We start from the raw sequence: 63,544 nt of genomic DNA on the forward strand, positions 1-63,544 counted from the left end.
TATTTCTTATAATCTTGGTAATGTCACTAATATGGTATATCATTCAAGCAAGCTAAGTTGTGCTTCTATAACAAACATCCCAAAATCTCAATGGCTTTATGCAACAAAGATTTATTTATTGCTCCTGCAATAAATGGTGGGTTAGCTAAGGCTTAGCTCTAAGCCATCATTGTCCTAACTCCAGGACTCAGGTTGACGGAGCAGCCACTATCTAGAACATTAACATAGGAGGAGAAGGGAATGTGGAAAAGCACACACTGACTTTTCAAACTTCCACATGGAAGGGACACATTTTAATTGGCCAAAGTAAGCCACCTGGCTGTGCTTGGGTTCACTGGTAAGAGTTAAATGGGGTGGCCAAGCACAATCTTCCCTAGGTAACTGGAGAAAGTGACTCAAAAGTTTGTGAACAGGCCTGATAACCACAATGGCTTATTACTGTTCCCACTTAACAGATGAGGCGGCTCAGGCTCAAAAAGGTTATAGTTTGTTCAAGGACATACAGTAAATTTCAAGGTAGGGGTGTGTGGAACCCAGATCCTTTGGTTCTGGAACAGAACTTTTTGGTTCCAGAATCCTTCCCACAGTACTAAATTTTTGGGGGTACCTAGATGTTTTCTGCCATTTTCTACCAAGGTTTTGTATCCTGGAATGAAGCCTGGCTTGCAGTTATGCCAGGAGCAAGATGATAAGAAGTCCAACTTTGCTCACCACCCTCTGCATTGCATCTGGTAAGGGGCAACAGACTCTCCAAGGTAGCGTTTTTAGAGACTTCCAATTTCCAAGACAAAATCAAGTAGGTCACAAAACTTCAAGTACAGTCATTAGAAACCTTCAAGGCAAAACTGATCTATGGTGATTGAAGCCAAAATAGCAGCTGTTTCAGAAGCGGGTAGGTAAGGGGGTGCTGCCTATTGACTGGACAGGGGCTTAAGGGAACCTTCTGGACTGATGCTATCTTGATCCAGATGGAGGTGAAATAAGTGAATACAAATATAAAACTTAATCAAGCTGTACACTTCAGATTTGTACACTTCGCTGAATATCAGATTTATCTCAGTAAAAATAAGTAATAAAAAATATTCTTCACCAAAATAATAAAATATTTACTGTACCAAAGATCCTGTCAAGAGAATAAGAAGACAAGGTAATGAGTAGAAGAAAATATTTGCAAATCACATATCCAACAATGGATGTGTATCCAGAATATATAAAGAACTTTAGTCAATAGCAAGAAAACAGACAACCCTATTTAAAAATAGGCAAAAGACTTGGATAGATATTTCACTATATAGGATATAATGGAAGGCAACTAAGCACATAATATGAGTTCAATATTTTGGCCATTAGGAAAATGCAAATTAAAACCTTATTATTACTAAAGATCTACTTAAATAGCTAAAATAAAAAATGTTGATGGCACTATCAAGTATTAACAAGAATGCAGAGCAACAGGAATTCTCATGCATTACTGGTGCAATGTAAAATCATACTCTGGAACATTGTTTGGCAATATCACATAAAAGTTCATACATGTACTGTATAACTCAACACGAGGTATTTACACAAGCAAAATAAATATGTTTGCCTACAAAAACTTGTATACTGAATGTTCATAGCAGTTTCATGTGTGATTACCCTAAACTGGGTTAAAATGTGTAAATGCTATAAGGTCAGTGTAGGTCATTCCTTAGAGTTAGAATTGGGCTCTCCAGGGCTGGAAGAATCCCTTTGCTTTTTTTACTCCCCTTGCAAAGTGGTGTTCAAATGTGCCCAGGAGGGTTACCGGGGCAGCAGCCTGGAAGAGAAATTTCCTTTTACTATTCTGAAAATGTCTGTGTGTGTTCTGATGCCAGAATACATTCTGTAAATTCTCATGCCGTCAAAAGATATTTCATGCAACTAATAGAAAAAAGCAGGAGTTGCGGTACTTGTATCAGATAGAATAGACTTCAAAACAAAGAAAGTCATAAGAGGCAAAGAAGGGCATTACATAATGATAAAGGGGTTAGTACAACAAGAGGATATAACCATTATAAATATCTATGCACCCAACATAGGAGCACCTACATATGTGAAACAACTACTAACAGAACTGAAGGGGGAAACAGAATGTAATGCATTCATTTTAGGAGACTTCAACACTCCACTCCCTCCAAAGGACAGATCAGCCACAGAAAATAAGTAAGGAGACAGAGGCAATGAACAATGCATTAGAATAGATGGACCTAACGGACATCTACAGAACACTTCACCCAAAATCAGCAGGATACACATTCTTCTCAAGTGCACATGGAACATTTTCAAGAATAGATCATATGCATGATTAGTGCACATGGTGTGTGTGGGGTCACAGGGAAGACAGTGTAGCACAGAGAAGACAAGTAGGGACTCTGTGGCATCTTACTACACTGATGGACAGTGACTGCAGTGGAGCAGGGCAGCTTGATAATAAGGGTGAATGTAGTAACCACATTGTTTTTCTTGTGAAACCTTCATAAGAGTGTATATCAATGATACCTTAATAAAAAAGAAAGAAAGAAAGAATAGATCATATACCAGGCCACAAAAAGAGCCTCAGTAAATGCAAAAAGATTGAAATTGTACCAACCAGCTTCTCAGGCCACAAAGGTATGAAACTAGAAATAAATTACACAAAGAAAACAAAAAAGCCCAGAAACACATGGAGGCTTAACAACATGCTCCTAAATAACCAATTGATCAATGATCAAATAAAAACAGAGATCAAGCAATATGTGGAGAAAAATGACAATAATAATTCAACACCACAAAATCTGTGGGATGCAGCAAAGGACGTGCTAAGGGGAAGTATATTGCAAGACAGGCCTACCTCAGGAAAGAAAAACAATCCTATATGAACAGTCTAAACTCACAATTAATGAAACAACAAAAGAAGAACAAATGAGGCCCAAAGTCAGTAGAAGGAGGGACATAAAAAAGATTAGAGCAGAAATAAATAAAACTGAGAAGAATAAAACAATATAAAGAATCAATGAAAGCAAGAGCTGGTTCTTTGAGAAAATAAACAAAATAGATAAACCCTTAGCCAGACATATCAAGAAAAAAAAAGAGTCTACACACATAAACAGAATCAGAAATGAGAAAGGAAAAATCACTATGGAAACCACAGAAATACAAAGTATTATTAGACAATACTATGAAAAATTATATGCCAACAAACAGAATAACCTAGAATAAATGGAAAACTTTCTAGAAAAATACAACCTTCCAAGGCTGACCCAGGAAGAACATAGATGAACATCGATGACCCTGATGAACATAGATGCAAAAATACTCTACAAAATATTAACAAACTGAATTCAAAAATACATCAAAAAGATCATCCATCATGATCAAGTAGGATTTATTCCAGGGATGCAAGGATGGTACAATATTAGAAAATCCATCAACATCATCCACAACATCAACAAAAAGAAGGACAAAAAATCACATGATCATCTGCATAGATGCCGAAAAAGCATTTTACAAAATTCAGCATCCATTCATGATAAAAACTCTCAACAAAATGGGTAGAGAGGGCAAGTACCTCAACATAATAAAGGCCATATATGACAAACCCACAGCCAACATCATACTTAGCAGCAAGAAGCTGAAAGCTTTTCTTTTAAGATCTGGAACAAGACAAGGATGCCCACTCACCCCACTTTTATTCAACATAGTTCTGGAGGTCCTAGCCATGGAAATCAGACAACACAAAGAAATAAAAGGCATCCAGACTGGTAAAGAAGAAGTCAAACTGTCACTGTTTGCAGATGACATGATATTCTACATAAAAAACCCTAAAGAATCCACTCCAAAACTACTAGATCTAATATCTGAATTCAGCAAAGTTGCAGGATATAAAATCAATACACAGAAATCTGTGGCATTCCTATACACTAACGATGAACTAGCAGAGAGAGAAATCAGGAAAACAATTCCATTCACAATTGCATCAAAAAGAATAAAATACCTAGGAATAAATCTAACTAAAGAAGTGAAAGACCTATACACTGAAAACTACAAGACACTCATGAGAAAAATTAAAGAAGATACCAATAAATGGAAATATATCCCATGCTCATGGATAGGAAGAATTAATATTGTCAAAATGGACATCCTGCTTAAAGCAATCTACAGATTCAATGCAATCCCTATCAAAATACCAATAGCATTCTTCAGCAAACTAGAACAAATAGTTCTAAAATTCATATGGAACCACAATAGACCCCAAATAGCCAAAGAAATCCTGAGAAGGAAGAATAAAGTGAGGGTATTACACTCCCTAAATTCAAGGTCTACTACAAAGCCACAGTAATCAAGACAATTTGGTACTGGCACAAGAACAGACCCATAGACCAATGGAACAGACTAGAGAGACCAGATATAAACCCCACACATATGTGGTCAATTAATATATGATAAAGGAGCCATGGACATACAATGGAGAAATGACAGCATCTTCACAATTGGTGTTGGTAAAACTGGGCAGCTACATGCAAGAGAATGAAACTGGATTATTGTCTAACCCCATACTCAAAAGTAAACTAAAAATGGATCAAAGACCTGAATGTAAGTCATGAAACCATAAAACTCTTAGAAGACAACATAGGCAAAAATCTCCTGAACATAAACAGAAGCAACTTTTTCTTGAAAGCATCTCCTCGGGCAAGGGAAACAAAATAAAAAATGAACAAGTGGGACTACGTCAAGCTAAAAAGCTTCTGTAAGCAAGGGAGACCATCAGCAGAACAAAAAGGCATCCTACAGTATGGGAGAATATATTTGTAAATGACATATCTAACAAGGGGTTAACATCCAAAATATATAAAGAACTCATACACTTCAACACCCAAAAGGCAAATAATCCTATCAAAAAATGGGTGGAGGATCTGAACAGACAATTCTCCAAAGAAGAAATTCAGATGGCTAACAGGCACATGAAAAGATGCTCCACATCACTAATTATCAGGGAAATGCAAATGAAAACCACAATGAGATATCACCTCCCACAGTTAGGATGGCCAACATCGAAAAGACTAAGAACAACAAATGCTGGCAAGGATGCGGAGAAAGGGGAACCCTCCTACACTGCAAGTGAGAATGTAAACTAGTTCAACCATTGTGGAAAAAAATATGAAGGTTCCTCAAAAAACTAAAAATAGAAATACCATTTGACCCAGGAATTCCACTCCTAGGAATTTACCCAAAGAATACAAGTTCTCAGATTCAAAATGACACATGCACCCCTATGTTTATCGCAGCACTGTTTACAATGGCCAAGAAATGGAAGCAACCTAAGTGTCCATCAGTAGATGAATGGATAAAGAAGATGTGGTACATATACACAATGGAATACTATTCAGCCATAAGAAAGAAACAAATCCTACCATTTGCAACAACATGGATGGAGCTAGAGGGTATTATGCTCAGTGAAATAAGCCAGGCGGAGAAGGACAAGTACCAAATGATTTCCCTCATTTGTGGAGTATAACAATGAAGCATAACTGAAGGAACAAAACAGCAGCAAACTCACAGACTCCAAGAAGGGACTAATGATTACCAAAGAGGAGGGGTGGGGGAGAGCCGGTGGGGAGGGAGGGAGAAGGGGATTGAGGGGTATTGTGATTGGCACACATGGTGTGGCAGGGGGGATCATGGGGAAGACAGTGTAGCATAGAGAAGGCAAATAGTGACTCTGTGGTATCTTACTATACTGATGGGCAGTGACTGCAATGGGGTCTGGGGGGCTTGATAATATGATAATATGAGTGAATGTAATAACCACATTGTTTTTTCATGTGAAACCTTCATAAGAGTGTATATCAATAATACCTTTAAAAAACTGTATAAAAGATAAGTTCTCAAGCCGTCAGGTTACCTGGGGTGGTGGCACTAGAATGGAGATACTTTGTGGGAAAAGTACTTCTTGTCCTCGACCTCTGGGACAGGACCAGCTCCTCCTCCACTTGCCTTGGAGCAGCACCCAGATGCCAGCCTTGTGCAGAAAGCCCCCAGAGTCTCTTTTTAGTCATTTGGATTTCTCTTTATTGAGGTATTTAAAATATGTGAACACTTCTTCTGAGCTTTTTAGATACTCAAAGATTCTATTTAATGAAGCTGATTAACAAAACATGATTCTAAAAGCCTTGTTTCAGACCAAGAGCATATTAAACAATAATGTATGAAAAGAAAAATGGGTAAACACATAACCTGATACTAGCATGGAATACTATCCAGAAACAAATTATTGATACATCCAACAACTTGGATGAATCTCAAAAGCATTAACTGCTCTTAAAAGGTTGTATGGTATATTTTATTTATGTGATATTTTCTAAAAGACAATAGTATAGTGACAGAGAAAAAACACAATAGCAAGGGGTTTGTGGGGGAGAAGGGAGGATGTGACTACAAAGGGACAGCATGAGGGAGTTTTGGGGGGCAATAAAACTGTTCTATATCTTGATCAGGGTAGTAATTAGATGAATTTTTACAAGATAAAATTCATAGACCTGCACACTAAAAAGAAAGGTCCATTTTATTGCATGTTAATTTTCTAAACAAAATTTTAAATTTGAAAATCTTTTTATGTTAAAAAGAAATCTAGCCCCTCAACAACATAGAGGAGGCCCTGAGAGGAGGCACTAAAGAACTAGTTACCCTGGAAGCACACCACCTTCCTCCACCCTGACCCCATACCTGACCATGGGATTCCTCCCAGGCACTCTCTGCTTCTCACTCTCCCTTCCATTCTCCTGCTGGGCCACTCACACATCTCCCCCTTTAGACTCATTCCAAAGGAGCCAAGGAACTCATTCTGCTGTTACTCCTACATCCTGAGTGCCTGAAACCTAGGTATGAGGCAGGTGCCCATTGACAGAGGGAAAGAATGCTCTTGCACCAGCCTTAATTCATCCTGGTACATAGCACAGCCTTGTATATATTTAGCCTCCAGCAGCACTGGACACGCCACAGCTGGAAGGCATCACTGGCCCCTCTCACAGCCCAAGCCTGGTTATAAGCTCACCCCTCCTGGAAAGCTAATGCTCCAGCTGTGCTGTAGTTTGAAATTGGAAAATATAAAAATTAAAATACGATGAGTTTTATTGCTGTCATTTTAACTTCTACAGTATGTTTTTACTATAAAAATAACATCTGTTCAATGGTTTTAAAAAACTCAAATAGTGCGGGGGGTGGGGGTGGGAAAAAAGGTAGATTCAGTCCTACTTCCCAGAAGCCATAATCGTTACTAGTTCATTTTCTATCTAGAAGCATTTATGTAAGCGCGAGTGTCCGTAGGCATGTAACAGGCCTGAATGAAGTGACGTAGAGCTCTTGGGACTCAGGTAATGCCCTGTTTTTTTATGGACTCACTCACATCAAAGCTGGCTTCAGCCCTGACCATCACTGACTGACAGTTTTCAGACTGTCCTGGGCTATGAAGGACACCTAGGCTCATTCAGTCCTGGGGAACAGGAGAGTCTGCTCCTCTGGCCAATGGTCAGCACTGCCTTGCTCCTTACCAGGCCTATGGAGGCCATTAGAAGTCAGGCCACTCAGCTAACCTGGGCAGCTCCTAATTATGCCAGCATGCCATCCACAAAGCCAGAAGGCAGGGCGGGGGGGAAACTTGTGGAATAATTTGCTATTTGAGAAGTGAGAGGAAAAGAAGAAAACGGGGAGAGAGGGGGAGAACATCGATGTAGCTGTGCTCCTAGGAAAAGTCAGAAAGGTACAGCACATCCTCAAAGCTGGTTTTGGTTTCAAACAGTTCTTTAATTTGCAATTAAACTGGGGACGCACCGAACATTTTCAGTGCTTCTAGATAGTCTTGATTTTCTGGGAGCATTTGCTGAGGCTCTGAAAATGCCCTGTGCAGGGCACCTCAGCCCAGTCCTCAGGAGCCTGGCAGACAGTCTGAGATGAGAGGCTACTTTCAAAGAGGCCCAGATCTCCTCAGGCCCTGGAGAAACAACCCTCTCTTCCCTCTGGGTCCCCAGAGGTTCAAAAGTCAACCAAGGGCTGAGCTACCACCTCCATACCCTCCCATCTCAGACCAAACATCCAGCACCTTCCAAAACCAAGACCTACTTAGGGGTAGGTTTACTTTAGAGCCCCACTCAGCCTGATTCGTCCCTTTCCTTGAAAAACACACAAAAAAGCAAAACTCTTCTAGGGTCAGGGAACCCACAGTTTCAAGGAATAAAGTCCTGGCTTATGCAGAGGAGGAAGAGGAGAAAAATACCTTCATTCTTCTTTAATTTTCAATAGATTGTTGTTAGAATAAATTCATAATAAATTGTTCTGCTACATAATATATTTAAAATTTTATTGTTTCATCAAATATAATGCTTATTGGGAAAGTTATTGTGGGTAAATCAATTAATAATCATTCATGAAATGTTTCTTGGATAAAGAAGCCCAGGAGGGCATAGTGTGGGAGAGTTTCTTTAAGGAATAGACAGGATCCTTCTGAGAAATTTCAGTCCAATTTAGACAACAAAATGCTTATACTATCTGGGAAACTATTTGAGGATAACTCAGGCCAATAGGTATTTATGGAGCATCTACTAATAAAAGCTAATATTTACTGACAGCTTTCCAGGAGCCCGACACTGTACTAGCTCCGGGGGTACTGCAACCAGCCAGAGATGCATCCTACATTACAGAGCTCAGAAGGACAGACATGAAACATATGGGAATGAGGTGGTGAGTTTTACAAAAGGGGGCATACAGGCTGCCTTAGGATGTAGAGCCAGAGGACTAAACACAGGATGGAGGATCAGGGAAAGCTTTCCTTAGAAACTGACACTTAAAATAAGACTTGAAAGTGACTAACTAAAATACAGAAACACCAGAACTGGTGGGGCAGGAGCTGAGTTTATTGCTTAATGGGCAAGGGAGAGCCATGTCCCAAAAGAAATGAATTCAATGGGTCTCCCTAAGCAGAAATTGAAAGCACTAGATATAGGTCCCAAAGGAGGAAGCCCACCAGTAAGGCAGGAGTTGAGTGCCCATCTCTAGCTCACAGAGGGGGTTGTACCCTCTACTTTGTAGCTAGTCATCTTCGGGTCTCAAAAGAGCAGGTGTTCTCAAAGAGATTGAAGACAGGTTCTATGATGTCTTGGTGAATTCAGGGCAAAAGAGGGCAAAACTATATATGCTTGCTCTAAGGCTAGATAGACTTTTTCCTTACAAAGACTAAATAGGAGTAAGGCAGGCAGAGGAAGAAGGCAGGCTGATGGGGAGATCAGAGCTGTGAGAGAGCTGAACAAGTTCAAGGAATTAAGAGAAACTCCAGATGCAGAAGCCTAGAGGCCGAAAGGAGAGTGGGGCTTAGAAGAATCTGGTAAGGTGGGCTGGATTGAGAAGAGTCTGGTGGACCACATACTATGAACTGAATTGTGCCCCCACCAAAATTCATATGCTGAAGACTAAATTTCAATGTGACTAGATTTGGAGATACGGTCTTCAGAAGGTCATTAATGTTAAATGCAGTCCTAAGAATGGAGCCCTAATCTGATAGGATTGGTGTCTTTATAAAAGAAGGAGGAGATATAAGAGCTTTCTCTCCAAGTGCACACCAAGAAGAGGCCCTATGAGCACCAGGGAGGATAGCAAGCACCACAACTCAAGTAAAGAGGACTCAGCATTAAGCCTACCTTACCGGCACCTTGACCTTGGACTTAGAGTCTCCAGAGTTGTGAGAAATACATTTCTGTTGTTTAAGCCATCCAATCTGTGGTATCTTGTTACGGCAGCCTGAGCAGACTACTACAACATATTAAGAATTTTGAACATATTCCTAAAAGCTCAGTGGGTTTTAAGCTGGGGATAGACACGCTCACACCTCTGTCTGTGAAGGCTCACTCTGGCTGCAAAGTAAAGAAGGGATCTGAGCGGGGCAAGACCAGAAGCAGAGAGATATGGTAGGAGGTGAGCATAGGTGTCCGGGCTGGAGATGATGGAGGAAGTGAGGAGAAGTGGACAGGCCGAGAGACCTTTATAAGGTAAAATCAACAGGACTTGGTGATTAATAGAATGGGAGGAAGACTGGGAGAACTCCAAAGGCCCCCAAAGTAACAGGAAAGAGCACAGGGCTGAAGCTCAGATTGAGGTTCTAATCCCAGATTTGCCACCAGTAAATTACCAGATGGTTTTGGCCAAGTCCCATCACTTACAGAGAGAGGTGGGGCTGGTGATCTCACAATTCCATCCAATTCAGTCATCCTATTATTATTCTCTAAAGTAAATACATTGACAAGGACACATTAAAACAATAGTGTCACCTCCCCAAGGCTAGCTTAGGGACCCTTCCTCCACGCTTTACTTAACTATTGGTCACCTTATATTTAAGGATATATCAGAATGCTCCGCTTACTCATTGTCACCCTTAAAAGACGTAGGGCTCCTTGAGAACAAGAGCTGGCACCCTGTACATGGAACTAGGTCAGATATATGGCAATTAGTTCACTGTTTTTATTAAATTGACTTTTTTAAAGTATGGAGAGGACAGACACATGGCTCTTCTAGGAAGGTGTTTTAGTGTGAAGTGCTGTGTGTTTTCTGTACACAGGGCACTGTGGTGAATGACTGGGTCAAAGAAAAAACAAGAAAGCCAATCATGGACTTATGTCAAGTTGCTGAGACAGATGTTAAACACTTGAGTACAAAACCAACCGTTTATTTCCAGTTTTGCTACAAGGAAAAGTACTGGGGACTGTGAGTGTCTGACAGGAAGACCTAACCAGGGGGTAGATGAAGGTTTTTTGAAAGAATGACCTTTACGATATTAAGGATGAATTGATTTACTGGCAGAATGAGGGAGGGAAGAGAGAAAGCGGGCGGGGGTGGGGAGGGAAAAGGCAGAGGGAGACATTTGGAGGTAGAAGGAATAATTGGCATGCATGGAGGCCTGAGGCAGGCTGAAGCACAGCCGAGAATACTAGAAGGAAACCCACCAGCATGAAATGTTCCTTTTATTTGGGCTGGAATTACAGGTACTGTTAATTTTCTTTCGTATACCTTTTGTAGTTTACAGATTTTTCCATAACAAACACATATCATTTTACTCATCAGAAGCGGGGAAAACAGCATCGTTAGTTTAAACAAAGTAATAAAGGATGTGTGGTGAATGGGTGTCACGGAGGAGGGGGCACATTCCACTGGGATTGGTGACATAAGCAATGAGTAATTCCTACATGAAGGAGAGCATAATCACATTGGTGGGGCCGGAACAAAGCAGCAAAGCTGACTCACAAATGATACAGTCAAAGCCAGTCCACCAAGGTCTACAAAGGTGAGGCCCAGAAGTCGGGATGATGTGGGAAGTCACAGCAAGCTGCGTTCAGAAGAGAACGTCAGAGCCAGAGAACATGCTAGCAGAGGGGAGCAGGCTGGGGAGAAACCAGAGGGAAGAGATGGCCTAAGAGGTCCCCGGAGGGCTGGTACAGGAGAGTGGAGACCTGGTATGGGCAGGAGTCCCACATGAAGCAGCTGCATTTGGTCCTTCTTGTTACTTCCCAAGCACCAGGGGGTTAGGCTGCCCATGCTTTCTGCCCCCACAGCGGAAGTGGAAACTGTGGTTTCCAAAAGTCCTTCCTGATCTGCAATATCTGAGAAAGAAACTGCTAACCCAGGGACATCTCTAAAGAGATAAAGTCAGTTGGTTTGGGGGGAGGGGGTGGCAGGGCACAAGCCGGATTTGGAAAATGGAGGCCTGATGCAAGTTCTAAGATCTGCTCCCACCCACTCACAATCTTGATAAACACCCCTGCACCCTCACGGGCTACTTTCCCAGGATTTCCCTCTGAGGCTGAGAGCATTTTTAGGGCTGGGAAGTGAATTGAGGAGGCGGTGGAAATTGGATCCCCTCTCCCGTCTGAGCTGGCCCTCCTGGAACTGCCTCAGCCACTTCTGTTCTAGGTTTTCCCCTCTTCCTATGCAGTTACCTCAGATCATCATCTGATTGCTCCACATGAATGCTCCCTGGCGCTTCTTATCTGCTTCATACTCCTGTTGTGGGTGCTGCCTGCTCACTGCCAGCACAGAGATTTGAGGAGCAACTTTATCCTGGCCTTCTACCCATCCTGGAAGCTGAAAGCAGTGTCAGAGTCTGTGTCCAAGCCCTTCATTGAGCCCACAGGAAAAGAGATGCAAAATCATATTAAGACATCATGACAAATGGGTGTATCAGATGCAGGACCAGTATGAACAGCCCTGAGGGAGCTATGTCCATAGCCTGCGATTGGCCCTGTGCTGCTCTGAGGCTAGAGGAGGCAGGGGTGCCAAAACCCTAGGGCGCCAAGTCCCGGACCCTAGGAATTCCATTTGCCCTTTGGAGACATCAAGTTATTAATACAGGTAACATCAACCCAGAAGACCTGGGCTCATGTCACAGCCGAGCTCTTGCTAGCTAAGTCATTGGGGGTAGCCCACTTACTCCTGTAAGCCTCTGTTTCTTCAACTGTGAAATGGTCTCGATGGCTGATTCAGATCAAATGATGCAGTGTATATGAAAAATAGCTGATAGACTTCAAAAGCAGCTCTTCCTTCCACAGGTATCTGTTATGAGCCTATTACTGATCAAATGCTGAGGTTATAAAGATAAAAAGTAACAGGCCTGATCTCTGCCCTCAGGAAGTTCTCCCATTGCTGTTATTATTGACAATTGCTGCATAAAGGGACCACTCCTAAGAAGCAAATGGAGAGTTCTGACAGAGTATGGAAGATTACATTTTCCAAAGATGGATGCCCTTCCTCTCCCCATGCTCTTCTTGTCCAGGGTGACATGTCAGCCTCCAGGGTGGGGACATGTTCCCTCCCCTTGAATCTCGGTGGGACTATGACTGCTCTGACTAGTGGGGTTGGGGGAAAGCAATGTAGGTCATAAAAAGGTGGGGTCATAAAAATACCACTCGGGCCTGGTTCTTTCTCTCAGTAAGCCAGCCACCATGCAAGAAAAGCCCACCCTAGACCATGGAGAGAGGAACTAAGCCCCCAGCCAATAGCCAGCATCCACTGCCAGTCTTGTAAGCAAAAAATCCTGCTGACCATTTCAATCCCCGGCTTTGGAGTCTTCCAGCTGCAAACTCAGGCATCATGGAGCAGAGACGAGCCACCTGTACTGTGCTCCGTCCGGATTCCTGGCCCACATCACCTGCTCACATAACAAACAGAGAGGGTCATGCTACTGTCTTGGGGTGATCTGTCAGGCAGCACTAGATGACCAGAACTAGAGTAGCTTTAGGAGCGACATGCAAATTGAAACTGAAAGTGCCCTAGAGGAGCTAAGAGTCAGAAGGAATGGCAGTACGTGTGGAAAGTTTTAGTGGCCCTCACCTTGTGGTTTCTAACCCCGTCCAGCCATGGAATTGCTCCCTCAAAGGCCAACAACAAATTCCAAACAAACACACACCTCGACATTCTCTCCCAGCTCATCCTCCTCCACCTCTTCCCTGGACCTGCAGTTGTAACATGAGTTCAGCTACCACACTAACATGCTCTACTGGTCTCTGTTTTACTTTCTTCATTGGCTCCTTTTCTCCCGTCCACCTTCCCAGGAGGGTGTAACTGACTTACTTCCCAAAGGTTTGCTCCCCACTCCCTATGGCCCTCAAAGAGCTCATTTCTTCTTGTGGCAATGATCACCTATGTGCCGGGGTCTCTCACTCCAGTATCTATGAAAGCCCTGTTCTTCTGCTTGAACGCCTACCTTGTATCTCCAATTTCCCACTAGTCATGTGCCAGTGCTTGATCTCTTTGCCACCTCAAATTCATCACACCCAGTGGACCCACTGAATGGATGCGGTCTGGGCCTCACTCAGATCCATCCTACAAGCTGGCCCACTCATCTCCCAGCAGCCAGGCATGGCACCTGGTAACCATACACAGCTGTCACCTTTTCTGGATACCTGCCCTGGACCAAATAGGAACCAAGCCAGCCCCCTTACACACCCTTTGGACAGACCTTGGTCAGTGACTGCCTGATGTGGAGCCACCAGCTTCCTTGTGTCAACTTGGAGCAATGCCGGTACAACTTGTACTGAGAGCCTCACTGTGGGCTGGGACTGCCCCTCAGCCCACATCCCTGCTTAGCTTCCTCCTCTTTGTCATTCCTTTGCTTTTTCTCTCCTTCTCCTTGCCAGTCTATCCCCTGAACCCAGGTCCTACTCCCAGCCCTGCTCCTAAGTGACCCTGACGTAAAACACACCAAATCAGGTTTGTGCTCTTTGCCCTGTCGCTGTGAATCATGTCTCTGGGCCACTGCAGCCTGGAGCTGTCTATCACACCAGCCATTAGAGCAAACACTTTTCCTAGAGAATGCCTCTCGGACTGATTTCTGCCTCCTCATTCCCATTGTCCCCACATGATCACCTCACACCTGGATTGTGAAATCAGTCTCCTCTCCTATCTCCCTGCCGCCTTCCTGTTTTTCCTCTCTCCCCTAAGACGTCTAGCATATACATGCCAAATTAAAATTTCTTAAATGTCTCTGATGTACTGCTCTCCTACCCCAAAGTTTAGCGCTTCCCATTTCTAATGGCATTAGATAAAGATTCTTTTGTCCACTTTCCTAGACCCTCACTGAGATTTGGCTTCCACCTTATTTATTTAACCTCATTTTTCAGTATTTCTTATTTTCTATTCCAGTCATCATCTCCAGAGTTCCACAAACCACACTCCATCACACCAGCCCCACTTTCCTAAGTCCTGTCCATTAGTGAGAGGGCCTGCCAGATACTCCCACCACCCACCCTCTCCTTCTTCTCAGTTTCTAGCTGGGCACATGGCTGCCTGGAATAAATAACACATGTCCAAGGCTCCCTTGCAACTAGATATGCTTAAGTGGCTTCATTCACCCTATTTCATATAGTCAGAAATGTTGTGTGTTGTTTCTGTTAATGGCCTTGATAGAAATGGGAGTGTGTCTCTTTGCCCCTCTCTTCCCTACTGGCTGAAATGTGGAGCTTGAGCAGACATCTCAGATCATGAAGTAAAAGCCATGTTTTGAGGACAGGCAGCAACAAAGAAGACCTACTAGGCAAGCCCTAAACTGCCTATCGTGACCTAGAGAATGAACTTATATCTGCTAAGAAACTCTTCTTTTGAGTTTTTTTTTTTTTGGTCACTCACAGCTGAATCTAAGCCTAACTGACACACTATCCTTTCAAGGCTCTGCTCATGTCCTGTGAAGCGAAGAAAGGAATGGATGCACTGGTGTGCTGGCAAATGTTTCATAACTGCCTGGCAGGGTGGGGGGACTGAGACCTGATTTGCAAATTTCCAATTTGCAGGGTATAAGTATTCTCAACAAGGTCAAATGTTCCCTTCAAGCTACCAATGTTATTTCCATTGGTTCACAAAACGTTAACAATCAGCTCTTGTGAGGTGGTATGAGCTGGCTCCAGCCCACCACTGGAGAAGGGCTGGAATGGCAATGACAGTTAATGAAACTTGCTACATGCCAGGCACTGTTATAGGCATTTTGTATACATTATCTTCTTTAATCCTCTTACTCAATGCTGAGGGGTGAGGCCAATCTTCCCCAGGTCAATTAATAATTACATTAACAATAAATAATTTCCCAAACTAATCCCTTTTGGGAAAATTCCAGTACAGATGGATTTGTTTTTATATCTTTCCTACAACCTGGGAAGATATGTTGGTCATTCCTATTATGGATAATTAGAAAAAGTAGGAAATGGGGGTTAAGAAGAGAAACTGGAGTGTAGTGGATAATTTCTGGGATTTGACCATCCAGCATCCACTTTCTACTCCTCTGACAATAGTCATTGGTATTCTCTGGGGGAATTACCTGTATGGTGTCCTAATGAGCTGTCGTTAAGTGTCCTTTCTTCTCCTAGACCCTACCTAAACTGGGCTAACCAGACTCTGTCTGCTGGGGCTGGAATGATGAATGTGAATGGGAGGGATAGGCAAACCAGTTGTCACTCATTCATCTCAGCAGGGGGCAAGGTCAATACTTGATTTTTGCTATCAAATCCCCTGGAGTTGCCTTAGTTCCTATGTTCCTTGAGCCTGGTTCTCTAGCCTTCTTTTGATTCTGTGAGCTGGCCAGTATCTTTACAATACTCACCTTTTCTGTTTGTTAGCCACAGTGAGTTTCTGTGGCTTGGAACCAAAGGAATCTGAATGCTAAGGAAGAAAGGTGGAAGCTTCAGAAAAATTAAAAGAAGCAGAGGCAAAGTGCACATAGCTTTTCAAAGACATTTCTAACCCATTACCACCAGGGAAGTGGCTATGATTATGTAAGCAGAAGACAGGGCTGGACTTTTATGTGTTCTACCCTGCAGGAATTATGGGCAGAGCTGACTTTATATAACACCAAATGTTAAGCAAGATGTTTGAGCTCTACCATTGGATGCTCATCACAGGGTTGATAAAGACAACTCAAATCTTTTTACATCTAGTGTATCCAAGTTGATCTATGATTCTAGAATCACTATGAAGTGCCTGGGAGTTTTTTTGTTTCTTTGATGTTGATCATCTGGGTGGAGGACCAGAGAGAAAACACAGAGGGCTAAGTACTCTTTGTCAGCATTTTAAATTCTAGGAAGTAAAATGAATTTACAGTTATGTCATTAAAAACTGTAGGCCATGATTTCTTTAAAGAACACACATTTGAAGGGAAAATAACAAGTTAAAGAACTAAAAAGTTGGGCAGAAAAATACTTGCCTTGGCGCAAGTTTCCTACAGCTTTTTTCCTTGACTTCTCTTTTCCCCATGTGTGAACTCCTGTGATCACCTCTCAAGCCTCCCATCCCAGAGGTATACTTTTATAGCTTGTCAGAAAAATGAGTTTCTATAGAGGTGGGCTGGGGTGTGAAGGGTACACCAGAAGGGGTCTTCTCTCACTGGGTGGGGCCCCCTGCCACACTGCAGACCCCTCGTCATAAAGAAGTCCCAGCAGCTCACTTCCCACTCAGAGATGACAGCATCTGTGACCCTCAGAGCTCCTCATCATTAATACCCTTTTCTTGCCAGCAAGCACTTTTCATTGCTCATGGTGTCCCACCCAGCCCTTCTACTGCTGCCCTGCTCAATAAGGAACACTCCATAAACATCTGCAGGCCTGCTAGGTAATTTAACTACTCCCGACTTCCTCCCCTGTATACTCCTCACTGGAAACATTCTGGAAACAGACCTTCTAACTGGCTCCATGAATGGGCTTTGGTTTCAAGCTTCCTAGAACATATAATAGCTCCCATTCAGGAAGCAATTAAGGGCCAGACACTGCTCTAAGCAATTCAAAGACATTACTGCTCACCTTTAAACAGTGTGAAAGAACAGACATTGATCACCCCACTCTCCCCCATCCACTTCCACCTCATTTTAAGGTAAGAAACAGCTTTCAGTATTTAACTAACTTGACCAAGGGTTCCCAACCAGGAAGAGGCAGAGGCAGAACTCAAAACAGTTTTCTTAAGAAACTAGCTGCTACGCTACTGAAGGAACAGACAACTTCTAAATTGAGAAAATAAAGAATAATTTCCTTTTCTCTCTAACAGGAAAGAGTCCAGGAAAGGAGCAAAATAACCTAAATTTGTTTTATTCATCAGTTATTAGTTCCCCATTACACATGGCAAAGGTGAAAGAGGAGAAAACTCTATTTTATACCAGTACTAGTAAGAGCTAAGATTTGTATAGAATGGTACTTATCTTGTGCTAGGTGTGTGTTACACTCATCTGGTTCTAGTTCTCACTTATAACCCCCTATTAAACTCTCTCTCAATACTACACAACTAGCTCATACTTTAAAGTATATTCTTAATATAGGTTTAAACATTGAAAGGGCTGTATGACTTGGTTTCTAGAGCTTCCATCAACTCTAAAATGTGTGTTTCCATATTATGATAACCTGGTTTGTAAGCAATAAAGCTCGGACTTAGAATCCATATTTCCTGATACCTTTTTCTTCTTTCCTCCACCCTACCCATCATCACAGCAAGTCAAGGTGGGATAAACAGTATTTTATGCTTGTATATTTATTTCTTTCTGCCCCTACCTCACATAGGGAAGGAATGAGATGATAAATGTCAAGTTTGGAGCATTCCTTTTAGAATGGCCTTTTTCAAAATGTGGGTCAGAACCCACAGCTGAGTCATGAAATCAACCAGCATTTTTTAAATGAAATAAAATGCAACAGAAATATGGGGTATGGGTAAATACCATTTTGTGAAACTTCTTTCAATTGTATATACATATCTGTATGTATGAAGTGGATCATGCTGTAAAATGTATTTCTTACTATGCGTCACATACAAAAGCTGGAAATCACTGTTCTATATGTCAACTCTATAGAGTTCCAAAATACTATTACTATTTATGGATGTGGAACAATAAATACCTGCACATGTCTTTGCTAAAAACAAAACAAAACAAAAAACTGTAGGCCATGGAGAGTCTGCCAGGTTTTTAGTAGGGAGGCCAAGGAGTTGTATTCAGGTTTGTATGACTGCCTGGCATTCCTGCTAGTCTTGTGCCTAAACTAAATCTTTCCACTACACCCCATCCCACAGTGATCTCATCCTGCCCTGAATTCCTAGAGTGCTTGCTTTTTATATCAATGTTCCATTCATTTGATATTTATCACAGAGATTTGCTGGGTCTTCTTATGAGGATAAGTATTTGTTAAGCTCTAATATATTAGTTATTATGTTATTGTGTGTGATATAAGTATATACATATATGTGTATATGTACAGTTATATGGTTATTATGTGTTTGTCTCTTATTTTCCTTTCAGTAGGCTATAAATTTCTCTTGGCCCACATTTTATCCATATTTTTGTCTTCCTTTGCTCTTGGAAGACATTTGAGATTCAGTCTACTGATGTTCTGAGTGGGACCTAGCCTCCACCATTTCACAAGTGTATGACTTTCATCCATTTACCTTCACCACCCTCTGGTGTCCTTCAGAGCTTCTGGATGGGTTAGTCTCATGTGGCCCATGACAAAAGGAATGCTTTACTTCCCCTTTTAACCTCCCATCTTTTTTTGCAGAAGTTTGGGTCATAGATGTGATTAAAATGTTTCTCTTTTCAAGAATAGATTTCTAAAGAAGTGATTTCTAGACCTCTGAATGGGCAGTATGCAACATGATCTAAAGAGAGAGGATGGATCTTGACTGTTTTAAAAGTGTTGAAGGGAAATTAAAGCCATTTGCCTGCAATAAATGGAGCATTTTTTTCTTCTTTTGCCTGTCCATCATCTAGCCCAGTGCTGCCCAATATAACTTTATAATGATGGAAATGTGCTATAGCTGTGCTTTCCAGTATGATGGCACATGTGGTTATTGTGCACCTGGAGTGTGGCTGATGTCAATGAGGAACTGAATTTAAAGTCCTGTTTAATTAAGTTTTAAAATAGCCACATGCTACCATATTGAACAGCACAGAGCTACATTAAGAGAATCTGGGTCTATTTATTCATTCATTCATTCATTCATCATTCAACCAAAATCTACTGAGTACCTAACTTAGTCTCTCACCTGAAAGCGTTCAAAATTTGTTCGGGGAAACAAATGATCTTTTGAGATGACCTCAAGATTTTAACGTGTCTTCTGACTACTCCACGTCCTCCTAAGAAAAGTAGTTGGAGGAGGTTTCTTAGGCATGGGTCACCCTGCACTGCAGATGACCTTACTCGCTGACATCACCTGCTGGATTAGGAACCTTGCCTGAGCAAGAGGCAGCTCTCAAGGGCTGGCAGGAGAACAATGATATGCCCAGATGAGAGCATGCCCAGCAGAGCTGCCCAGCAAGGTTATTCTACCCTGGATAGTGTGTGCACAATCCATTCAGAGTTTGGCAGTGAAACACAAGGAAGAATGCAAACGTCAGAGCAGAGTGAAATCCCAAAGATACAAAGAGGTAGGGCAGTGAGCCGAATAACGTTAATTATGAGGATTGTTGAGAGGCAGGAAAACATAGAGGTGGTTGCTCTTTCTCTGGAGCCAACTTCCTGGGTGCCAGTTCCAGCTCTGCCCCTCCCCTGCTGTATAAAGCCTCTGCACTGTCTCCTCATTTGTCAAGTGGATGTTATGATGGTCCTTTTCTAGAGGATTGCCATGAAAATTAGATGAATTAGAACATGGAGTTGAACCCAAGTGCTCTAGCTCCAGCATCCAATCTCTGATCAACATGTTTTGTTGCTGGCCTTTGCAATGCGGTAGGTAGACCAGAGTTCCAGTCTAGCTCTCACTGCTTCATGATTATGTAATCTTGGGAAAGTGAGCTGCCTCATTGAACTTCTCATTTTCTTCATCTGCAAAATGAGGCTATATGTCCTAATAAATAGTAGGGTTTGTGAAGCCTTAATTAATGGATTCACATATAGCATTCAAAACAGGGCCCAGGCTGGGTGGGCTAGTGTTACTTTACACTGTGCCACAGGAACTATGCAGAACCATGCAGCAGAAACTGAGCAGGGGAAGAACAGAAGACAGAGATATTGAGCCATAGGGGGGTCTGCACAGGACGGCGGGTGGGCTCTGGAGCTGCTGCTGGTTCCTTGAAACTGCTGTAGCATCCTGAGGCATGCCAGTTCTTCAGGGGCAGATGGCTAGCTGCAGATACAGATGCATTCCAGCCCATCCCTGTCTCCTGAGGCAACCTGAGAGAGAGCCTGTTCTGTGATGAGAAAGACATTTTAATGTGGCAGATTTGATGCAGGAGTTCACAACAGGGACATTTGGATGCAGTCTCTTTAAAACAGTCCTATCAGAATATATTAAGGTAAGCCACTTTGGACAACAGCATGGCAATTTCTTATGGAGTAATTATATGTACCTAATTACACTACTCCTAGATATTTAACGAAGAAAAATAAGAACACAAAAAGTCACATATAAATGTTAATAGCAGCTTTGTTTATAATGGCCAAGAAAAACCCACGTGTCCATCAGTGATGAATGAACAAGTCAACTGCAGTGTATTTATAAATGGAGTACTATTCAGAAATCAAAAGGACAGAACTACTGATTCAATCAAGAACAGTGATGAATCATACTATATTGAGCAAAAGAGTCCAGACACAAGAGTGCCTACTACAGTTTTATTTACATTCTAAAATGGGCAAAACTACAAGAACAGAAATCAGATCGGTGGTCACTAGGGGCTGAGAGTGGAGAGATGGTATCATTGCCTTACAAAGGAGCATGAGGAACTTTCTGGGGCAATGGAAATATTCTACATCATGATGGTGGTGACTTTTACACAACTGCATGAGTTTGTCAAAACTGATCAAACTGAACTCCTAAAAAGGATGGCCTTCACTGTATGTAAGCAATACTTCAATATACCTGGCTTTAAAAACAAAGGTAATTATCACCAAGCCCAAGCAAAGCGGGGAGAAACAGGATGAGCGCAACCCACAGGGATGGGTTGAGAATATATGACTTCTATATTCCTTACTAGTTTACTTTAAATGCTCAAATTTAGTAACATGTTTCAGCCTTGTCTGATGCCATCAGAATGTCTGTATCACAATATCGTGTGCACTTCCAGGCAACCAAAAAGACCAATAGACAATGACTAGAATATATGGGGTTTGATGTTTCCGATTTATGCACACAAGAGATGGACTCATTCTGCATGAGGGAGTCAGGGATGGGGTTTTTCCACGAGGACAGAGAGGAAAAAGGAGCAGAAACAGTCATGTGTAAAGGGTCCAGTGGCTATGAGTCTGGCATGTGTGAGAAAAGCACAAAATCAGACGTGGCCCCCTATCTCAGGGCACCAGGAAAGCAATGGGGGTTGAGAGAGAAGTCTATTAAGTTGCGGGATTTCATGTTTGGGAGGCCAGGGCAGACCCCACTGGAGTTTGGAGGCCCAGAAGTTTCTAAGGCAGGCACTGACGTGGTCAGTCTGTCTTTTAACAAGAAGCTCCAGGGTGACCTAGAAGATGGACTGGAGGGAGAAGAGTACAGAAGGTTCTTTGTGACCCATCCTTGTCATCCTTGCCATTGAAATAAAAAGTGCCTTTCTGGGAGCAGATTGTTCTCAATACCAAAAGTACTAGGTAAGTAAGTCTCAGCTAGGATACAGCAGCCCTGAGGGTAGCTCAGATGCCCAGTAATTTGGGATCCCCTATTTCCCATTAATTCAAGTTCCTACAGTTAGCACCACTTGGTCTTTTGGAGGGATGCAGCAGTTACAGGAGCAACTCCTGAAGGTCGTGCTCCACGCTGGAGGAGGTGAACAGAGCCAAGGGACACAAGGATATTTTCAGCATCCCCTTGTGAGCAATCCCTTTCTGTGCGGGGTGGGATTTCCAACCTGGAGAAACAACTAAGTCATCTGGGAAGGGCGAGTATCATAAAAGGACCAGGGCCACCAGAGCTAGGATGATGGCATCATGAGGCTCAGACACTCCAGGGAATCCATGAGACCATGGAGAGAAAACATGAGGGGAAGCAGGACTACTGTCTGCCTGGCCCAGCTTCCTCTCTCATGAGCTCATGGTCAAAGTCAGGCCAGCGATTCAGTGAGCCTGTTTTTTCCCTAACTTGGTTCTGAGTCACACAGGCAGCTACCCTTCCCAGAAAACCTGCTCCAGGGCTCGCCCTCAGGCAGCTTGTCAAGCCCCAGCACTAACACACGATTCCCTTGGTGGGGCGGGAGCTGGAGGCTGGCCAGTCCCCAAGTCATGCCCCACCCCCAGAGGAAGCCTGGCTTCTCCCAACCTGCAAAGAAAAGGACTTAGAGCAGCTGCTTTGGAAGTAGCCGGCAGGCCCAGCAAAATTTTGAGTAGGAGGGAGATGCCACTGAATCATGTGGTTGCTGAGGAGGGAGAGACATCAGAGAGCCTTTAGTCTAGGCCCTTGACTTTACAAAGCAACTCATCCAGTAAATACAGGGTATCTGAAAAGGCAGGACAAAGGGGGAAATACTTTATTTGTTGCATGTTTCCTCCCACATTATGCTTTGTGTTAAATCTCAATCATATTCTCCAAGGCTCAAACGGGAGCGATCGACAGAGCAATGCAGGCTGCTTCCCACATGAACAGCTCTGGAACACTAGGGAATTAAAGAGCCCTGCATTGCTAGTCTTTTCAGGCAGTCTCAGTCGATTGAGAGGCACAGTTCTAGGCACTGAAAACAGGGTAATGTACAAAATGGATGAAGTCCTGCTTTCACGGAGTTATCATCTGGTGGGAAGGAAACTGAGGCCAAAGGGAGGAGCTACAACACTGGTGTCCTAGAAGGCCAGCATTGGTACAAGAACAGGGTGCTGAGTCCTCTTCTCAACTCACTACTGAGCAGCCTCGGTGGAAACTGGGCTGGGCAGGGCTGGGCTGGGCTGCATCCCAGGGCAGGGTATATGATGTTCTCTTGGTGACCTTGCCATGGTGCTTCAAACACCCTTGTCATCCTTTGCGTCAGGGAAAACTGCCAGGGCCTGATCCTGGCCACCCTAAAGCCCAAATGAAAGGCTTTGGGAATCATTTATTAACTTGCTGCCAAGAACTCCCAACCCACTGGCCACAGTGCCTCTGGCAAGAACTGTTCTGGCTAGAACTGTATACGTGGGCCAGAGGAAGTTGCTTAAAATCACTATCATTGGCTCAACAAGAACTAGGAAACAGAAGTCTCTGTTTCTCTGAAGAAAAGAAAAAAATGAAAAACCTGCCTGAGACAGAGAGGGAGGGCAGGGAATGAAAAGAGAAAGAGAAAATTGTATCTCCTGATGGTCTGAGCACTTGGAGGCTATTTTCTCATCCTGGACTCCTGCTTCTGCGGTGGCTCCCTGCTGCCCATATCTCCCCCATGGCAGCCTCTCTTCCCACAACCGTGATAATGGCCAGCACAGAAGAGGCTTGAAGCTTGGGCTATGTGCCTAGGAGCAGTATGTTCCTATCCTTGATCCTTGCCATAACCTCAAGGCCAATCTGCCCAGTTTTCAATTGAGGAAATATTTTTCAGGAAGTTACCATAGCTGGCCCAATACCACAGTTAATAAGTTGCAGAGTTGGTATTTAAAACCAGTTTCCTCTAACACCACTAGACTACAACATGCTCTTTTTTGCTCACACCTCCTTTCTCTCTCAAACCCATCTTAAGTCAACAAAGAGTCACCGAGCATCTATTAAATGTCAGATGCAGCTAAGAGCTTTCAGCTTTCATTCCGAGTACCCTGGCTCCTCTGTTGCTGCTTCCTTTTCCCAGAAGCACCCTTTCCAAACATCTGTCTCTCTCCCCTGCCCATTCTGCCTCCTCCCCATTACCTTTGTCCTCCTGCTGGCCTGTGGTTAGCAAGGCAGCAGACTCCAGGTGGAGCAGCAGTTGTGACTCATTCCTATGTCAGGGACTTACCCAGGCTGAGGGCCAGAGCTTTGCCATTTGTCCCCTGAACAGTTCTTCCTGAATCAATGGCAGATCACCCCAAGCCACAGTTGAGGATCCCTGACCCTCCTCTTCAAAGAGGAAATGGGGGGTTGCTCTGAAGGGACAGAGCTGTATGAATAGATGCTTCTGAGGGTGAGGGATAGATAGCTCCCTGATGAGATGGATTTAAGAATATTTAAGTCCCCATTAGGTGAAAGGCCAAGTACTGGAGACCACAGAAGAAAAGGGTGGATGTGGTCCTGTATATGCATGGAGATTATATTCCAGTGGGGAAGATCAACAACAAAAAGGAAACCAAGACATAACAGGAATCCCCATTGTGTTGAGTGTTATGGAGAACACAGAAAGAGGTTGATTGGAGGTCAAGACTACAAGTCAAAAGAGGAATGAAGTAACTTGGTAACCTTAGGGGAGATGAGGAGGAAATGAGGAGAGGTGGAATGGAAAGGGGCTAAGGACCTGTTTCTCTAGAATTAGGGCAGTAAGAACCTGTTTGCTACTCTCAGCCCCTGGCCTAAACTCATACCCTGCCCTCGGGCCTGTACCCCCCACTGACTTAATGATTCACCCTCAACCTTTCCCTAGCTTCCTGGGATGGGGGAGAGCCCTGGGTCTCTCGGGGCAGCAGAAATAGGGTTGGGGTGGGTTGAGAAGGAACAAGTGGGTTCTCTCTTTGTCCCATTCTGGTCTTGCCACAAAGAAAGGCCTGTCTGTGCCAGGAGGACGATGAGGATAACCAGGCCCAGCTGGAGGCCCGGATTCCAGATGTAGGAAGCAGTGGTGAAACAAGATCCTGACATCTCCCTTCATTTCCCCTCCCCTGCCTAATGCCCTAGAGAAATTTTCCACCATAAACAAATAATGCATTCCTGACCTTGGTGCCTCCACCCACCCCCTCCACCAAGCCGTTTTCTTCCATCACCACTATCTCCCCCACCCCCAGTTTGTCTGTGTTGAGCATGTGGGCCCATTCACACATGCAAGCAGTCATGAGTTTATGTTGATCATTGTGTAGTGTGCAAGCTGCCTTGGAATAAGGGTGGAGGCAAGTATGCAGGCTCACTGACCTTGGGTGTAAATGTAAGGATGATTGACGGCAGGTGTGAAAGGCACGTGGGGGAAAGGTGTGTGGCTTTGTTTGTAGAGGAAGAGTGTTTTATGCCCATCAGGAAATCTGTAACGCTGAAGGGTCTCCTGTTCAGACAGGCATAGTGGGTGTAAAATAAAGGCCATAATAGCCCAGAAAGCAATTGTATATACAGCAATAAAGTATCTATTTCTAGCCCAATTGTGGGGATGTCCCTTATTTGCAACCCCACACAACCTTGGTTGAGAAATACTTTAGAGGACCCTTTCTTGGTGTCTATGTAAGAATTGTCCCAGCTTTCTTTAAAATGTACTGAATTTGTATGTGGGGTTTGAAGGAGTGCTACCATGTCTCAAAAGTTTGGGATGAGCGAGCCAGTGTGTGCACTCTGTATGTGCATTTATCCATCTGCATGTTCATCTCTCATTGAACAAGAGTGTTGAGCAACTACTATACCAAGGCACAGTACTGGGTTCTACGGAGGACACACAGGTATCTGTGACACAGCTTCTAGTGGAGGAGGACACACACGTGTGACACAGCCTCTAGTGGAAGAGGTCAGGTATGTACTCACTGTGTGTGCCAGTCATGATCAGGTGTAAAGACCTGAGTCAGATGCATTTCAAATCCCTGGAGTCTGCTTTGGTCCCTTCATCCTCTTGCTGTTGGCTCTCCATGCTCCCTGACTCTAATGATACCCTTCTCATCATTCAATTCTGATGATCTTTTTTGGCGAAGTACCTTATTGCCACCCCTCCTCTTGGTTCCTTCTGCCAGGCCCATTTCAGGCCCACCTTACCTTCCACTGGAAACTCCCACTAGCCTCCTGTCCCCTGCTCAGTGTCTCTTAGCCAGGGAGGGCATACTGATCATCCCATCGGTTTCTAGCCTGAAATGCCCTCCTTTTGTATTATCCTGTGACCTACAAGCTCCACAGTCCAGAGTCAAACCCTATCTCCTGGCCTGCAGCTAAACTCTCCCTACTCTGCCCACCTCCTTCCCAGCCTTCATTTCTTCCCACTACTCCTTTACAGGAAACTTACTGATTGTTTTTCTTGTCATTCCCCAAACACATCCTGTACTTTTCCAGCTCAAGGCCTCTGTTAATTCTTTTCTCTTTCTCACAGTCATCTTCCATACCTTCCACTACAGGCCACGGGCCTACACTCAGCTCTCCGCTCTGTGTAGTGCGCCATGTGTCACTCTCAAAGCAACCTCCCCACCTTGACTTTCCTGGGTTCCCTGTGCTGTTCAAGGTCATCTCAATACCACTCTTCCAGGAAGCCTCACCTGATTGATCAGACAGATGTGAATCCTAGCACTTTTGGGAACCCCTTTAGCACTTATTCTTCAGTTTTGTTAAGAGCCTCAAGAGAGCGGGCCTGGTCAGGATTCCTCCCCATGCCGGAGAGTAAGGCCCACAAGGCTGAGGACCTGCCATATCTGGCTTGCCTCGCTCAGCAGCCTGCACAATGAAACCAACCTCAGTATTTCTCAGCAGCTCCTTTAACAGGATGCCTGGCTCGGTGAATGCTCAAAAGATGCCATATTGTGTGTCCATGAGCAACTGTCTCTAAGGCAATTATGAAAATGTGTCCATTCTGTCTTGAGATATCACCATTACCACATTTGCATCACAGTTTAAGATGTCCTTCAATACACTTTATTATTTGAGCCTCACACGGACAAATCTGGGTGGCTGCCATCCTCTTGTGTTTTGTCTTCTGCTCCAGCCTTGTATGTAACATTTCTGCACACATTTAAATGGATAGCTTTGCTGGGTTCCCTGTGCCATCTCTGTACTTTTGCTCCGTGTGTTGTGTGTGTGTCATATGCACGTTGAAGGGGAGCAGAATATGCCACCCCAAAATGTGCCACTTCGGCACATAGATATTTCAGGCTGAAAGCTATCAAGACAAAGCAGCCTCAGGAAAAGCTTTGACCTCTCACTTAACTGCCTAAAAGAATTTAGATAGGGGTCTGTACCAGCATGAGAGCTATTACCAGAGATAGTACTTAACTGCATGGTAGGACAAACATCTGATTACCTAACATCTGCTCTTCTTATCTTCCTGTGAACTGCCCTCCTCCCTTCTGAAGCTCCAGGCCCCGATCCCATTCCTTAGTTCAGGATGGCACCTAAGCCTCATTGACTGGCTGCCTCTAGTCTCACGTGGGCTCCTGTATTTATACAGTAAATTAATTTTCTCCTGTTACTTTGTCTTATGTCAATTTAGTTATTAGACCATACAAAGAACCTAGGAGGATAAAGATTAAATTTTCTGCCTCCACAATGTGGTGTGTGTGTTTGTGTGTGTTAAGGCACGTAGGGTTGTGTCTGTGTGTTCTAGTATGTTCATTTCTATCTTTGGCTTTTTCTGACTTCCCTCTTGGGATGTGTGTTTTCTAAGCATATCTGCGGGCGTGGAACTGTGGTTCCTTGACTTCCCTGGGTCAGTGGTGTAGCATGATGACCAGACTTCCTTATGTCAGCCCTTCTGCCTCCCCAGATATGGGCCGGGGGTTAAACCATCTCCTAAATTGTCTGCGGGCCCCTCTCCAGCTGCAGCAAGTCTGGACATGTTCTTGCAGCTGGGATCTCACCACCCCGACTCACGGCGCACAGGCTCACAACACTTGAGTGCGTAAGGTTGCACAGGCCAAGTCTCCACCCCCTCTCGTGGGGTCGGAATTTCCAGCTGCTCCAGCCAACTGCTTCCAGCCTCGGGTGGAGTTAAGCAGGTCCCGCCCAATTCTCAGCGTACATAATTAGGTCTGTACGGCCACGAGCCTACACTCGGCTCTCCACTCTGTGTAGTACGCCATGTGTCACTCTCGCAGCAACCTCCCCACCATGACCGTCCTGCGGGCCCCGACCCCGGCCCCCCCCACCAGCCCGGGACCCCGGCGGGGCTCCGGTCCCGAGATCTTCACCTTCGACCCTCTCCCGGAGCTCGCGGCAGTTCCTACAGCGCGCGCCAGCATCTCCCGCGTGCACCGAAAGCGCAGCCGTAGGGTCCTCTACCCACCGATGGTGAGTGTCGCCGAAGTGGGCAGCCGGGGAAGGGCGCGGGGGGGGGTGGTGAGGAAGTCCAGACTCACCTGACCTCTTCCCTGTGTTGTCTCTTGTCAGGTCCGGCGCCAGCTGCCAGTCGAGGATTCTAGCCCTGCCAAAAGGCTTCTCTTTCTCCTGCTCACCATCATCTTTTGCCAAATCCTGATGGCTGAAGAGCGTATGTCGGCACCTCTGGCCCCGGAGGACGCCCCCAGCGCCGCGGCCCCCGAGCCCACCACTGAGACCCCGGTCTTCGAGCCGCTGAATGTGACCTTGGAACCCTCGGACTACGCTCTGGACTTCAGTACCTTCCTCCAACAACACCCGGCCGCCTTCTAACTGGGACTCCCCACACCCACCAAAATAATCTGAAAAACCAAAGAAACACCAGGTGTACCTGGTACATGAGACCGTATCCCAAACTGGGACTCTCCAGGCAACTCAGACTCGACACTACAAGGAGAGGTCAGCTGATGCCTGGGATGTGGACGTGCAGCGACTACCCTGGGCCAGGACGGAGGGGGAGAAGAGCGTTATTTTTCATTGCGCGTAATTAATATTTATATGTATTTATGTCCCCCTAGGTGATGGAGGGGTGTATATAATATTTATTTTAACTTATGCAAGGGTGCGAGATGTGCCCCTTGCTGCAAATGTGGGTCTTTCAGTATTTATTGAGCTCCGTGGGACTGGTGAAGGCAGGGCGCCTGAAACTGAGCAAGCTTCGGGAGAAGGAATAGAGAGGACTGGGGTCCGGGAGGGCGCCCGGTCTGGGAGTTAAGGACGGTGGTGGATCGTAAGTTTAGGGGCTGACACTCTCCGTCCTCCAGCGTGGACGTTGGGAATAAGTTCCTTGAACTTTGATCTCTTCGAAGTTGCCCCAAAGGGGTAGTAGCTACGGGGTCAGGGGTCGGTGGGCGGGCTGTGGGGTCGCCTGGTGTGTTCTGTGAACACAAATAAATTCGATTGTCAGCAGTCATCTGGATGTGTCTTTGTAAGCGACGATACCCGACTCCTCCCTGCCTTCCGGCCCCAGAGAGCGGCGGGAGGGGCCGAGGCTACGTCCCAAACAGACGCTCCTCCCCGCTCCGGAGCCCCTCTTCCTGAGTCACGCAACCCAGCATCCGGCGACCGGATGCAGTTGTTCCTAGCTCAGTTTGTGACCTTACCAGTTAGTAACCACGGGGCAAATCCGAAATGAGGCAATTTCCCTCACCCAGCGGTGCCAACCCTCGAAGATCACGTCCTGCGTCCCGGGGCGGAGCGTGGGACGGGGGCCGGGCCCCCGATCCCTGGCTTGCGAGGAGGCCAGCGTGGGCCGGACGGTCGGCGGGCTGCGGACCCGGCGCGGCCTGCCGGGAAAGGGGCGGGGCCGAGTGGGGTTGGTGGGGGAGCGTTGGTCTGCCGCAGTACCAGGGTGCGGCCGGGTGGGGGGCGTCGGCGCGAGCGCGATCCCAGCTACCGGGAAGGCCGTACGCGGGTGCTTCTGCTTGGCTCTCTAGTACCTGCGCGCCCCGCGGGCCTGACTGTTGCTCGCGTTCCAGGAGGTAGGGAGGGGAGGGGAGAGAGAGTCGGGAAGCGGAGGAGCACGGAGAGTGGTGCGAGGTCGGGGGCCTCTAGGCGCCACAGGGATTATCAGATCTGGGATAAAAGCCTTCACTGAAGGCGGGGACGCAGCAGGGGGCAGGGAGTGGCGGTAAGCAAGGAAGGAAGTCGCTGGGGATCTGCAGGACTTAACAGGGAACCGCATTAGCGGACGCCTGGGTGCGGAAGGAACAGGGCCTTGATGTCTGCAGACTGGGCGGGACTGACGGAAACTGGAAAGGATTCTTACCTTGGGCTCCACAGGGCTCCTTCCACATCCGCAAAGGCTTTCTCCCTCTCTCCTCCAGCTCCTACCTCAACCATGTTTTTCACCTGTGGCCCAAATGAGGCCATGGTAGTCTCTGGTAAGTATTGTGCTCTTCTCAGTCAGTGACCCCAAAACCCCCGCAAGTCTGGCCTCTGCCCCTTGCCCCTGTCCCTTGAAGGTCCCCAACACCAAGCCTTTTGCCCCAACCTACCCCTTATGGCTACAAACCACCCACTTGTGATTCTCAGCAACTCCCCTTCCAAGATCCAGATTGCATCCTCTCCAGCTTCCAGATTTACTCTTGGGAATGGTCCCCACACTCTAAGACCCCAGTTCTTCAGTCCTCTATATTCCAGCTGTACCATGGCCACTGCAGTTCACTGCCCTCTCACCTTGCAGGTTTCTGCCGGAGTCCCCCTGTCATGGTGGCTGGAGGGCGTGTCTTTGTACTGCCCTGCATCCAGCAAATCCAGAGGTAGGGAGGAGGAGAATCAGGGAAGGGGAATCCCAGTCTTCTCTCTTTTTTCCATCTTCTCACTGTCCATCCCTTCTTTTTCCCCTAGGATCTCTCTCAACACACTGACCCTCAATGTCAAGAGTGAAAAGGTTTACACTCGCCATGGGGTCCCCATCTCAGTCACTGGCATTGCCCAGGTGAGGCTTTCAGAGCCTTTCCCCCAGAGTCTACTCCCTCATCATTTTTTCCCCCAGACATTAAGAATTTTATGAACATGGCCTTCCCAAACCTCTGCCTGCAGAGAAATTTCTCTGCTAGTCTCACTTTCTCAGGGGACACCGAAGACACTTAACACCTTTTCCCTTCTTTACCTGCTTCCCTACCTGGTTTCATGAGACCTTCACCACACCCTCCCTACCCCTAATTTGGCTACAGGTGAAAATCCAGGGGCAGAACAAGGAGATGTTGGCAGCCGCCTGCCAGATGTTCCTGGGGAAGACAGAGGCTGAGATCGCCCACATTGCACTAGAGACATTGGAGGGCCACCAGAGGGCTATTATGGCCCACATGACTGTGGAGGTGGGCCTGAGCATGGAAAGATCTGGAAGGGATGCCAGAGTGAGGGGAGCCTAAGGACCAAGTTAGTCTGTGGGAGACAGTGGTTAGAGGATCTGAGAGCTTAAGTTTCTCCTCACTGTTCTGTTATCCTAGGAAATCTATAAGGACAGGCAGAAATTCTCAGAGCAAGTTTTCAAAGTGGCCTCCTCAGACCTGGTCAACATGGGCATCAGTGTGGTTAGTTACACCCTGAAGGACATTCACGACGATCAGGTAAGCCTAGGCAATTGATCCCCTCCGCATCCCTGCTCCCATCTCCTAAGCCCTCCTGAGAACTCTTGACTTCTGCATCTCTCCTGCAGGACTATTTGCACTCCTTAGGGAAGGCTCGAACAGCTCAAGTCCAAAAAGATGCTCGGATTGGGGAAGCGGAGGCCAAGAGAGACGCTGGGATCCGGGTGAGAGAGATGGGGGTCACTTGGTCCCCATGGGCTTGCTGGGCACCCAGTGGGAGAGGGGAAGGAAGGGGCACAGCTGAATGCAGGCTGGCAGGGAAGTAAATCAGCACAGCAAAGGCAGGGGAGCCTTCCTCTCCCTACTCTGACTTCTACCTGATCCCTGTGTGGACAGGAGGCCAAAGCCAAGCAGGAAAAGGTGTCTGCTCAGTACCTGAGTGAGATTGAGATGGCCAAGGCGCAGAGGGACTATGAGCTGAAGAAGGCTGCATATGACATCGAGGTCAACACCCGCCGAGCACAGGCTGACCTGGCCTATCAGCTTCAGGTTAGAGCCACCGCACCAAGCACATGGCCAGGCTGGGCTTTTCCACCTCCCATTCCCTCAGCCCCTCCATCTCAGGCTGCCGCTCTTTATCATATTCTACCTCTGATCCCCCCCTTATTCTAGCTCTCAACTCCCTATGAGGAAAATTTAAAAGACTTAAATGTTTCATCTAAAAGGCAAATAAAAGGCCAAGAAGGGATATGATCAGTAGGGCTGGTCATGTTTGGGGCAGGCTGTGCCCTGTGCAAAGGCCCTGGGTGAGTGGTTGAGCCAGAGCTGAGAACCAGCCCATTCTTCCCTTGCTAAGCTGTGCATTCTGGCATGGGTCAGCAGGTCTGCATTCACCCGGAGAAAGGGGCGCTTTTTCTGATTTGCACCGGCACTCCATGGGTTCACAGCAGCTGTGGTAATCAGAGAAGGGTGTGAGGAAGGACAACATGGCCTTGGGCTTTATATCCTGCAAAATGAGATACGGGCAGCCTTTGACATTGCAAGGAGGTATCCTCAGTCCTCATTGTCTGTGGATTCTGTGTTTGAGAATTTGCCTATTCACTGTAATTTATCAGGAACCTGAGAATCAGTACTCGCGGCACTCTTGCAGACATGTAACGAAAAATTCGAGTTGCCTGATGTGCATTTCCCTGTTGACTGAACAAAATATTCCATCTTCTGATGAGTTTCAGCTCTCATCATATAAGTCACTTTCACAGTACATTTGCTGCCATGGTTTCTGCATCTTTGGTGCTGTTGCTGATTTTGCTGTTTAAAATGGTCCCCAAGCCTAGGACTGAAGTGCTGTCTGTGTTCCTAAGTGCAGGGAGTCTATGATGTGCCTTATGGAGAGAATACGTGTGTTAGATAAGCTTCTTTCACAAGTGAGTTACAGTGCAGCTGCCTGTGAGCTCACTGTTAATGAATTAACAATATACATTAAATTAGGTGTCTTTCAATGGAAACACACATAAAGCAGGGAATATGTTGTCTGTTGATGAAAATGTTGTTGTGACCACAGGCTCACAGGACCCTAACTCTATTCCCCTCAAACAAAATTACTTTGCCAATTCCCTGTTCATGGCTCCTAGAACAGAACTACCGTAAATAATGAGAATCAACCATACTTTGACACCTTTACTCAAAGGATAGCAATATTATGAAATTCATTTTTGCCAAGAGTTTGGTACAGGCTGAAAGCATAAGGAAGTGCAAAACATGTTCAGCACTGATGTTAAATTCCTGGATGGCTTGACAGGTAATTGAGGGTGGCACAGCGCTTTGATCCTCAAAGTGTGGTCTGCTTACTAGCAGCATCAGCTTCATTGGGAAGCTTGTTAGAAATACAAAATCTCAGGCTCTGGCCCTTGCTGACTGAAGCAGAATCTGCAGTTTAGGAAAATCCCTGGGTGATTCAAGTACACATTGAGTTTGAGCAGCATTAACATAGTGGAAACCATTAACCACTCAAGGATAAGGTCCTACATCTTCTAAACATGGCTTTTCTTGTCTGCAGATCAAAGGATTGGGCTGGATTTATCTTTTATCATCTCATTTTGTACTAGGCTTTGTGCTAGGTGCTCAAGAATTCATTTAAAAAATATCTACTTAGTGCTTACTATATTACTATGTGCCAGACATTGTTTTGGACATGAAGATACAAATATGAATGAGACAGAAGAGATTCCTGCCTTTGTGAAACTTACTTTAACACAGGAAACAGCCAGTAAGCAAGTAAATAACTTTGACAGACCCTAATTATTAATCTTGTTTAAGTGCTATGAAGGAAATAAATGGTGATGTGAAAAACAGTGAGGGGAGAGCTCTGTTAGGTAGGGGTTGGTCCAAGAAAGCTTCAGTGAGTAAGTGATACATGAAATAAAACCTGAGGATGAGAAAGACCAGCAATGTAAAGAGTTGTGGGCCAAGGGCATTTTAAGCCAGTGCTGTTCAAATAGAACTTTCTGTGATGATGGAAATGCTCTGTATTTGTGCTATGATGTTGAACTCTTGAAATGTGGCTAGTGAAATGTGACTGAGGAACTGAATTTTAGATTTTATTTAATTTCAGTGTGTGGCTATTGGCTAGGCAGAGGACCAGCACATGCAAAGGCCTTGAGGTAGAAAAAACTTAGTATGTCTCAAGAACAGAAAGCAGGTTCCTGATCTAGTGTGGCTGGTATGCCTGTGAGTGAGAAGGAGAGGCAGGCAGGGCTAGGTCACAGAGGGTTCTGTTGGCCTTAATGGAGACTTAAAATTTAAAGTGTAGTGGAAAACCACTGGAGAACTTTAAGTAGGGAGGTGTTAATTTACATTTTTATAAGGATCAGTGTGGCTGCTCTGTGGATTGTCAGAAGAGAGGAAACAGGGAGATGAGTTGGAAGCTTTTTCAAAGATGATGTATTAAATAACTGCAGTTAATTGCATTCTCTCTGAAATCTCCCTAAAATCACACAGTGATTTTTTAAAATTATAAATAAAGATGGAGGGACTAGGAACAGAAGGAACAGAAACCATAGCATCATTTTGGAAGCTGCAAACCATGGTAATTGACTAAGCCAGCCTGAGACAGCTAGGCCTAAAGCTGCAGGGGAGAAAACAATGAAATGACCTAAGACTCAGGAACTGGCTGCACCTAGGATCTCTGGAGCTGTAATGAAGGCTGTTGAAAGAAGGAGAAGCAGGTGAAAAGTGACTTCTCAGAGCCTCTCTCTGTCTCCATGTCTCTGGGTAATGGTCCCTTCTCCGCCCCAGTAGACATCTGGGGGTTTATTATCTAACAAGAGTAAACCAGAGGATGTGCACCTGGGGTCCGCCAAGTATAGGTGAGGGCCTCGTACTTCACCAGTAACAGGGGCATGCAGTGACTATATGCCTACTGAATGCTCAATGCTGAAAGCCTTCCATAACCCCCACCCCATTTGGCTCCCAGACTCTCCATCTTCCCAGATGGGATTGAAGACTGCTCTGGGGAACACGACCAGTTGAAAAGGAAAGGCTTAAAGATCTTGAATCAGAGGCTCCTTGGCAAATGGCCTGCCCTGCCCCCATCACCGTAGAGTGAAGCTCAAAGCCCACGAGTCTCTCCTTTATCCCTCTCAGAGCTTCCTTGCAGTGTTTTGGACCTTCTTCACTATGTGCAACCAAAGATTACCTGTTGTATGAGGGAATCCTGCAGCATGGAAGGCAGAGAGCAAAACCACAACAGAGCAGAGCAATTTGAAGGATATCTACTAGGCAAGGAGAAGAAAGCTTTAGAAAAAACCCAAGATCTAACATCCTCAGTGAGTTAAAAGAAGAATTCACATCCAGGAAATCAAGACACAGAAAAGAAAACAAAAAAAGAGCTTTTAGAAATTAATGACATGGCAGAAATGAGACAGAAAATCATGTTGAGAGATTCTAATACGTCTCCCAGAAAATAGAACAGATGGGAAAAATTAGACAATAGACAGTCTAGGAAATCCAATAGAACAAAGAAAATGGGAGGAAATCACCGATGAAAAATTTCAGAAATATTTATCTGTTCTGAAGGGTGTGTCCTTCCGGATTGAAACAGTCTACCAAATGCCCAACACAATGAAAAACATCTATACTGTGAAATTTCTGAACAAAAAGCCAAAAGCTTCCAGAGAGAAAGGTCTCAAACAAAGGCTCAGATCTCAAAATGACTTCAGATTTCTCAGGAAGATAGGCTATGAAGCAGTACTTTCAAAGTTCTGATAGAAAATGAATTCCAAATAGGTACTGAACCTATTTGTCATTCAAAGAGAAGGATAGCATGAAAATCTCAGAGAAGCAAGATCTCAAAAAACTTATTGCCCACATAATCTTAACAATGCAAAGAAGCTATTGGAAGTTGAGTTTCACCAAAGAGTGGGCCTGGAAAGAGAGAAAATAGAGATGGCTCTAACACATAGATTATCCTGCACACTGGGATAGAGAGCAGTGGGTCCAATTTGGAACTGGCTTGTAATTTTAAGGTAAAAGATGGTACAGGGAGCCATATCCAAAAAGTACCCTTCCTCTGGACTTACAGTGTAGGCCTAGTAAAGGCAGGGGTGCTATCTCTTGTACTGATGAGACCCACAGAGATGAGGATGCGTGGCTGAGCCAGAGCAATGAGCAAACAAGCGTGTACCTCCACGGTGCCTTGCCTCACCAGCATCTCAGCAAGAGCTTTCTGATCCCTGTACTCTACAAGGAATAAGAAAATGTCTGCCTAAATACAAGGAATTCATGTATTCATGTTCTTGTAGATGCTTGGAGTGTCCCTGGAAGAATACACAAGAAGCTATTCACAGTCTGGGTAAAGGAACAAGGTGGTTGAGGAAATAGGTGGGAGGAAGCCTTACTTCTCACTGTTTACTTTTCTTCTTTTGAATTTTTACCATATACAAAAGATAAAAATGAAAAAGGTTGACACACAGAGACAGAGAAAGTCAGTAGGAGGCTATTGCAGTAGTCAGGGCTCGAACTGACAGCAGCAGCACAGAGGGAGGGAAGTGGATAGGTTTGAGCAAGACTGGAGGTGGGAGATGGCCACCATGTGCCCAGTGCTCTCCAGGTGCTAGTACCGTAGAGGGAGAAAAGGGAGAAAAGCTAATATGGGTGGCTCATCAGAGGGGCACTTCAGTTGACATGAGAGAACAGGGACTGGATCCCAGTCCCACCCAACTCTGACACTGAGGCTGCCTAGGGAATGCCCTACCCTTCATACTGGCTCTGAGGAGGATCAGGCCACCCCAAGACCATGCTTGGGATCTGTATGGGAAATGGACTACACTGTACTGGCTGAGCCCACCGGGGACCAACCTCACATACCTATTCCACCTTTATATCTCACCCTGGAGCCTTGGCCTTGGCTCTGTGCCTGGGCACTGGCTCTTGCATTTTGGCGCTGAGTGTCCCTCCTGCCCAGGTGGCCAAGACTAAGCAGCAGATAGAGGAGCAGCGTGTGCAGGTACAGGTGGTGGAGCGTGCCCAGCAGGTGGCAGTGCAGGAGCAGGAGATCGCCCGCCGTGAGAAGGAGCTGGAGGCCAGAGTTGTGAAGCCTGCAGAAGCAGAGCGCTACAAGCTGGAGCGCTTGGCGGAGGCAGAAAAGTAAAAGCCCCCTCCCTGGCCCTGCTCCTGTCTCCTTCACCACCTGTACTCCCCTGTGAAGCCCAGTTGCTGAAGCCTCTGTCCAATGCTGGGCCTGCCTGTCTCCCAGGAGCAAGGTCCCCACCCAATTCAGCCCCTTCCCCCACTTCCCTTCTGTGCCCAGGTCCCAGCTGATTATGCAGGCAGAGGCAGAAGCTGAATCCGTGCGGGTGAGTTGGGAGACAGCGCTTGCTGGCCTGTGGAAGGAGTGTGGGTTGCTTCTTGAGCTGGGGTTTCTTTAACTGCTGCCATCAGTACCACAAGTATCCTACGCCCTCCTCAGATGCGTGGAGAAGCTCAGGCCTTTGCCATAGCGGCCCGGGCCCGGGCTGAGGCTGAGCAGATGGTCAAGAAGGCGGAGGCATTCCAGCTGTACCAGGAGGCTGCTCAGTTGGACATGCTGCTGGAGAAGCTGCCCCAGGTCTGGGGGTTTTGTGGCAGCAGGAGAGGAGGAACAGAACTGGGGATTGAGGAATGGTGGAGAAATAAGAGCTTGGGGAGAACCAACCAGGCTAGGGGACTGGAAATGAGTGAGAATTACAAGCTAGTGAGCAGAATGAGGACAGATGGTCCTCACCAGTGAAGAACAAGGATCTTAAAACCCTGGGTAAGGTGTTTTAGGAGGGATGTGTTAAGACCACAGCTGCTGAGTGGGCATCTCTGATTTACCAGGTGGCAGAGGAGATCAGTGGTCCCTTGACCTCGGCCAATAAGATCACACTGGTATCCAGTGGAAGTGGGGCTGTGGGGGCAGCCAAAGTGACTGGAGAAGTACTGGACATCCTGAGCTGCCTGCCAGAGAATGTGGAGAGACTCACTGGCATCAGCATCTCCCAGGTGAGGATACTAGGGTGGGGGCTGTGGAGCAGAATTGCTGGGTTCCTGGGGCCTGTGACACAGCAGGCCTAGTGCTGGACCCAACACCCAGGCCTAGGGGCCGCTCACATTTATTAATAGCTTTCTAGGTGCCATACACATTGCTTAAGCTTCTACACAAATGGTTTAAATTTTTTTTTTAATCAAATATCCTTTGGGTATATAGTGTTTTACAAAGTAAAGAAACTGAACTTCAGCATGTTAAGTAACTTATCCCATTGTCCATTGTCATACAGCTGGTGAAGCTGGGCTTCAGACCCTGGCCAACTGTCTCTGGAGCCTGTGCTTATGGTCACCCCACTAGTATAAGGGATTAGTTGCTGTTTGTTGACAATCAGTTAATTCCAGGGGCTGTCACTGCTTTTCTTGGTTCCTATTTATTTACCTATAGATTATGGTAGAGGTCAGAGTGGGCTCTGGAAGCAGGTTGTGACCTTGTATAAATTATGAGCTCTGTACCTGTGTCCTCATCTTAAAATCGGGTTAATAGTAACTGTTGAATTGTTATGGGAATTAAACGTTTGAGTAAACATTTGTAGTGTTCACAAGAGTGACATAGTATGTGCTAAATTAAACACATGTATAAAGCACTGGACCATACCAGTGACATTCCAGCTGGGTTCCTTAGAGCCTCCCTAAGGCCTGCAGGGGAAGATTGGGAGTTAAGGAGGGTCTGTGTGCAGATAGGGCTCTGGCCGTCAGCCCCCTATTGATTTGTTATACATGGATTGTTAAGGCCTGCTTGGTGAAAGCGGGCAAGCTGTAGTGCCAGAAAAAAACATTAGATTCCTAAGTACACATCCTCCCTGCAGGCCCTTCATCCAAATGGTCCAGGAGAGTAAGATGCCTGGTTCCCAAGTTTTCATCAGTGTTGTCTTTTTGCCAGGTGAACCACAAGCCTTTGCGAACAGCCTGAGCCCCCAACCTTCGCCGATGCCTCGCTTCATGGCTCGTTGATGGAACAGCCCCCAGGTTGCACGCACTTCAGCTGGCCTCCCTGCACATGTCCTTTTACAGTGGGGTTCCATCCCTGTCTCAACAAATACCTGTACCTTGCCTTGGAGGGAATGGGTGGCTTCCCTTCCTAACCCCACACTGCCAACCCAGGGGTCCCATCCAGCCTTGATTCTTCTACCCTCCCCAGTTTAACTTCATAATCAGACTGTCTGAACTTGTTTCTTAGAACTCTTTCCTGACCAAGACTGAGAGATGGCCTGGAGTTCCTCAGCTTTGTCAAATAAATTGCTATTAAATACTGCTTGCTTACAAGCAATAATGTAGAACTCATTCAGAATGAATGCTAGAATGTAGCTTACTCCCTTGTATTCAGTATGCTTTTTAGAATGTGAGAATAGTCTACTGTAGAAAACTTTCCCTCAAAATTTGGTTATAATCAGGAAAGCATGCTGAATTGTAACGTGTTGAAAATTGCATTAGTCCCCAAATTAAATTGACTGTTAAATCTCCAGGATAGCTTTTTCACTTACAAGAAGCATGAGACAGGTATTATGTGCAGCATAGTTTAGAATGGGCCAATGATGTAGCATTCCCCATTAGTTATCTTAGCCTTAGGTTGACTGAAAAACATGCAAATAGGAAACAGCAAGATCCCTGTAACCCAAAGGAATCCTGGGTTTGCTCTACATAGGAAATGGTGTAGTGGTGGCTTTCAACTCTGCACTTGAGATTCTCCAAAACAGTGCCCACAGGTTTCTGGTCCAGTGCATCTGGGTAGGCCTGAGGATACACATTTCTGCAAGTTCCAGGGGAACAATTCATTATACACTGACACTGATCTCAGTTCCCATTTCTACCTTGGTTCTGCATGTGGGCCTATGCCTATCCCAGTTACTAAGACTGGTTCTTGGAGGAGGTGGGTGGTTTGGGGCCCAGGAAAATAAGAGGATGAATTAAGTATAAAGATATTCTCATCGTTTAGGGAGAGCAGAGTATATGTGTAGCTCAACTTGAGTCCCAATGCCTCCACCAGCAACCTTTCCCTAAATGAGCACACATCTCACCACTTTTTTCATTTCCCATTTATTTTCTGGCTCTCAGGGCAATGTTTTTTTCAATATGAAAAACAAGTTCAACACAAAATAGAAACTTGAAGTACAGAACAAAACCAAGAGTAAAGGAAAAAGCAATAGCAAGAAGGAAGCAGAGATGTTGCCAAGATGGGCCTCCTGTCCATTCCCCTCTACAGAATGACTTGATCCATTTCACTGGCAGTACACACCTCCCCCCTTGTGTGTGTATAGCAGGGCTGGTATTCTATTCTAGAGCTAAGAAAAGGTGGGTATGGGTAAGACCTTTGCAAATTTCCAAAGGCTAGGGACCAAGGCTGGTCTCTTCCCTCTCTTGACCCCCTTTCTCCAATCCTGTGAGGGAGGTAACATGGGAGAGGGAAGGACCCCACTGGATGGTGGGGTAGACCATTGCACAAACAGCTCAGATCAGAGTTTGGAGGGAGACTAAATCTGGAGATAACACCATTAATACCTCCCCAGAAGCTCAAAGAACAGCAGGGAAACACCTGGAAATTAGGACTCCCAACAGTCTGTCCCGTTCCACCCCCCCAAAATTAGCTAGCTCTAGATTGTAAGACCACACACCTTCCTTGTAGGGTCTTCTACCTGCTGCAAGGTAGCTTGGGTTTCCTTTTTCCTGGGCCACCACACAGGATCAGGATGGTAGCCATCTGTCTGGGTTTTCAGCATATGGGTCTAAATGTGATCTGGTAACACCAGCCTTCTTGGAGGATTATCTTTAAAACACAGCAAGTATTAACTGCATGGGCACCAGAAGGGAATACAGGGTTACCTACTATGGCAGAAATCTAGGTTTTCCAGAGTGAAGAGAGGAGACATTCAACAAATATTTATTGAGTGCCTATTATGTGAGGCACTGTTCTAGACACACTCCTCACAAAAGAAAAAAGATAGAGGCAGAAGATGCAAATTTTGAGGGAGAATAAAGGGGCAGTTGAGGAAGAAGGCTGAGGGAACTGAGAAGCCAGAGGTGATGGAGCTCTGCCTTAGGCCTCCTCTTCAGCCTCCTCACCAAAATCCTCTTCCTCTTCTGCGGTGGCATCCTGGTACTGCTGGTACTCAGAGACGAGGTCATTCATGTTGCTCTCAGCTTCAGTGAATTCCATCTCGTCCATGCCCTCACCTGTGTACCAGTGGAGGAAGGCCTTCCGGCGGAACATGGCAGTGAACTGCTCTGAGATGCGCTTGAAGAGCTCCTGGATGGCTGTGCTATTGCCAATGAAGGTGACTGCCATCTTGAGGCCACGGGGTGGGATGTCACAGACGGCCGTCTTGACGTTGTTGGGGATCCATTCCACGAAGTAGCTGCTATTCTTGTTTTGTACATTGAGCATCTGCTCATCAACCTCCTTCATGGACATCCGCCCGCGGAAGACAGCAGCTACAGTGAGGTACCGGCCATGGCGGGGGTCACAGGCAGCCATCATGTTCTTGGCATCGAAGACCTGCTGGGTGAGCTCAGGCACAGTGAGGGCCCGATACTGCTGGCTTCCACGACTGGTTAGAGGGGCAAAGCCAGGCATGAAAAAGTGGAGACGTGGGAAGGGCACCATGTTCACTGCAAGCTTGCGCAGGTCAGCATTGAGCTGCCCAGGGAAGCGGAGGCAAGTGGTGACACCGCTCATGGTGGCTGAGACGAGGTGGTTCAGGTCCCCGTAGGTTGGTGTGGTCAGCTTCAGGGTGCGGAAGCAGATGTCATAGAGGGCCTCGTTGTCAATGCAGTAGGTCTCATCAGTGTTCTCTACCAACTGATGGACAGAGAGGGTGGCATTGTAGGGCTCAACCACGGTGTCAGACACTTTGGGTGAGGGCACCACACTGAAGGTGTTCATGATGCGGTCGGGGTACTCTTCACGGATCTTGCTGATGAGCAGGGTGCCCATTCCAGAGCCTGTGCCTCCGCCAAGTGAGTGGGTCAGCTGGAAGCCCTGCAGGCAGTCACAGCTCTCTGCCTCCTTCCGCACGACATCCAAGACTGAGTCAACCAGCTCAGCCCCTTCAGTATAGTGGCCCTTGGCCCAGTTGTTGCCTGCCCCAGACTGACCTGGAAAGGGGTCAGAAAGCAAGATTGATTAGTAAAGTTTGGAGGACACATGACCACATTTCTACCTTTCAACTCCTGGAGTAACACCCAAGGATATTATCTTCCTTCTGCCTCACCTGTGATACATCTCCCCACTCATTTACCACTTGGGCAGTCACTACACCCCACATTAGAGATTTCAGAACATAACCCTAAGCTTTCTAGTACACAACCATCTAATTCTTGCTGTTTCCTTGGACCCAAATATGTCAGATTTAACAATTATGTTTAACTCACCAAAAACAAAATTGTCTGGTCTGAAGATCTGACCAAAAGGACCTGAACGGACTGAATCCATGGTCCCGGGTTCCAGATCCACCAAGATAGCACGAGGAACATATTTGCCACCTACAGGGAAGAAAAGTACTAATTAGCCGACAGGAAAGTAAACTGGGGGCTGGGGACAGCCATGAACCCAAACTTGTGATTACAGGCACTGCCACCAGGTGGTAAGAGAGCCACTTTGGCCCTACTCAAGTAAGGTCTCAAAAGGAAAGGATAATGGATTCATCCAAAAGGGGTTAAGGTGTTTTCTCCAGGAATGGAAGCCGAGCTTCCCGGGCTCCTGCCCTCACCTGTGGCTTCATTGTAGTATACGGAGATGCGGTCCAGCTGTAGGTCGCTGTCCCCGTGGTAGGTGCCGGTGGGGTCGATGCCGTGTTCATCACTGATCACCTCCCAGAACTGCCAGGGAAAAGTAATGAGGCCTTAACAGGTCTGGACCCAGCCTATGACGTCCCTCCATACAGTTTTATTCCACACACACGCTCCATTCCAGGGCCTGCCTTTCTCTATCTGCCTGCCACACCCTTCCCCTTAATGCCCGCACCCCCGGGAAAGCCGCAGATTTCACTACCTCGAGTATGAGCTGCAGCTGGAAAGTGGAGGGCCAGGCGATTACAGGCACCGGGGTGGGGTGGGGGGTGAGGCTGACGGACCGGAGAAGGGGAGAAGCGCCCCTCCCTACCACCCACCACCCCCGGCACCGCCCTTCCACGAGGCACACAAAGGGCCGGGGGAAGCAGAAACCCGCTACCGCAGTCGACCCCGCCCCCCGTCCCAACCGTCCACGTGACTGCGGCGCACAGGCGCCCCCAGCCGTCGACAAAAGGCGTTGCGCGTGGGCGGGGCGCAGCTCGGGCGTCCCGGTCCCGCCGGGCCGCATTGTCCCTGAGCGCCAGGAGCCCCGCCCTTCTGCTACAACGTAGCAGTCGCACTTCCTCCCTGCCCCTCCCCCGCTACACTGTAACCGCGCGCGAAAAAAAAAAGGGGGCAGGAGGATCCCTCAGTTCCTCCCTAGGCCTCGGAATTTTACTGCTTCGCTTTTTCTCTGACTTGGTTCGAAGGGACTCCATAAAGGACCCAACCTCCCTTTCTCCCGCACTTTTTCAGATCTGTTCACGCCCTAAAAGGGTCTCCTTCAGGGGAAATGAAGGTAAAATTAATCCAGCACGTATGCTTTTCATCCACAAAAACCTATGGGGCCGCCTCTCGGGGACCGCGGACGAGCTCAGATCCCGTTCTTTGTTAAGGGTAACGCTCAATACAACCCACCTTGGCACACCGCGCTCCCCACTCCACCTGGCATCTGGGCCGTCTGCAGCTGCCCGCCCAACCGCGCCCCTGCCCCCTCCAGCGAAGCCCCGCCAAGAGGGATGCACATGGGGAAAACCGCCTCGCTTTGTCTCGACCGTTTCCGCAACTCCCTCCCTCTCCGGTCTTAGGACCGTTAGCTGAATTCCTCTTAAGCAAAATATTAACAAGTCTCTGTCTTACAATCCCCCACCAAACCCGAAAGGTGCTTTTAGTACCTTCCCCAAAGTGAGCCTGCCAAGAAAATAACTCCATCTTTCGAAAGCGAATTCGAGCTACAGATGTTTTATTACACATAGAAAACTTTTCCGGGGCAAAGCTTAAAGCTGAAGAGTGCAAATGTCCCACAACCATTCTTCAGAATTTACTCGTTTTTTCTTCTCAAATGAAACACAGCTTAAAAATAAGTTTAAAATGCTTACCTTGGCACCGATCTGGTTGCCACACTGACCGGCCTGGATGTGCACGATTTCCCTCATGGTTCGAATTTATTTCAAATTTTTTGCTCGCCTCAAGATGTGTACGGAGCCAAGAAAATGAGTTGTAATCTTTCTCTGCGCCTGATCGCTGGCTGGGAAGAATGGACGTGCCCCGGAGGCTGGAGCAGAAGGTCCGAACGCGGCGGCAGAAAGGTTCTGAGAGGGTGAAAGAGGAGGGAGGGCGAGGGAGGGAAGACGGGCAGGGTGGGGCGCGCGTGCGCCAGGGCTGGGAGGCGGGAGAACACCCCCGGCGCCGCGCTCTGGAGACAAAGTCTCCTCCGGGCTGGCCCTGATTAGTTGACGCTAGCCGTGTATGAGACTTCCATTGGTCTCTGAGCGGGTGGACGAGCGCAGTCCTCCCTGGGAGTTGTAGTCCTCTATTGTTGTCCACACTGCAAAATGAAGGGACAAATGGGTGGGTACTGGGTTTTGGTTTTTGGTTTCGGTTTTTTTATATAAAATTACCTTGCGCAAAATTTATTTCCTCTATGCCTGAGCTTTTTGTACAAAAAAGGAGTAGTGTTCGGGGATACAGGAACTGGGGACACTGGGTTGCCAGGCGTTGGAAAGTGGGGTGGGTACGCCCTGAAAGCTCCCCACTGCGGTAGCTCGGGGGAAAGACAAGACTGCTTAACTCAGCGAAAACGGGATAAATGCGGCACCCTGCTGATACCTAACTGCTAGTCCTTTGGTGACCTAAAGTATGATCTCCGATAAGCCGCTGCTCCCCAAGATACCTCCGAAGGAGGAGGGGATTGTCCCGCTGCTATTTTCTTGGGAGTTTTCTCTAATGATAAAGTTTAGAAAGAGAAACAAAACTGCAACAAGGGCTTTTCAGGATAGAAGTGTAACTGTCTGAGGTATGTTCTAAGAATAAGTTGGTTTGGAGAAACTGCTATTTGGGATCTGTGAAGCCCGAAGTCTGCTTCCCATATAGGGGATCTGGGCCTTGGAGCAGTGTTGAAGAGACTGTGTTTTTGTCAAACCGAAAATTATAGGGTGAGGTGCCTGATAGAACTTCAGTCTTCCAGCCTGCCTCTCTGGACACTTTGATGAAGTCAGTGGTTTTTCAGTTCGCTGGTTTCACTGACTTGGTGGCTGGCCAATGCAACCTTTCAAGAGCCTCAGAATAGGAATAAAAGGTGGAGGGAACTGATGGGAGAAAATTGGATGAACTCAAATCAGGGTGATATACTTCTGAGGGAATTAATTCATCCCATAGTTATTAAGTATCCATCAAACCAGAGGTTATGAGACAGGGACCTTGGGCTTAGAGTAGGGTGAAGGCCTTCAGAAAAAGCAAGGCAATATAATTATAGTCAGAACAATGTAACTATATGCACTATATGCAAAGAAATCCCCTAGCAAAACATTAAGCTCTAGAGTCATTCTTCAGTGGGATCAGTTAATATTCCCCAGATAAAGTCTCAGCATAGCCCATGTTTTCATTAGGCTAATCATTTGTAATCATGTGTAAGATTATCTTTAGCATGCTAAAAGGTCCAGACTATATTTGCTGTTTTCCTCCTTCTGACCTAATCAAGTAATTTGCAACCTGAGCAATTAATATGGCAAGCAAGCCCAGCCATAAACAACATAGTAAGCAAGAAAGATTCCACCTTAAAGATGAGATTGCCTTTTAAAACCCAAGATGTACAGTTCTTAAACTCTTCGGCAAACAGACAATAATTCAACCCACATTAAGGGCAGGGCAGGTATGCTCCCAGACCAAGAAGCTGCTATTCTGGGAAAGAATCTGCAGTAAATGTCTTATGTTAATTTTGCAGAATTACCTGGAGGACTGATGAGAAAAGAGACTTAATGTCTCATTAAGGATGAACATTCTAAGACCACTTTTAACAAGTCCACACCCCTAAGTCCTTTATCACGTTCCCAAAAATCCTCAACTGCCTATAAATCCCCTAGACAAAGCACCACCCCAGGCTCTCTTGTCCCCTCCAGGCATGAGCTAGGAGCTCTGTCCTCTCACTTTAAATAAAAGCCTCTCCCTGGCTCTCCTACCTTAAGTGTTTGCTAAGTTCATTCTTCGACTCCACGAGCAAGAACCCTGGCATCAGTTAGGGATAGAAAAATGATTAAGAATTGGCAACCTGGTCTCCAGGATCTTGCAATTTGTTGAGAAGTGTGTACACCAATACAGCAAGCACTATATAATAGAGGACATGTGATATCAAGGTCATCACTGTTAACTCACGTTCACTTATTTCCAGTGCTAAGTAAGGAACATCAAGTTGTCCAAAACCCTACTACCCACTTAAAATACAGTGTTTTATGTTTTGGGGGATGATCACAATGGAGTAGCTATTTTGTGGTAGTGGAGAGACATCAAAATTTACAATTAGACGACTGTTTCTACCTTACATTAACAGTAGGAATCTCCGCAAGTCATTAACTCCACAGAGGTTCAATTCCCTCTGTAAAATCTACTTCTGCCTATTTGTTGTGGTCAGAATGGAGTGGCATAATGAATGCAAAAGGACTTCCTAAATTATACATGTCAAATAGTTATTATTTTCTTCTTGTCTTAGTCTGAGATAAATAGATGATTTTATCATACTTCCTTCAGCCCCTTGAAGGACCTCAGTCAAGCCTTTAAGATGACTAGCAAAACAGTTCTCTCTGTCCGCCTAGGGATCTTTACTTTAGGAAAATGTCCGTCAGGGATGTATTCTCAGGGAGGAAATGACAAGGACTTTTAAACAAAACAAATCAAAAGGAAATGAACTTCCATTGCAAAGAGTCCTCAGTGCCACGCCTTAGGGCAGTTCTCCAAACTGCAGCCTCGAGACACGACTGCAACCCGCACTCGCTTTCATTTCTCATGAGTCAGCGGACACCATGCCTGGGAGGACCGAGGAAGGGCGCTCTGGCCGCACGAGACGCAGTATGATAAGCCGTCTATCCGCCGCCGACAGCCAGACTCTGTGATCACGTTTGGAAATCTGCGCGGGAAGTGGGCGGTGGGTGGTGAAGCGGTAGTGGGCTGTCCCTCGGAGCTGCCCAATCGAGGTGCGCCATTCTATGCGCGCACAGCGGCCTCTGATTACCGCCTCAACTGATAACCGGCTCGGCGGAGGAGGGGCCCCTTTGAGCAGCAGGGGGGCGGGACGGGGACGAGGCTCTGGTTGAGCCGTCGCGTTGGGCCCAGGCTTTACCAATCGGCGTGCATCAGGGCCGTGACAGACTGCGGCAGGAGCCAATCAGCGAATTGGCTCTCTCCAGACCAGGGCGCTCGCGCACCAGGTCGTGGCCGTTACTCGTGGCGCGCGCGGCGACTCAAAGTAGGTGAGTTCTTGGGGGCCTCGCCCACGGCGCCCAGGGTGCCATCTTGGTTCTCCCGGAGGGCGGGAGAGGCGTGCCTTGGGTGCGACTGGGCGGAGAAGACTTGGAAATTTACTTCTCGGATTGTAATACTCATCCTCACTTGACGTCCCTCCCCGAGTTTAGGTATGAAGACACAGGGAGACGTTGGGCCAGGAGGGAACCCACTGGGTTGGGAATCAAAGATGGTGGCCCATTAAATTGAAACCAAACGTCATGGGCACCCCCTGCTTTTGCCAGTCATAAGAACAGAGTTAGCTCTATCTCCGTGAAGGTGTCCTACTTTACCTGTCAGCAGTTCCTCTAGCGTGGCATTTAAGTAATGTTCACCCATACTTTTGTGAGATTTCGTCTCTTTTCATTTGTTCTTTGACCAAAAGGGCAGGGTTAATTTTACGTTTGGTTCATGAATGTACCCTGAACACTTCGAATGGAACAGCAGGAATAAAGTAACTGTTGTTATGAATATGATGAACCCCAGAGGAAAAGACCTAGTTCTGCTGATCCAGTCCTCAAAGGGGTGTGTGAAGGCAGAAATGGAAAGTAATGATTACATTGTAGTGAGAAGCCTTAGGCACAAGTCCGCTGACCACTGTGGGCCATGTGGATACACCAGCAACACGAGAAAGCAGGGACTATTACAGGAAAGTTTTGCTAAGAAAGTGACAGTTAAATTGAATCATAAAGGATGGGTAGGAGTTGGCAGAAAACTAGGAGTGAATGGCCAAGGAGCTAGCTAAGTGATGCAGATGTGGGGGACAACAGTGACAGTGTGTTCAGCTATCAGGGAGAAGGTCCATGTGGCTGAACCATAGGCTTTCAGGGAAGGTGATAGATTGCAGGACATAGCATTCAGATCACAGAGAGTCTTGCTGAAGAGTTTAGATTTTATCTTGTGGCATGGAAAGCCTTCAGATATTAAACAGAGGAGAGACCTTATCTGGGTGATCTTGGGCAAGTTCTTTAACCCATCTATTCTGCAGAATCTTTATCTGAGAAATAGAAGCTAACAATTATACTTCTTTTACAGGGTTCTTGTGATGATTAAATGAGTCAGTCAATATAAACTAACAAATAATGCCCCACATATAGCAAGCCTCTATATATGTCAGCTGTTACAATTCTTTGCAGTTTAATCTGGTCACACTGGGATGGTCTGGTAAAGTGTGAAAAGCATGGGCTTTGCAGCCAAAAGCACATTTATTCCTATCCTTGGACTTACCTGTTGTGTTATCCTGAGCAAATGATTTAATGTTTTTAGCCTATGTTTCCTAAATGCCTATTTCATGTGGCTTCTATGCCTGACACATAACACAATACCTGACACATAGTTGATGCTTAGCAATAATTAGCTCCCCTTGAAATGATGTTTTTCAAACTAGGGATTGAAACCTGTTAGTGGATAGTGAAATAAATTTAATGGGTTGCAATTTGGCATTTAAAAAATAGAGAATAGAAAAAAAATACCCTGAAAACCACCAATGTGTTATGTGTAGTAAGGCTAAACATTATTTCTCAAAAACGTTTATCTACATAAATATGCACATATGTTTACATATATGTGTGTATTTAGGACATTATATTTATTTCTGTTATGTGCTGTCAAAAATATCTTCTAAATGCTTCTGAAGGATGACAGCAGAATAATTGTCAGACAAGAAGCATCAGCCTCCTTAACTATCCAGGCTTACCCTGAGTTACCAGTCTTCTTTCTTAAAGCCATGTTTGTGAACGAATGACAGAGATGATGATAATGTGTTTCCTTCCCAGATCATGGAGGACACCCAGGCTATTAACTGGGAGGTTGAAGAAGAGGAGGAGACAGAGAGACCCAGTGAATCCTTGGGGTATAGCTTGAAACCCATAGGGCAACTGCATATCTTCAGTAGTGCCCATGGACCAGAAAAAGGTCAGAGAGTACTGGTTGCAGAAGTACTGGTATAGGTTTCTTATTTTTGTGGAGATGTAGTTGGAGGGTTGCAAGAAGTTTATAGTGTTTCAAGGAGGTCTAAAAAAATTTTTTTTTTACTGAGAATGGAGAAGAGGGGGCTGATTGAGTTGATTACTCCAGGCAAATGCCCTGGACACAATGGGGGGATTTTACTTTGGTAGGAGAAGATGAAGAAATTCAAATAAAAATCCAAGATTGTTTGGAAATGGATGGTTGCACAACAATGTAAATGCATGTAATCCCACTGAAGTGTATACTTAAAAAATGGTTAGGTGGTAAACTTTGTATATTTTACTACAATAGAAAAAAAATCCAGTGTGGGTGGATGGCTTACTGACTTTAAATAATATATTGCATATATTCTTCAAAGCCTAGATGTCCTAGGGTCTTTTATTTTCTAGTGCATGTAGGGATCTTGAGTGAGTAGCAGGGTACTTAATAAGACATCATCTTCATAGCAGGCCAGAACTCTCGTCTTAACCTGTCTACCTCTCTAATTCTTAGACTTCCCACTTTACCTTGGGAAGAATGTGATAGGCCGAATGCCCGATTGCTCCGTGGCCCTGCCCTTTCCATCCATCTCCAAACAACATGCAGTGATTGAAATCTTGGCCTTGGACAAGGCACCTGTCCTCCGGGATTGTGGGAGCCTCAATGGTACTCAAATCCTGAGGCCTCCTAAGGTCCTGAGCCCTGGGATGAGTCATCGTCTGAGGGACCAGGAATTGATTCTCTTTGCTGACTTGCCCTGCCAGTACCGGCACCTAGATGTTCCCCTGCCCCATGTCTCCCGGGGCCCTCTAACTGTAGAAGAGACACCCAGGGTGCAGGGAAGAACTCAACCCCAGGAGCTCCTGCTGGCTGAGAACTCAGAGGAGGAAGTAGGTAAGTTTGTGGATTGAATGGGTGATAAGGAAATGGAGATGGTGAGTGTAAAACTGTCAACTTACTCCCTTCTACTCTTGGCAGATTCTCTTCCTGAAAGATGTGTAGTGAAAGGACCAAGGACCTCCCCTTTGGCAAGTGTAGTTCCAGAGAGGTGAGTGTCAAGGGCAAGACATCCAAGTCCTCAAAAGGATGAGGAGCCAGGGACTGGAGGATCCATCTCTAGGAGAGATGATTACCATGAAAGAGGACTGGGGAGCCACGCGTACTCTCACTCAGCTGGATTTTTTTATTGAGTACCACTGAGGTGCCAAGTGGAGAACTAATTGCTGGAGAGAGAAAAATAAATACTGCCCTCACAGAGCTCAGAGTTGAGTGGGGTATCCTGCCTTGGGAACTAGGTTCTATAGATTCTCTCTTCTCTTCCTTTCACAGTGATGAAGAGGGGCCTTCTCCTGCCCCAGATGGCCCTGGGCCACCTTTTGCCTTCAACTTGGACAGTGACACAGATGAGGAACAAAGGCAGCGACCAGCAGTAGGAAAGTTCTCCTCAGCTGCTAGAAGAGGTGCCACTGCAGAGACAGAGCAGCCTAAAACTGTCTCAACTGAAACCCAGCTTGAAAAGGATCAGTGCTCAGTGAAAGAAAGGAACAATAAACGAACAGTTGAGAGGGATGCAAAGAAAGGGGAAGTTCCAGTTGGGGTGATTCTGGAGATGAGTCCACCTGCTGGGGAGGATAGTGACACTGGTGCAGGCAGGCCTCCAGGAAGGCCAGCTGAGGCCCACTTGGAAAGGGCCCAGCTTTCTGGCTTCATAGACAGTGATACTGACGTGGAAGAAGAGGGGATCCCTGCAACCCCAGCTGTAGTTCCCACAAAGAAGAGGCACATCTTCTATGAAGTTAGTATGAGGAGTTCTCAGGCACCTGGCTTGGCCCATCAGCAAGAGAGCCAGACTGGGAGTGATACAGATGTGGAGGAGGGTGAGGCCCCATTGGCAAGCCCTCTGGAGAGAAGCCAAGCCTCTGTGCTGATTGGCAGCAATACAGGTCTCGAGGAAGAAGTCTCAGCTGCACTTACTCTGGCACAGCTAAAAGAGAGCCGAGCCATTCCGTGGAGCAGAGATACAGCTGTGGAAGAGGACAGGGCCCAACCTGTAGCCCTTCTAGAACAAAACCAAACCTCTATTGTGAGGGACAGTGACACAGATGTGGAGGAGGAGGGGATCCCAGTGGAAAAGAGAGAGACTGTCCCCAAGAGTCACACCTACAAGGCACATTCAGAGAAGATCCAGCCTCTTCTCAGGGACAGTGATATAAAGGGGGAGGAAGATGAGAGCTTACCTGAGGTCCCCCTAGAGAGAAGCCAAGCCTCTGCCACAGTAGATGTCAGCACACAAGTAGAAGAGAAAGTCCCACTGGGGCCAGCTGTTACCCTGCTGGAGAAGCGTCAGGTGCTGGTGGCAGGGACAAGTCAAACAGATGTGGAAGCAGAAGATGGTCCAGCAGACCTGCCTAAGGTGCATCTAGAGGAAGCCTGGTCTCCAGCTGGGGGCTGTAGAACAGATGTGGAAGGAGGCACAGCCTCAGCAGTCTCAGCAGTGGCAGATGTCAGAGGCAGCCGGCTTCTGGCAGAAGGGGATGCTGGAACGGAGTGGGCTGTGCTTGAGCAGGAGAGAGCACTTGAGGCAGGGGCCCAGGGTGAGTCACCTGTGGCACAGGTGGTGCAGGGCTTCCTCCCTGTCTCAAGGGAGAACCAAACATATCTGGTGGTGATCACAGGCAGTCCAGGGGAATCCACCCAGACCCAGAGAGAGGGAGCCCAGGCCCCCCCAGAAAGGGTGAGAGAATCACATGCAGATAGGACCAAAGACTGGAGGAAACCATCATAGTGGGTGCTGGCCTACCTTCCTCCCTAGGCCCCTAAAAGAAAGAAAGCTTAGAGGTTATCTAGTCCATTTGAGCTGCTATAACAAAACACTATAGACTGGTGGCTCATATAAACGAGAAATTTGTTTCTCACAGTTTTGTAGGCTGGGAAGTCCAAGATCAGGGAGGCAGAATAGTTGTGTTCTGGTGGGGGCCTGCCTCCTTATTCATAGGCCCCTGTCTTCTTACTGTGTCCTCACATGACAGTAGGGCACAAGGGAGAGATCTGGGGTCTTTTACAAGGGCACTAATCCCATTCATGAGGGCTCCATCCTCATGACCTAATCACCTCCCTCCTCCAAATACCATCACATTGGGAATTAGGTTTCAACATGTGAATTTTGGGGAGACCAAAGATAGGGGTAGGGGAGAAAACAAGGAATTGAGAGTCAGCTGTGGTTTTTTACTATCTATTCTGAATTCCTTCCCAACTAGATTCTGAAGATCTGTACCTACAAGCTACCCAGTGCTTTGTGGAGAGAGAGGATGAGAGCCGGGAAGGTGAGGACAGCTGTGTTACATGGATACCAGGGGAGATGAGACTGGTGGTCCTTGAAGGGTGTGAAAGCTGTCATGGGTGGGGCAGGAGACCAGGAGTCCTGGAGTTCTGTGGAGGAGCTGTGCTCAGGCCATCTTTTCCTGTGCTGCAGTCCAAAGCACACAGGATGAACCCACCCAAGCCTTCCTGTTTTTTCTACCCCACGAGGCTGGCTGGTCCTTCCTGTTGCCACTTCCAGGCCCTAGGTAGAAGAGACTCCTCTCCTCTGTGTCCCTTACTTGACATCCTTGTTTTCTCCCTTGACACATTTCTTTCATATTCTGTCACTATTTTGCTGATGTTTCTCCATGTCATCAGAAAATGCCATATTGTCAGACCCATAGAGCAGCTGGTTTAGCATTATTTTTAACGAGGCTGCTATGAAGGCTTCTACATGAAGGTGTGTAGTCTTCCTTTTCCAAATAACATTAAATGTTGTAACTGTCCTTATTCGCAGCTTTCCTTTGATAACCCACTTAGGTTTATTATTCATTATCTTAATCTTCTCTCAGCCTATTACTTGTTCAATCTACATCTCTCTTCTCTCTCTCTCTCTTTCTCTCTCTGACTACTTCTAGATGCCCTGGAAGAGCCATGGGAGGTCTTGGCTACACAGCCATTCTGTCCAAGAGAGTCTGAGGCCTCAGAGCCCCAGCCCATTGCTGCCCACTTGGACATCCATGCATCTTGCCCCTCTCCACCTGGGGCAACACCACAAGACCAACATCCAAAGAGCCCAGTTCATGCAGAGCCACTGGGTAGAGAAATGCACACTGTGAAGAAAGACATGGGTATACCAGGAGAAAGAGCAGAGAGGGCAACGCCTGAGAGAGGGCCATTAGAGAGGGAAACCCAGGAACTGCCACAAGAGGGAGAGCGAGCAGATGTGATGGGAGAGGAAGAGCTACCCATGGGGACACAGGCTAGAGAACAGAAGCAGGTGTTAGCTAGAGACATTCTGGGACAGGAGTCTGATCAAAAGGTGGACCGTGAAAGTACTGAAAGGGATACAGAGAGCCTGAAGGTGGAAAGTAAGACACTCAAGGAAATACAAGAGAAATAGAAAAGCAGGCACTTGGAAGAGAAGTCTGTGAGAGAGAAGCAGAGAAACTGCCAGAGAGATGGCAAGCCAGGTGGATTAGACGTCAAAGAAACCAAAGTGATACTACAGAGAGGCACACAGGGGATACAGAGGGAGGGAGCCAAGCCCAGAAAGGGCAGGCCTTCAATCCAACACCAGAGCCTGCATCAGGGGCAGGGGACCTTCAGGGACTTGCTTCAGCCACAGTAGCTTCTGGGAGTCAGTCAGGTGGAGGAGGGGGAGCCCTAGTGAGCCCCAGGAAGCAGCGGAGGGGTAAATAAAGGCAGAAGGAACCCGAGGTGGTACACAGCCCGTATGATAATCAGCCCCTAAGTGACTGACTGCTTAAACCTCACCTACATTTATCTTTACTTTCCATCTAGGCCACTTGACTTGCAAGATACCACCTGCTGAGAAGGCTTCCAGGGTGAGAGCTGCTTTCTCTACCTCCACTATTCCATGAATAGTCTCCACCACCCCCACGCCGCTTCCCCTGACTTTGCTTTAATCAATTCCTTTTCCCCATCTTCTCAAAGTTCTTTGTTTTCTGCCACTCCTTAGTTGGCTTCTGTCCCTTTACCTTGGCACCTGGTGTTTTCCATATCTGTTTCCACACCTGTTTTAGAAAGTCCCTTTCTCTGTATCATTTCCCTCTTTCTCCCAATCACCTCTTTGTTGCCAGCATCTATATAGAGGATGCTCTACCAGGGTTATGGGGAGAGGTCTGTGGGTGGGATGACTGCTTCCTCCCCAGGAAGTTCCCCATATAATGGGAGAGAGGAAACAGACAGAGAAATGTCAGTGAGCACACTTTAACCAGAAGCAAGTGTTGAGAAACAGTATCTAAGTCCTCTCTTCCCTCTGACTCTTCCTCCCTTGCTTGCTTCTATTTCTTTCCAGAGTGATCAGCAATCCCCAGATGCCTGTCTGTCTCCTTCAGTGCCTAAAGCCTCAGACCCCCAGCCAAACCCCCCCTTCTCTCAGAGCCAAAAACATCCTGTACCCCAGTCCCTCCTTTCTCCCTCTCCACCCTCTTTAGAGCCACCCATTCCCAAGGCCAGGAAAAAGGGGAGGCAGCAAGTTTCAGAAACTTCCTTGTCCTCAGAGTTAGAGCCTCTCCACCCAAAAAAACCCAAAGTCAGGCCCCAAGGGGCCTCCAGAATGACACCCTCTCCAGTCTCTTCTGTAGCCCATGAGCCCCAACCTGCAACCCCTACATACCATCCCCTTAGCCCTAAGCCCACATCTCGGGTCACTCGAAATAGGACATATAGGTCCTCTGAAATGACCACTGCACCAGTTGTCCCTTTAGCCCAGGAGCTTCAGTCTTCTACCTCCACGGACCAACCTGTCACCCCGATGCCCATATCCTGGGCCGCTCGGACACGTAGGTCCTCTGTCAAAACCCCTGAATCAGTTGTCCCCACAGCTCCTGAGCCCCAGCCTTCCACATCCAGAGGCCCACCTGTCTCCCCCAAACCCCTATCTCAGGGCAGTACACATAAATCTGTCAAAACCCCTGAACCAGTTGTTCCCACAGGTCCTGAGCTCCAAACTTCCACCCCCACAGACCAGCTTGTCACCTCTGAGCTTACATTTCAGGCCACTCAAGGCAGGACACTTAGGTCCTCTGCCAAGACTCCTGAACAAGTTGTGCCCACAGGTCCTAAGTTCCAGCCTTCCACTTCCACAGACCAGCCTGTCACCCCCAAACTCACATCTCTGGCCACTCGGGGCAGGGCACGTAGGTCTTCTGCCAAGACACCCAATCCGGTTGTCCCCACAGGTCCTGAGCTCCAGCCTTATACTTCCACAGACCAGCCTGTCACCCCCAAACCTACATCTCGGGGCAGGACACAGAGGTCTTCTGTCAAGACCCCAGAACCAATTATCCCCACAGCCCCTGAGCTCCAGGCTTCCACCCTCACAGACCAGCCTATTACCCTTGAGCTCACATCTCGGGCCACTCGGGGCAGGACACATAGGTCCTCTGCCAAGACTCTTGAACCACCTGTTCCTACAGCCCCTGAACTTCAGCCTTCCACATCCATAGATCAGCCTGTCACTCCTGAGCCCACATCTCGGGCCACTCAGGGCAAGACACGTAGACCCTCCATCAAGAGCCCAAAACCAATGGAACCCACAGCCCCTGATCTTGAACCTCCCACCTTCACAGAGCAGCTTGTAGCCCTCAAGGCCATAGCTCAGGGCGGTCAGAGCAATAAACTAAAGTCTTCAACAATAAGTACTGTGCCAGTTCCTACCACCCCTGAATTCCAGTCTCCTGTCCCTACAGGCCAGCCTATTTCCCCTAAACCCATCCCTCAAGCCAATTGCAGCAGGAGACCAAGGGCCACTAGGAAGCACGGGTCCCTCACTGCTCCTGTGGTCCCGGAACCCTGCTCTGCACCTGCTGAACCTAACTCCTGTTCAAGGAACCAAAGACGAGGAGCAGTGAGAGCAGCTGAGTCCCTTAGGACCACCCCTGACCCTGCCTTTGCCCAGCTTCCTGAGGCACCCATTCATGCTCCCCAGATGCAAAAGGTAGAGGCAGCAGGTAGATCTGGAGCCACCCCAGAGCCCCAGTCCAAGTCCTCTCAAAGCCGCAAGAGGCCTTTAGCTACCAGGGAGTTAGAAACCCCACTTCAGAAACAGCTCCAAAGAAGGGAGGTCCCCCAGAACACAGCATTCTTCAAAGAAGAAGAAGAAGATCCCACAGAGAGACCAGGGAAAGAAGAGGTGAGGAGAGGGTTGGGGCCATGAAGCTAGGAAAGGGCTTGGAGGCTCAGAAACTCCCACAAAGATCTTCCTCCATCCCAGGATGTAGTGATTCCAGGACCAGGCAAAAGAAAGAAAAACCAGGAAGAGGAGGAGCCGCCCAAGGGAATACCAAGCCGCAGCCTCCGACGAACCAAACCTAACCAAGGATCCACAGCCCCCAAAGTAGGAAAGAAGGAGCAGGGGGCTTCCTGGGAGACAGATGTGGGAGGGTGGGAGGAGATCTCAGGTATTCTGGAGATGGATGCTGACAGCACAGGGTGCTGTGACCAGCTCTGGCTCACCACCCCCCACAGGTGCTCTTTACAGGAGTGGTGGATGCTCGTGGAGAGCATACGGTGCTGGCCCTGGGAGGAAGTCTGGCCAGCTCAGTGGCAGAGGCTTCCCACCTGGTGACTGATCGGATCCGCCGGACAGTCAAGTTCCTTTGCGCCCTGGGTCGAGGAATCCCCATTCTCTCCCTGGACTGGCTGCACCAGGTAAGAGTCCAGGAGATAATAACAGACCAATTGAAACAGTGACCAGAGAAGACTGCTCAGACACTACTCGAGTGCTGGGAAGAAAGGGGGTCCAAGAGGACAACGGAGGTTAGTGAAGCAGAAGGCTCAATTCAGAAAACATTCTGTGAGTTCCCTACAACTGCTAGGCAGGATTACTGGGTGATGGGCTGGGCTGAGCTTTGATGCTCACTGCCACTGTCTTTAGTCCCGCAAGGCTGGTTACTTCTTGCCCCCGGATGAGTATGTGGTGACTGATCCTGAGCAGGAGAAGAACTTCGGTTTCAGCCTGCAAGATGCCCTGAGCCAGGCTCGGAAACGAAGGCTGCTGGAGGTGAGAGGCTGTCTTCTGCCCCACACTTCAGCCCTCCCTCCAGAGGTTTCCAGACAGCCCATGACCTCTCAGGGCATACATCTACTGTCTCCACCATTTTCCTCCTTTTAGGGGTATGAGATTCATGTGACCCCAGGAGTCCAGCCACCACCACCTCAGATGGGAGAGATCATTAGCTGTTGTGGAGGCACTGTCCTACCCAGCATGCCCCGGTCCTATAAGGTAGGAGTGGTATGTTCTGGATCTGATGGGGGTAGTAGTTAAAAGAGGTGGCTGGAATGGGAAAAGTTTGGAGGAAAAATGGAGGTACACATGGGAGCATGGATAGTGAGAGCATCTAGGAAGACCTGTGGAATATAAAGGGATAGCAATAAGGGAGCAGTCTTCTGATTCCAAATGGACAGGTTTTTATTTAAGCTGTTTTCAAATATACACAAAGGGAGAGAGAATGATGTATGAAGCTCCATATACCAATCACTCAAATATAACCAGTTTATTTAGGTTTTACTACATTTGTTCTATCCCTTTTTTCCTTTTTCTTTCATTTTACTTGCTGAAGTGTTTCAAAGGAAATGGCAAATATATGATTACCTCCTATATACTTAAATCATACATCACTAAAAAATATGTAGATTTTCTTATATAACCACAATGCCATTATTGATCTGTAACAAAATTAACAATAGTTTCTTGCCCATTTTCTCATACTCCATTAATCAAATCTCTCTAGTTATCTGGAAATTACTTTTTACAGTTCAAACCAGGATTCAAAGAAGGTCCAAGTACTACCACAATTGTATCTCTTAATTCTCTTGTACTTCAGAGCATACCCTAACCCACCCAGCCTTTTTTATGTCATTGACTTCCCACAGAAACTAGGTCAGTTGTCCTTTAGAATGTTCCACAATTTAGATTGTTCTGTTTGTTCCCTTTTTATTTCATTTATCTTGTTCTTCAGCCTTCTATATTTCCTGTAAATTGTAGCTAATATAAACAGCCTAAATAAATTTTCTGTCAAGAGTACTTCATAGTGCAGTGTATTTCATATGGCTTCATAGTAAGAAGGTGCTATGTTAGTGATGTTACAATGGATTAGTGGGTCCTGAACCTATTTCTAGGATTCTGTTTCACCCCTAACTTTCTGTCTTTGCTCTGTTTCCCAGCCTCACAGAGTTGTGATCACATGTTCGCAGGACTTCCCTCGATGCTCCACTCCATGTCGGGTTGGGCTGCCCGTCCTCTCACCTGAGTTCCTGCTGACAGGAGTGCTGAAGCAGGAAGCCAAGCCAGAGGCCTTTGTCCTTTCCACTTTGAAAACATCCACTTGAAAACATCACCCCAGTACCCTTTTCTCTCCCAGACCAATAAGTGAAGTATTAGAAAATATTTGGAAGAAAGAACTGGGAGCTTTAGAAAAGATTTGGGAGTACTCTTCTAATGTGTCTTGGAACATGGGTGGGGCCAAAAAGGTTTATGGGTGGACAGAAAGGTAGGGAGATTGGGAGCTGTAGATTTTCTTAAATGGGCACTTAAAAGTTGGCTGACCCCATTCTCTGATATATTAAGTGGCTGCTCATATTTAGCCGAACTGATGAGCTTACAGCTCTGTGGCACACAGTGTCCTGCCTCCCACTTGAAAACCATCTTTCTTCCTCTTTTACTGATATTCTTATTCATCCTCTGAAAGACAGTGGAAACAATTTTAGTATCAGGAACTGGGAGTGAGTAAATTTAAGAGTAGGGTTGCAGAATGCTACTAAAATATTTTCCTCTTTCCTGACCCCATTTTGTTAGAAGTGTCCTTTAGCTTTGACTTTGAGTAAATCTCTGCACTTTTCTAGCCTGCTTTTCCAATACTTATACCTTAACCAATACAATACAATACTTAGACTTAACCTCTGTGATAAATAAATTTTCACCCTGTGCCTTATTGTATAGTGTAGTTTTTTTTTAAGTACTGCTTAAATTTAAATTTTAAAAGTTGGTTCATTATAGAGATGTGGAAAAATTAGAACGCTGATACATTTTTCATGGGAATGTAAAATTGTTCCACCCAAAATAATTAAAACAGATGTCCAGAAGGGGAGGAGCCAAGATGGCAGCGGGAGTAGGACTGCAGAAATGACCTCCCAAAAACATACATATTTTTGAAAATACAACTATTCCTAAAAGAGAGACCAGAAGATACAGAACAACAGCCAGGCTACATCTACACCTGCGAGAACCCAGTGCCTTACGAAGGGGTTAAGATACAAGCTGTGGTCCGTCAGGACCTGAGCGCCACCCCACCCAGCTCCCAGTGGAAGGAGAGGAGTCAGAGCGAGGAGGGAGAGGGAGACCAGGAATGCTAAATACCCAGCCCTAGCCATTCGCACCAGGAGCACAGACACACAGTGCATGCTGTGCTGGATTCTAGGGAAACGAAACAGTAAAACCTGCGAGCGGGTCCGCACAACCAGCGACCCTGGGACAAAAGAAAAGTAAGTGCTTTTTGAAAGTCTTAAAGGGACAGGGACCCCACAGCTAGACGGAAGCGTCCCGGGACACTTAACCCAGCAACTGAGAATCCCAGGGAATTCCAGGCGCCCTAACCCCCTTGGCGGCAGTGCAGCTCCGAGGCCCCTTGGCAATAAGCAGCTTTCCGCCCATTCCCTCTCGGCCCCGCCATAGTGACCAACAGCCTGAAAGCAGCCACGCCCACAGCAACTGGGCGGAGCCTCACAGCAGCCCAGACAAGAATCAGAGACTGTGTCTGCACGCAACTACCTAGCACAAGTTGCTAGGGGTCACTGTTCTCCCAGGAAAGGAAGGCCAGGAGCAAGTGGAATGGGACTTGGTTCTCCCAGCTGACACATGCACCAACTGCCCATGACTACCTCTATCGCGATGAAAAGGCAGAAGAATTTGATACAGACCAGATTAACCGAGACATCCTCCCCTGAGAGGGAATCTGGGGAGATAGATTTAACCAAACTTCCTGAAAAAGAATTCAAAGTAAACAAAATAACCATGCTAATGGACTTGCAGAGAAATATGCAAGAGCTAAGGAGGGAGAATACAGAAATAAAACAATCTCTGGAAGGACTTAAAAGCAGAATGGATGAGATGCAAGAGGCCATTAATGGAACAGAAATCAGAATGGGAATGCAGAGAAACTAACACAGAGAGAGGTAAAAGGATCTCCAGGAATGAAACATTTAAACAGAACTGTGTGACCAATCCAAAAGGAACAGTATCCACATTATAGGGGTACCAGAAGAGGAAGAGGGAGAAAAAGGGATAGAAAGTGTCTTTAAAGAAATAATTGCTGAAAACTTCCCCAAACTGGGGGAGGAAATAGCCTCTCAGACTATGGAAGCACACAGAACTCCCAACAGAAGGGACCCAAGGAGAACAACACCAAGACACATAATTAAAATAGCAAAAATCAAAGACAAGGACAGAGTATTAAAGGCAGCCAGAGAGAGAAAAAAGGTCACCTACAAAGGAAAACCCATCAGGTTATCATCAGACTTCTCAACAGAAACCCTACAGGCCAGAAGAGAATGGCATGATATACTTAATGCAATGAAACAGAAGGGCCTTGAATCAGGGATACTATATCCAGCATGATTATCATTTAAATATGAAGGAGGGATTAAACAATTCCCAGACAAGCAAAAGTTGAGGGAATTTGCCTCCCACAAACCACCTCTATGGGGTATTTTAGAGGGACTGCTCTAGATGGAAGCACTGCTAAGGCTAAATAGATGTTACCAGAGAAAATAAAATCACAGCAAAGAAAGCAGAACAATCAAATACTAACTAAAGGCAAAAAATAAAATCTACCCACAAAAGCAGTCAAAGGAAACACAAAAGAGCACTCACACACACACACAATAACAACTAACATACAAAGAATGGAGGAGGAGGAATAAGAAGGGAGAGAAAGAATCATCAGACTGTGTTTATAATAGCTCAATAAGTGAATTTAAGTTAGACAGTAAGATAATAAAGAAGCTAATCTTGAACCTTTGGTAACCACAAACCTAAATGCTGCAATGGCAATAAGTACATGTCTTTAATAATCACACTAAATATAAATGGACTAACTGCACCAATCAAAAGACAGTAATAGAATGGATAAAAAAGCTAGACACAACTATATGCTGCTTACAAGAGACTCACCTCAAACCCAAAGACATGCACGGACTAAAAGTCAAGGGATGGAAAAAGATATTTCATGCAAACAACAAGGAGAAAAAAGCAGGTGTTGCAGTACTAATATCAGACAAAATAGACTTCAAAACAAAGAAAGTCACAAGAGATAAAGAAGGACATTATATAATAATAAAGAGGTCAATCCAACAAGAGGATATAACCATTATAAATACATATGCAACCAATAGAGGAGCACCAACATATGTGAAACAAATACTAACAAAATTAAGGAGGAAATTGAATGCAATGCATTTATTTTAGGAGACTTCAACACACCACTCACTCCAAAGGACAGATCCACCAGACAGAAAATAAGTAAGGACACAGAGGCACTGAACAACACACTAGAACAGATGGCTGAATAGACATCTATACAACTCTGAACCTGAAAGCAACAGGATACACATTCCTCTCAAGTGCACATGGAACATTCTCCAAAATACACCACATAGTAGGCCACAAAAAGAGCCTCAGTAAATTAAAAAAGATTGAAGTTCTACCAACTTCTCAGACCACAAAGGCATAAAACGAGAAATAAATTGTACAAAGAAAGTAAAAAGGCTCACAAACACATGGAGGCTTAAGAACATGCTCCTAAATAATCAATGGATCACTGACCAAATTAAAATAGAGATCAAGCAAAATATGGAAACAAATGGCAACAACACAAAGCCCCAACTTCTGTGGGACATAGTGAAAGCAGTCTTAAGAGGAAAGTATATAGCAATCCAGGCATATGTAAAGAAGGAATAACAATCCAAAATGGATATTCTAAAGTCACAATTATCAAAATTGGAAAAAGAAGAACAAATGAGGCCTAAAGTCAGCAGGAGGGACATAATAAGGATAAGAGAAGAAATAAATAAAATTAAGAAGAATAAAACAATAGAAAAAATCAATGAAACCAAGAGCTGGTTCTTTGAGAAAATGAACAAAATAGATAAGCCTTGAGCCAGACTTATAAAAAGAAAAAGAGAATCTACACACATCAACAGAATCAGAAATGAGAAAGGAAAAATCACAACAGACCACAGAAATACAAGGAATTATTAGAGAATACTACAAAAAACTATATGCTAACAAGCTGGAAAATCTAGAAGAAATGGACAACTTCCTAGAAAAATACAACCTTCCAAGACTGACCAAGGAAGAAACAGAAAATCTAAACAGACCAATTATCAACAAAGAAAATCAGTCAGTAATCAAAAAACTACCAAGAGCAAAACTCCTGGGCCAAATGGATTCACCATGGACTTTTATCAGACATACAGAGAAGACATAATACCCATTCTCCTTAAAGTTTTCCAAAAAATAGAAGAGGGAATACTTCCAGAATCATTCTATGAAACCAGCATCATCCTAATACTAATACCAGGCAAAGACCCCAACAAAAAGGAAAATTACAGACCAATATCCCTGATGAACTTAGATGCAAAAATACTCAACAAAATATTAGCAAACCACATTAAAAAGTACATCAAGAGGATCATACACCATGATCAAGTGGGAATCATCTCAGAGTTGCAAGGATGGTACAACATTCGAAAATCCATCAACATCATCCACCTATAAACAAAAAGAAGCACAAAAATTACATGATCATCTCATT

The 63,544-nt window shown here is 46.1% G+C and overlaps 4 protein-coding genes and 1 long non-coding RNA gene across 22 annotated transcripts; 3 read left to right on the forward strand and 2 right to left on the reverse strand.

Moving 5' to 3' along the window:
* Positions 1–10,181: 10,181 nt before the first annotated feature.
* LOC118974009 (uncharacterized) lies at positions 10,182–28,693 on the reverse strand. Of its 4 annotated transcripts, none has more exons than XR_012126081.1 (4): positions 28,584–28,693; positions 16,124–16,182; positions 13,078–13,183; positions 10,182–12,616 (listed from the first exon to the last, which is right to left on the reverse strand). It is a non-coding gene; the product is annotated as an uncharacterized lncRNA (long non-coding RNA). The 4 variants fall into 4 exon arrangements; XR_012126079.1 differs by having other exon boundaries at positions 10,182–12,120; positions 12,467–13,183; XR_012126080.1 differs by having other exon boundaries at positions 10,183–12,605.
* IER3 (immediate early response 3) lies at positions 28,264–29,511 on the forward strand. Its single transcript, XM_037026886.2, has 2 exons — positions 28,264–28,515; positions 28,615–29,511. Exons 1-2 carry the CDS (start codon positions 28,306–28,308, stop codon positions 28,873–28,875), a joined length of 471 nt encoding a protein of 156 aa, XP_036882781.1. The 5' UTR covers positions 28,264–28,305; the 3' UTR covers positions 28,876–29,511.
* Positions 29,512–29,617: 106 nt separating this feature from the next.
* FLOT1 (flotillin 1) lies at positions 29,618–39,453 on the forward strand. 7 transcript variants are annotated; one of them, XR_005063467.2, is made up of 14 exons: positions 29,931–30,083; positions 30,385–30,485; positions 30,788–30,863; positions 30,952–31,042; positions 31,281–31,424; positions 31,557–31,676; positions 31,766–31,861; positions 32,034–32,186; positions 37,099–37,280; positions 37,444–37,489; positions 37,603–37,740; positions 37,992–38,156; positions 39,082–39,167; positions 39,379–39,453. XR_005063467.2 is itself a non-coding variant. In XM_017679453.3 (13 exons), the coding sequence occupies exons 2-13, from the start codon at positions 30,443–30,445 to the stop codon at positions 39,109–39,111; spliced, it is 1,284 nt and encodes a 427-aa protein (XP_017534942.1). In that variant the 5' UTR covers positions 29,618–29,707; positions 30,429–30,442; the 3' UTR covers positions 39,112–39,453. The 7 variants fall into 7 exon arrangements, 6 of the variants coding, with proteins under 6 accessions (XP_017534942.1, XP_036882372.1, XP_017534941.1 ...); XM_017679453.3 differs by lacking the exon at positions 29,931–30,083 and adding an exon at positions 29,618–29,707 and having other exon boundaries at positions 30,429–30,485; positions 39,082–39,453; XM_017679452.3 differs by having other exon boundaries at positions 29,932–30,083; positions 39,082–39,453.
* Positions 39,454–41,060: 1,607 nt separating this feature from the next.
* TUBB (tubulin beta class I) lies at positions 41,061–44,593 on the reverse strand. The gene is made up of 4 exons (XM_017679456.3): positions 44,345–44,593; positions 42,905–43,013; positions 42,567–42,677; positions 41,061–42,290 (listed from the first exon to the last, which is right to left on the reverse strand). Exons 1-4 carry the CDS (start codon positions 44,399–44,401, stop codon positions 41,233–41,235), a joined length of 1,335 nt encoding a protein of 444 aa, XP_017534945.1. The 5' UTR covers positions 44,402–44,593; the 3' UTR covers positions 41,061–41,232.
* Positions 44,594–47,264: 2,671 nt separating this feature from the next.
* Positions 47,265–59,660, forward strand: MDC1 (mediator of DNA damage checkpoint 1). Of its 9 annotated transcripts, none has more exons than XM_073224240.1 (14): positions 47,265–47,707; positions 49,514–49,652; positions 50,199–50,579; positions 50,664–50,733; positions 51,015–52,279; positions 52,943–53,008; positions 53,624–53,836; positions 54,510–54,553; positions 55,027–56,865; positions 56,947–57,069; positions 57,201–57,383; positions 57,610–57,735; positions 57,847–57,966; positions 58,899–59,660. In XM_073224240.1, the coding sequence occupies exons 2-14, from the start codon at positions 49,517–49,519 to the stop codon at positions 59,061–59,063; spliced, it is 4,731 nt and encodes a 1,576-aa protein (XP_073080341.1). In that variant the 5' UTR covers positions 47,265–47,707; positions 49,514–49,516; the 3' UTR covers positions 59,064–59,660. The 9 variants fall into 9 exon arrangements, with proteins under 9 accessions (XP_073080341.1, XP_073080343.1, XP_073080344.1 ...); XM_073224242.1 differs by having other exon boundaries at positions 47,265–47,703; XM_073224243.1 differs by having other exon boundaries at positions 47,266–47,707; positions 53,624–53,803.
* The last annotated feature ends 3,884 nt before the right edge of the window (positions 59,661–63,544 follow it).

This window comes from Manis javanica, chromosome 16 (assembly GCF_040802235.1).
Source record: "Manis javanica isolate MJ-LG chromosome 16, MJ_LKY, whole genome shotgun sequence".
Taxonomy (NCBI): Eukaryota; Metazoa; Chordata; class Mammalia; order Pholidota; family Manidae; genus Manis; species Manis javanica.

Coding starts and splice junctions, on each gene's coding strand:
- MDC1 (XM_073224240.1), top strand. CDS start 49,517: ATGGAGGACACCCAGGCTATTAACTGGGAGGTTGAAGAAGAGGAGGAG. Junction 57,070..57,200: donor AAGGATCCACAGCCCCCAAA/GTAGGAAAGAAG, acceptor CACCCCCCACAG/GTGCTCTTTACAGGAGTGGT. Junction 57,736..57,846: donor GGAAACGAAGGCTGCTGGAG/GTGAGAGGCTGT, acceptor TCCTCCTTTTAG/GGGTATGAGATTCATGTGAC.
- TUBB (XM_017679456.3), bottom strand. CDS start 44,401: ATGAGGGAAATCGTGCACATCCAGGCCGGTCAGTGTGGCAACCAGATC. Junction 42,678..42,904: donor ATACTACAATGAAGCCACAG/GTGAGGGCAGGA, acceptor TCTTCCCTGTAG/GTGGCAAATATGTTCCTCGT. Junction 42,291..42,566: donor ACCAGACAATTTTGTTTTTG/GTGAGTTAAACA, acceptor ACCCCTTTCCAG/GTCAGTCTGGGGCAGGCAAC.
- FLOT1 (XM_017679450.3), top strand. CDS start 30,323: ATGTCTGCAGACTGGGCGGGACTGACGGAAACTGGAAAGGATTCTTAC. Junction 37,281..37,443: donor CGCTTGGCGGAGGCAGAAAA/GTAAAAGCCCCC, acceptor TTCTGTGCCCAG/GTCCCAGCTGATTATGCAGG. Junction 38,157..39,081: donor CTGGCATCAGCATCTCCCAG/GTGAGGATACTA, acceptor TCTTTTTGCCAG/GTGAACCACAAGCCTTTGCG.
- IER3 (XM_037026886.2), top strand. CDS start 28,306: ATGTGTCACTCTCGCAGCAACCTCCCCACCATGACCGTCCTGCGGGCC. Junction 28,516..28,614: donor GGGTCCTCTACCCACCGATG/GTGAGTGTCGCC, acceptor GTCTCTTGTCAG/GTCCGGCGCCAGCTGCCAGT.